Source organism: Macaca fascicularis, chromosome 11 (genome assembly GCF_037993035.2).
Source record: "Macaca fascicularis isolate 582-1 chromosome 11, T2T-MFA8v1.1".
In the NCBI taxonomy this organism is placed as follows: Eukaryota; Metazoa; Chordata; class Mammalia; order Primates; family Cercopithecidae; genus Macaca; species Macaca fascicularis.
In genome coordinates this window covers 9,136,447-9,200,059 of record NC_088385.1, presented here as the reverse complement: position 1 = coordinate 9,200,059, position 63,613 = coordinate 9,136,447, and the positions used below count along the sequence as shown (strand labels likewise).

Sequence of the window (63,613 nt, the reverse complement as noted above, 5' to 3'; positions counted from 1 at the left end):
GCTGACAAACCTCATGTTGACCCCAGATCGCTGTCTCTGTGGGTTGAGCTTGGGAATTGGAGGCCGCCTGATTGGAAACATGAAGACGGCTCGGCCTGGCTGGAGCAGCGGGAAGCGCCGTCACGTTTACTGAGGACACAGACCTCCTGCCCGCTGGGCCTACAGCCATTCTTCTCAGGGTGGGGTCCGCAGGTCCGGGTTGCTCTCAGCAACAACAGAGTCCGGGGGACTTTGGAACTGTTCCTCCCCATCTCCACCCACCCTGGCTGGTGCCATGAGGGGCCTGGATCCTGGGATCCTGTTCCTCTTGGGCAGCAGAGACTGGGGGACCAGAGGAGATGATGGGTCTTCAAGCCCCACATTCAAACCCCAGCCCACCACTCACAGTCTGGGGGTGCGGGGTGAGGGAGTTGATTTCTCTGAGCCCCAGTTTGGTCACCACTAACATGAGGCCGACCTACTGGGGCAGAGTGCCAGCCCCAGGGCTAATAGAGGCCTGTTTCCTACTGACAATACTTCTTACTCCTAGGAACAGCTCCAACAACCACACACTAGAGAACATTCAACCCAGGCCAACTTGTCAGAGGCACGTGAACCAGAGCAACTCCATCTTGAATGGGGGCTGGGTAAAGGGAGGCTGAGACCTGCTGGGCCGCATTTCCAGGAGGCTAGGCATTCTTAGTCACAGGATGATATAGGAGGTCGGCACAAGATACAGGTCATAAAGACCTTGCTGATAAAGCAGGTTGCAGTACAGAAGCCGGCCAAAGCCCACCAAACCCAAGATGACCACGAGAGTGACCTCTGATTGTCCTCACAGCTCATTATGTGTTAATTATAATGCATGAGCTGCTAAAAGACATTCCCACCAGCGCCATGACAGTTTACAGATGCCATAGCAACATCTGGAGGTTACCCTACATGGTCTCAAAAGGGAGGACAAACTCTCAGTTCTGGGAATTGCCCACCCCTTTCCTGGAACACTCATGAATAGTCCAACCCTTGTTTAGCGTATGATCAAGAAATAACCATGAAAATGGGCAACCAGCAGCCTTTGGGGCCACTCTGCCTATGGAGCAGCCATTCTTTTTTTTTTTTTTTTTTTTTTTTTGAGATGGAGTCTCGTCTCTGTTGCCCAGACTGGAATACAGTGGCGTGATCTTGGCTCACTACAACCTCCGCCTCCAGGGTTCAAGCGATTCTCCTGCCTCAGTCTTCCTAGTAGCTGGGACTACAGGCACCTGCCACCACACCCAGCTAATCTTTTGTATTTTAGTGGAGACAGGGTTTTGCCATGTTGGACCAGGCTGGTCTCGAAGTTCTCACCTCAGATGATCCACCTGCCTCGGCATCCCAAAGTTACGGGATTACAGGAGTCAGCCACTGCGCCCAGCCAGAGTAGCCATTCTTTTAATTCTTTTCTTTCCTAATAAACTTGCTTTCACTTTATGAACTTGCCCCAAATTCTTTCTTCTGTGAGATCCAAAAACCCTCTCTTGGGGTCTGGATCGGGACCCCTTTCCAGTAACTTACTTAACCTCTCAGACCCTTCATCTCTTCATCTATAACCAAAGACAAAGCCTCCCCCGAGGTTCCAATAGTGAGGAGAGAACGCATGGGAAACGAGGGGCACGGAGTTGGTGTGCAGAACCAATGTCACAGACTGGCTGTCAAGCCACTGTCATACTGGAAGTAATATGCTCTCGCCCACGAGTTATGAAGAACAATATCACAGGGGGTTGTGTACCTTCTCTGGTAGTGGGAGTAGCATCATCATCTCTTTTAGATGACAGGAACAATATCACAGGTTGGGTGTACACACCGTGTTTTTGGAAGCAATGTCATTCTCTCTTCTAGGTTTTACGATTCATATCACAGGCGGGGTGTACACCCCTTGTTATATTGTATGGAATCTCAACCTCTTTCAACCTGTATCTTTAGAACAATATCCCATGGGGGTTGTACACCTCTTCAATATTGGTAGTAACGCCATCTTCTCCTTTCCTGGATATAAGAAACTGTATCACAGGAGGGGTGTACACCCCTTGCAATATTGGTAGTAATATCACCTCTCCCCTGTGGATATTAAGGACAAAATCCCAGGGTGGCTGTAAGGTTCCTACTTTATTGGGAGTAATATCGTCCACTCACCCCCTGGATAAGAGGAACCATATCACAGAAGAATTGTCCACCCCCTTCGATATTGTCAGCCGTGTCATCTCCTTCCCGCCTGGATATTAGGAACGATACCCCAGGGTTGGGGGCGGTGTACACCCACTGCAGTATCGAAAGTAAAATCAGCCTCTTTCCCGCTGGATATTAGGAACTCTATCACAGGTGTGTGTATACCTTCTGGGATATTGGGAGTACTATCAGCCTCCACCCCGCTGCATATTAGGAACAATATTCGGGGGGCAGGGTGGTTACACCCCCTGCGATACTGAGAGCAATATTCTTCTTTCTCCTGTACAGTAGGAACTACATCACAGGCGTCTGTACACCTGTGATATTGGGATTAATGTTATCCTCTCCCCCACTGAATATCAAAAACAGTATCACAGAAGGGTGTACACTCCCTGCGATATGGCCACTAATATCATCGTCTCTACCTTTGGATAGGAGGAACAACATCACAGAGGGTGTGTACACTGCCCTGCAATATTGGGCATAATGTTATCCTGTCTTCCCCTGGATATTAAGAACAATATCCCTGGTGGTGGGGGGTGGAGTACATTAAGAACAGTATCACTGGGTGGGGGTACACCCCCTGCGATATTGGGTGTAGTATCATCCTCTCTTCCCTAGGATATTAACAATATCACAGGAGGGGTGTAGAGCCACGGCCCCTGCATGTTTGGGAGTAATAGCCTCTTCGACCTGTGGCCTTTCTATGGAATCTCCTATGATGGCCTGATAAACAGTGTCTGACCAAAAAATTGGCTGGCCGGGGTAATGCTGCACCACGTGCGGGGTGCGAGGGTGGAAGCACATGTGGACATCTACAAGGTGCTGAAGGAGAGTGAAGCCAGCGATGACCGGACCCTAATGGCATTCAACGAACAGGAGTCAAGCGCGGGGCCCAAGGAAGTCCAGGAAACCAGCTGGGGCCAGCCTCGGCAAGGCCAGCATAGCACTAGGGAACGCAACAGGGAAAAGCCCAGGAGAGAGATGGCCCTCAGCTCAAGTGGGAGGCACACGAGGCTTCAGCTGACCTCACGGCCCCTCTGCTCCCTTCCCTGCACTGGAACTCAGTTCTGAAGGAAGAACCCGGAGCAGAACTACTGTTTTCTGAGGTTCTGTGCCAAGCTGAACTAAGGAGTCTTCAACAGGGCTGGGAGTTTTCACCGCAAACTCTGGAGCCCTTCTGGATGTGAACATCTAAGGTAAAGGCCAGCGGCTGCTCTCCAGGAAGCGCCAGGCGGCCAAGCCACTGACGTGACCCCACGTGCCAAAGTGGCCACCATCCCGTCTGCAGCTGAGTGAGGACCCTCTCTGCAGCAAAGGCCTGTGGAACTACCTGACCATAGAGGTGGGTCAGCTTATCAGGGACTGGAGGGGCCACCATGCGGGTGTCAGCACCACGCCCATGACCAGCAGAATCCACTCCCCCCACAGCACATGTTGGTGAAGCTGCCTGCCAAGGAGGGCATGATTTCAGCTCTCTAAAGAACCTCTCATCTCACCAGGAAGGCTATGGTTCCAGGCAGCGGCCCCCAGTGGGCCCGGCTCTGTCCCAGAGCTCGTAGGTACCAGGCACTCAAACCCCTTCCTGCAGGATCCCACAGCTGGCCCTGCAGCCTCGCTAGTCAATGCAGGCAGGAGAGGCCGGCTCCAGAGAAATGGTGCTTACGCTCCCCTAGTCTAGGTGGCATAGAAACAGGACCCCAAGGACTGGATATATCATCTCGCTTTCAATCAATAAAGATAGGCTCTCCCTAAGGCAGAGAAGCTAAAAATTTACCCCGTTCTGGCCAGTGTGACCGACATAAAGCCAAGCTAGCAAAGGGTTGGGGGGAAAGAGTAATAATAAATCTGGCTCATTCTTAGCACAGAAGAAACAAGTTGCTAAAATAAGGGAAAGAAAGCAATGGGAGGAAACGGGGTTCTCTTACCTGGACAACAGCATTCAGGCCAGTGTCCGCGCCCAGGCTTATTTCTGTGCCCGGGACATTGTTGCTAATCGTGGCTGGCACCACAAACGGGGGATGCAAAGCTCCTGATGGTGGCTTCCTACCTTGGCCATGTCGCACGCGCTCTTGTAAGCCTGAAGCAGCGGGGCCAAGCCGTTAGCGGGGGTGCCGGGTGCTCACCTGCCAGCCCCAGGGCCTGCACTGAGGTCCAGGAAGCGACAGGAGGGGCCTGAGTCACCAGGGGAAGCCCATTCATGCGGGTCAAGGGGCCCAGGGAAGCTCTGGAGGCTGTGTGGGAGCAGGACAGGCCTCAGCGACACAGGAGGCTGCCTGGGCACAGCCCAGGTCCTTGTGAAAGGGGAGGCCTGCAGGCAGCACAGCAGGGTGGGTGTGAGGCAAGCAGCAGAGCAGGTTGCAGGCAGTGGCGAGTTAGTCACAAGCGGGATAGCTCAGCTCTCGGCATCTCATTGTGGGTAAGGGAGGCCAGGGCGGTCAGGACGTTTAAAGGCAAAGCCAGTCCTGTAGCTTTCTGCAGGCAGGCAAGGATGAGTGGGATGGGGCCCACAGCTGTAAGGACCACACCAAGTGACCGCCGTCATCGTGCAGAGGCGGCCTCCACGCACAGGCAGGGAAGGAGGCAGGCAGCTGGATTACCGGTGGGCCACACTCAGCCCCTGGCCGCATCTCTGCTCTCTGGCGGGAGGCTGCCATTTCTGCCCTCGGGAAGCCGCACACAAAGCCACACACGCGAGCAAGAACCTGAGTTGCTGCTCTGGGGTTCCACTGGGAAATGGGCTCTGGTGTCAGAACTGGGAGCGGTTCTCAAGCCCGTGTGCCCCGGGGTTTTTCAGACTCCACCTCAGGGTGTTAACCAAGGTAACAGTAGGACAGGTCCACACGCCTACTGTTCCCACGTCCAAGCAGCCCCACACAGCAAGGTGTTTTGTCATCCACTTGGTGGCAAAACCAACTATTTATGGACTTGGATGTGTCCCTCTTACTGTGAATATCCCCACATCTGCTGCAGAAATGCTACCTTTGGGACACAGGGTGGGGCCCACATCTCCCCGGGAGAGTTGGACACTGAGCGACCCAGGCTCTGCAGCCCTGGTGCAGCCCAAAGCATCCCAAGGCCAGGAGCCCGTGTGGGCTAAGGGCTTCGGACAGTGAGTGGAGATCCGTGGCAGGTGAGTTCACAGCGTGGTGGGTAGGAGGGTAAGGTGGGTGCGTCAGTGCTGGGTGACCACGAGGTGAGCTGTGAACAGGGACCCCCGTGCCCCATGGCATGGCCTCCACGTCCACCCAGGCTCAGCACATGCCCAGCTCTTGGGCTGCTCTGTACAGGCTCTGGCCATGGCAGTCTTTGCAGGACTTCAATCCAAATGCCAGCCTGCTTCCCAGCCAGAAACACTCATCTGGGGATACTCGCTGGCCTGGTGCCCAGGATGTGGCCCCCTCAGCACCACCATGTTGGGGGCTGCTCTTATGCTTTTCAGAGAGGTGATGTCACTCCTTTACTGTGGAATACCCTAGCTCAGGACTGACCAAGACTGGCTGCGGGGAGCTGGCTGCTTCTCCAAGAAGCTCTGGCTGGAAGCCAGAGGGTGTGGGTGACCCGGGGCCAGGAGGGGCCTGAGGCAGACAAGAGGGCAGGTGGGGGGGTCTCAGCTCCTTAACTCCACATTGAAATCTGTGGGAATGGCCACATTGCTGCAAATCCTCGCTCCCCTCTTCCCTATCGCTCTTTTTCCTTCCTCAGTCTCCAAAAAAGGGGAGGGAAGATTCAAGACAGGGGAGACCCTGCCCAGAAAAGCACAAAACTCTCAAGACCAAACACAGCCGGGCCCCTGGGTCTGTGGTGGGGCCACTATGACAAGGAATTACAAGGCTGTGGTCACCGCCACCTTCGCGACACCTGACAGCAGCATGGCACCCACCTACTGTGTTTCTGATGTGACCTGATCAAGCTTACAGGACAGAGTAATGCACCAGCCAGCGCTAAGGAATGAAAGGAGTCCAACGGAAACTCCCTGCAGCCATATCCTGAGAATGTGTAACACCTGCTCTGAGGTATTTCATTCATTCCGTTCTGCCCGGAAGACCCACTCCCCAGCACCGCATAGATTCTGAGGGGCTGTGGTGTCAGCTAAGCATCAATGCTGGCAAGAAGCAAATCATCAGTGAGGATGAGGATGAGGACACACGTGTCCAAAGCAGATGATGACTTCAGCACATTAGATCCGCCCAGGGCTTCTGAAGTGCAACACAGCCAGGTCCTGAGCCAGACGCCTACTATGGAGCTTGCCCTGTGCTTGGAGGAACTTTCCGCAGCGTCCCTTGTCTCCAGTCCCAGGTGCTGGGAGCATCCCTTCTCCCAGTTCTAACCAGAAACCTCCCTGGACAGTGCAAACATCCCCTGGGGCACAATCACGCCATGAGAATCACCAAATTGACTGAACAACTGTAGCCATCCACAGACCGCAAACATAAATGCTGCCCAGGGCCAGGCCAGGAGTCATGGGTCACAGAGGGTGTGGCCAGACAGGGAAGAGACGCTCACTCCCACACGTCCTCAGCCTCTGACGGCTTCAGGACAGTGGCTGGAGTGACCTGGAGTCACCCACGTCAAGTCGCCTCATGCCCTCATTTTTCGAGTTCGCCACCAGCTCCTGTTCTACGGCCAGACGAGCCCAGTTCAGACCCAAATTCAAACCTTCTCAGGATTCACCCTGTTTGGCCGTCAGTAAACAGGGCTCTGGAGAAAACAGCTGCCATGTCCACATCTCGGTCCCTCTCCCTTCAGGGGTCCACAGAGGGATCCTCGGTGGCTTTCTCGTCCCTGCCAAGACTCCTGAGCAGCTGCAGCATTTGCCAGGGTGGCCTCGATCAGCTCAGCCGGTGTCACTCACCCATCACGAGACTAGAACCACAGCACTCCCAAGACAGCCTCATTCCTCGGAGCTCAGGATCAGAAGGGCAATGAGGACACACATACACACTAAGGTGGCTGTGCCTGGCCAACGGGAGGCTCAACTAACTACACGCTCCAGTTCTTTCTCTATTGTAATCAGTTAACTTAAGGTCCGACAGTGGCTCATCCCTGTAACCCCCGTGCTTTGAGAGGCCAAGACAGGGGGATTGCTTGAGCCCAGAAGTTTGAGACCAGCCATGACAACACAGGGAGACCTCATCTCTGTAGAAATACAAAAAATTAGCCACGCATGGTGGCATGCACGTATAGTCCCAGCTACTCAGGAGGCTGAGGTGGGAGGATCGCCTAAGCCTGGGAGGTCGAGGCTGCAGTGAATCATGATTTCACCACTGCACTCCAGCCTGGGAAACAGAGTGACACCCTGTCTCCAAAAAAAAAAAGAAAAAAAGAAAACAAAATTTTTTAACCTAGCTTTCAGAAACTCTAATGAATGAAAAACTGAATTTAAAACAATCGCATAATAAATCACACAGTCCCTCAAAGCGGGTGGAACTGACCATTTGTGGGGTGTTTGCCTCACGTGTTTTGGTTTTCAAATTTTGACCCTACACGTTTGTTACATATTTACAATCTAAAAAAAAAAAAAAAAAAAACAAAAAAAGTTAATTATTGCAGAGGACGCTGGAATTAAAGAGAGATTTTCTTCCTGAATGAAAGTGTACATCACATACCACAAGCATCTATGCTTTGTGTGGAAACTTGAAAATAAAAAGTCACAGGGAGATCAACACCAGCTTTGTCCCACATCTTCAGATGCTCAGCTAACTGCAGTGACTGCTCTCAAATTCTCCACCCATTCCCTCTGGGCAAGTGCCAATTAGGTAACGATTAGGGAAAAAAGAAGCTTCAATCCCTCCCATTGCACACCCAACTTTCACAGACCCAAAAATCCAGCTAAAGCTGGTGAAAGAGCAGTAAAAGCCATGCTGGAATCCCCTCTGTGAAACAGACACTCATGTTCACGTTCCCAGCATGAAGGTCAGCCCAGAGCCGGGCTGGACCCACAGCAGCAAAGCCGTGACGCCCGTCACCAGGATTACTGAAGCAATGCCTATGTCAGAGATTAGTGACTGCCAAAAATAAGGTGAAAGTTGCCCCCAAAGCCAGTGAACACGGGAAAACCTGGGCAGGTTTCCTTCACAAAGAAAGTTTAAGACACTCAGAAAAGCAAGAAACGAGTGCTAAGCATTTCTAACCATATGAGCTGTATGTTAAAAGCTTATTTTAACTACCAGCGCTAGAAATAAGTTGCATGCCAAGGGTTTACAAAAAAAAAAAAACTTTGAAAGATATTCGTGAGAACTAAGTCGCACAAGAAAAATCAAAACTTGAGAATTTCTGAAAAATTTTAGACATCAAGTTTTAAAAAAATGAAATGCTTCCTGCGTTAGGTACGGATCTTGAGATTCCCACCTGAATCACCAAGTGTGACACACAAACTTGAGGATAGGCATATATTTCTTTTAGCCCGGAATCGCGGTATGTGCCTGTGGTCCCAGGTACTCGGGAGGCTGAGGTGGGAGGATCACCTGAGCCCAGGAGGTCGAGGCTGCAGTGAGCCGAGATCACACCACTGCACTCAAGCCTGGGTGACAGAGTAAGACCTTGTCTCACAAAGAAAAAAACTAACAGAAAAGTTTGTTTCATTATTGTCTCTTGGCAAAAAAACTAAACTAGCCCCAATATTGCCTTGGATGTAACTGAACATCCCCAGTTTACAAACGGGAAAATGAGGTCAACAGCCAAGACCAAAGAGACAACAAATGCAATGGTGCGTTCAGGACAATGACTACAATTATAAAATATTCAGTTCAATTTCTACCCTCAGCATCAAGGTAGGGGCTCCTCATAATGGGAATTGGAGGCTCAAAGAAAATTTAGGCTCAACATTTAAAAAAAAAAAAAAAAGCGGATTTTAATGCTGGTGCAATCACAGGAGACTGCGGCCCAGCCATCCTCAGCGCTGCAGGTACTCACGGGCACACCCGGGGTCTTGGCCACGCTAAGTCCGGGCCGGTGGCCACACAGAAGAGGCGATATAACTTTTTTGGGAGTGAGATCAAAAATGTTCAATCTAAAAACCTACTTTTCCAGGGGGGAGAAAAGAACGAGAAGCTCTCATTCAGGGTATTTGTAAAAGCCTGTTTCCAGCGCACTGGTAGATAAAAAGGGCCGGGGCCCTCGGGTTAGCCTCAGCGGGCGCCGGCCTGGCAGGGCGCACTGGGACTTACCTCAGTGATAGTGTTCAGGGCTGTGCCTGCCCCATGCTGAAATCCGAACGCGGCACATTGCTCGACACAGTAGCGGGAACCATGACCATGGGCACACAGAACTCCTCGTACTTCTCCCGGACGGCCGACAGCTCCAGGAGTCCCATTTAAATTGACCCAGTATCTGCACGCTGGCTGCTGAGAGGCCATGGTGTGGAACGGCCAGGACATCGCTTAGTCATAGGGGGCACAACACCACACTTGCCACTCCTGTGCTTCTATTTCATCAAACCCTATTTTCTCCTGAATATTGACCATAGCAAAGTCATTAGCCTTGGAGATGCATTTGAAACATCAACTTGCTTTGTTCAAGAGGTTTAAGACACACTTAAGTCTTTCTTGCCATGCTCAACACACTCGGCTGGCCCTCTCTGAAGTGTTTCTGGAACAAAAGCCTTGGCCTGCTGCGTGAACATTCACACTGAGCACACTGTGGCGAGGCCGCTTGGCCAGCCAGCAGGGGGCAGAAGAGAGCCACAAGTGCCACGTGGGGTCCCTGCAAACTGCGCCTCTCTCCCTCAATCAAGGGGGGTGCCTCCTGCCCATCCAGCGGCTTCCTCCAAGGCCTCTTCAGCTGCCACAGCACTGACTTCAGACTGCTCAGCCAACGGGGTAACAGATTCAACAGAGTTTCATGTTGTTAAAGGAAAACTTCTGTTACCAGGCAACCTTAATATCAGATTCAAGGTAAAATAACCAACAAGATTGTTTCCAAACCAACATGCTACTAGTGCCTTATCCTTCAATGCTGCTTAAACACGAAGTATGAGGAAAAAAGAGCATGGCACTTACTTCTTAAAAAATAACACCTCTTCTAGGTTCATGTTACCCATATCATAAAGACTTAGAACTGTGGATTCCCTACAGAAACGTGGAGTGGGGGTGGATCCCCACCGCTGACCCAGCCTCCCCCCAGCTCAGTCACCCCCCTCACCATGGGGTTCACACCTCTCCAGGCCCTGTCACCTCAACAAGGAAAGGTGGCGTCTCTGAGATCTCTTCACAGGGAGCACCTGGGAGCTAGAGAGACACACAGACACACCCATAACCGCTTTAAAATCCTGAAATGCAATACATATTCAAGGACTTCATTATTAGTTTTTTAAAACTGTAAGAACAGAGTGAGCCTGGTTTTAACCTCTCTGCCACAATAACACCGTGTACATCTGTCTTTTACTGTTTGTTCCTTCTCCAGCAGCTGCTGCCTGGCTGGCCAACTGAAGAAGAGCCTCTGGTACTCTGGGAGGAGGCCCTCGGTAAAAGCGTGAGCACCACCATCACGTCTCAGGACGCCGCACACCTTAAGGTCACCCACAGACCGCCATTCCCAATGCCTAGAAGGCACTGAAGGGGTCCCTCCTGCTCTTTGTAAATGTTAACTCTCCTAAGCTATGTTGTGTTGAAAAATTTTAACTGCAGTCCACACATACTTCTTTGTTTCAGTCTTGTTTTTATCCTAGAAGCATATTATTATGGAAAATTAAGTTTGCAAGGTTGAAGGGTTTTCTGAAAGTCGACTTCTAATCCTGGAAGAAAAAAAAAAAATGGGCCAGATGTGGTGCTCACGCCTGTAATCCCAGCAGTTTGGGAGGCTGAGGCGGGCAGATCGCTTGAGCCCAGGAGCTCGAGACCAGCCTGGAAAACACGGCAAAACCCTGTCTCTACTAAAAATACAAAAAAATACAAAAAAAAAAAAAAAATTAGCTAGGTGTGCTGACATGTGTCTATTCCCAGCTACTCAGGAAGCTGAGGTGGGAGGATCACCTGAGCCCAGGAGGTGAAGGCTGCAGTCAGCCTAGATTTGCGTCACTGCACTCCAGCTTGGGTGACACAGTGAGACCCCATCTCAAAAAAACAAAAAGCAAAAACAACTGTATAAAAAATCATTACAGAAGGGAGCTGGCCGAGCACAGTGGCTCACGCCTGTAATCCCAGCACTTTGGGAGGTCGGGGTGGGCAGATCACCTGAAGTCAGGAGTTTGAGACCAGCCTGGCCAATATGACAAAACTCCATCTCTAATAAAAATACAAAAATTAGCTGGGCGTGGTGGCGGGTGCCTGTAGTCCCAGCTACTCAGGAGGCTGAGACAGGAGAATCACTTCAACCCAGGAAGCAGAAATTGCTGTGGGCCGAGATTGTGCCATTGCACTCCAGCCTGGGCAACAAGAGCAAGAGTCCACTTCAAAAATAAAAATAAAAGGGAGCTAATGTTTTTCATTTAAGGGAAAGGAGAAGAACTTTCAGTATTTATACATCTCACACACACATCTGCAGTGGTGGCCTCAAGTATTCAAGATACACATTCCCACAAATATAGTTCAAAGCTACTCACCAAGTTACACGCTAAGAGCACATGCATTGTAAGAATGCTACATTATATTTTGTAAGCATCTGTACCCAATATTTTAGCATACTGGCAGTTTTCCCTTCAGGTGCTGTATGCCTAAATTATTACATGTTTAGTCATTCGTTTTAGAATTTATTACTTCCTTTAGACAAAAGAAATATATTTAAAGGTAAGCTACTAAATTAATGACTTAGGGGAAAAATTACTAAATTAACTTGGAAGTTCAACTTTGCAAACTGTATTTGTTGGACCTCATGTAAGCTAGATGATCAGTTTTTTAGGTTGTTGTGTTTCCCCCTCGAGGATAGAAGTCTCCTCTTGTCTCTCATCCACTGTGCACACCACTGCAGCCCGCGCCTGTCCTCCACGGCGCCACAGTGCGGCCTGCAATTCACCCCGTACCACGCCTTCCACACCTTACCTGAAAGTCACTAAGTATAACCAAGAAGGAAATGAAAAGCGGATAAATGACCTCCACCCCCACATCCAGCACGCAAATGTTAGACATTCATCAAAGTAAAACCAAAAACCAAAAACCCATGTTAGCTCAAGATTGTAACTGGTAGAGTTATGTGCATGGCAATTTTAAAAGTCCAGTTAAGTAAAAACCTAATTGAAAGTCTCAAGAAATGCGAAGTTTATACAAGAAGACATCTGCAAACATTGACAGTGAGGAGAGGACTTCACTCTGCATCCAGCCTGTCCTGGAAGCCACGGCCAAATGCCAGGCTGTATAGATCTGAAAAGCAGAGAAAAACAAGCGTTGAAAGGTGTACAGTCTCAGCAATGTACAAATTCAATGTAAGATGCTCAGAAACCTTGAATTTCCAATCAGAAAACAGGAACATGAGCAAGTTCCCCAGCAGTGCCCACCTTCTGCCTATGGCACGTGTAACAGGATCGCTGGCCACCTCGGGGGGACAGAGGCTTCCTGGTCACATTCGCTCTGGCAGCCACACAGCTGGCCCCACCACAAACACCTGGCTAATACTGAAGAACCACCCGCTCCCTGGGCTTTGCTCACTCTAGCCGGGAGAGCATATTTACAGAGTACATTATCAACTGAATCCTCGTTCAATGCGTCAAGCTTGTTGAAGACAGTGAACTGAGCACAGCAAATGTTCCCAGTTGGATGGCACTCAGTCACAACAGCAGCAGCCACTGTTCACAGGGTGCTGGCTTCGTGCCGGGAACAGTTCCAAGCATCTTCTTTCTGTCCGAGGAATGTGCACTGCAACCCTGTGGGGCCGTTTGCAACGTCCATCAGAGTTCTGAGGCAGCTGAGTCCAGGCTGTCTGTGGGCCTCGCTGTGTGGCCGTCCACGTCCCCTGCAGACCAGACCTCACTGCAGGTACCGCGGGTTCCAGAGCCGTCTTGAGGCACATGCTCCCTTTGCCACCTCTTCCTGGCCCCTGACACCAACCCTCACCACTGCTGCCAACACTTTATTTTCTCATGGCTCCTGAGGGGCCTGTTCTTTCTGCCCTTCCCTGCTCCCTGCGTCCGGCGTGGAGGATGCCCACATCAACGCCAACGCTCATGTAATCACCACCCCTTCCATGGGGCTTGACGCCTAGGAGTCTCAATATCAGAAAGTCAGATTCCTGTGCTTGTTGGAGAATTTCTTCCCATCGTGGAAGTGAAGGGGATCAAATTCTAGGTGCCTGCAATAACCTCATTTCCACAGCTAAGCAACTTCAGTAGTAGCACAAAACAAAAAAGCTTTTTTAAACTTCTTTTATACAAGCTAAATACAATTTAATTTTTACATCCACGTTCTCATCAGCTCCCACCTGATGAGCAGGCAAATGGTAATTTTCAAAGAAACAAATTGTTCCATAATTTTAACACTTAGCATTATCACTATTAAGCAAGAATTATCCCAAAAATACACGATGATCTTGTTCTCACATTCAAAACTTGATTGTCACACAGTGAAATAGCACTTAATGCAAAGGAATGTTTCTTTTCAGGTTTCTGCTCTGGAAAAAAAGATTTCTGGCAAAGAGATAAACAATTATGTAACTATCCAAAATGCCTCCGAGAAAAATAATGTCATTAGTTAGTTCTTTAAAGTGTTACAAATGCAGTTGAGTTTTAATAGTAATTTGTCCACAATTATCAAAAGAATCTTTAAAAATCTTAATACTGAAAGAATAATCATAAATGGATATAAAACGCAAAGCAGAAGAGTTAATATTTGGGATAGAGTTTGGCCCATATTTTTAACATATGCATAGTTATTTATCTAGCTGAAGTATATCCCTCTCCTCCTAGGCTCTTCAACAAGCCTGATTTTCAAACATAGACTGGCTTTTGGTACATGAAGGCAGCTTTAAAAGATGTCAGGATTGGGCCGGGCACAGTGGCTCAAGCCTGTAATCCCAGCATTTTAGGAGGCCAAGGTGGGCCAATCTCTTGAGGTAAGGAGTTCGAGACCAGCCTGGCCAATACAGCAAAACCCTTCCTGTATTAGAAATTTTTGTAATTAGCCAAGCGTGGTGGCACACACCTATAATCCCAGCTACTCGGGAGGCTGAGGCAGGGAGAACTGCTTGACACAGGAGGCAAAGGTTGCAGCGAGTCAAGATCGCACCACTGCACTCCAGCCTGGGTGACAAAGTGAGACTGTCTCAAACAAGCACTTAGACCTCAGAAAAAGCTTGAGCATCCCCCGCCCCACCCAACCCAAGGAATCACATGGCAATGGTTATCATGTGATTTCGACACAAAAAAGTTCTGTTCTCTCTAAACACAATGGTAAACACTTGCCATCAGCCCACAGAAACTCCCAGGACCCAGTAACACCGGACTAGCAAGAATAACGGGCCACGTACGCAGTGTTCAGCCACAGAAAGTGATGGCACCAAGAATGTGTGTGCGCTCAAACCAGATTCCTCGCTTTCAGGGTGGAGGGTCTCCCCGGGAAGATCATCCAGCGGGATGGTTTCCACTTCCACCGTGAGGAGGAAACGGGGGTTTCCTGAGGGCACTGACAGGACTTGGGTCTCTGCCCTTGTCCTCTGTCCTGTTACGGGATGAGGGTGGGCTGAAGGCAGGTTCTCCCTACATATTCCAGGCAGGAGAGATGAAGCTGACAGGTGGACGACGGCTTTTCCAAAATGTTCCCATGTTTATAACCTGTTATCGACCTGCTTTCCCTGGAGATCAGTGAAGCAGCATCATTGATTCTCTTGCATTAGTGTCAACATGTTGGTACGGCCTCTGGGTCAGCCTCTGCGCGGGTCTGAGTCACTCACTTGTGCCTTGGCCTCAGCATGCTCGTCTGTCAAATGGGCGGCCCCACAGACCAGTGAATTTCAACCGGAGTTCCAAGGAGGTTGCCCAAGGACAGGCAGGGGGAAGAGGAGGAAGAAAGCTGTCCGAGGAAGGGGGGAAGGGGAGGGCTGTCCAGGGAAAGGGAGAGGGAGGAAGAGGAGCGTGGAGGGAGGAGCAGAAGGGGGGTTCTCTGAGGAGGAGGACCAAGTTGCTGAGGTGTCTTGGAGTCAGAGGTGGCAGTGGCTTGGGCTCTAGGCCCTCTGTTACATAGTTTTAGGCTTTAACTATTTGTTATTTGTGGACACTTTAAAAGATTTAATTTGAAGAAAACCGGAATTGAGGATACCTTGCTTCTAAAACACAATTTCTCAGGCCTGAGACTAAGTGCTAGGCATTGCTCATTCTGTTACCGTCATTTCCTCCTATTTAAAATCAGCCGAACACCCACAATCTCCCTTCAGTGTAAGCATCACCTTTTCAGAGGATCTCAAACAGCAGAGTGAGCAGCCCTTGACCCCGGCCTTGTGCACGAGGAGTGAAGAGCAGACGTGCAGTGAGGGCTGCGGACAAGGGAGGCCGAGGCCCAGCACCTCCCTGCACCGCTGTGCTCTGCCAGGCCTAAAGGACACCCTTGCCTCTGGGGTGAACAAGCAGCACAAGCTATCGACACTTATTCCAAAGGAACAGGAAGAAAATTCAAACGAAGTTAACACAGTTATCCCAACACAACACTGCAACAGCCCAGAAACAGAAGGGCCAGTGAGCCTGAGATGGGTGGTTCCCACAGCGGGACAGCAACGTTGGCATTAGGGCTTTTTGGCAAAAAAAAAAAAAAAAAAAAGACAAAAAAGGTAACATGGGCCACCCATTATTTCCTGCCAGTGGAAAGACACCCACAGGCCCCCAGACGCCAACGGTCCCCTGGAAACGAGCCCATGCAGTGCCTCGGGTCTTCGCACGAGCAGGCACGTGTTGTCCTCAGCACCCCCACCCGGACACACACACACCACACTTGGCTCCCACACCTGAGGGTCCAGGAGAATGGCAGGAAGTCCCCGCAGGACAGGGCATCCTGTGAGGGCACTGCAGGGCTACGCACCTCAGAGAGGCCCCCGGGCAGGTGCTCTCTCCCCAAAGGATGAGCCAGTCCTGACCACACCCAGATCGCAGTGGCCTCCAAGCCAAGCGCCAACATCTCACGTCCAAAGGGATGCGCAGGTACCTGCTGTGCGTGGAGCCCAAGCCCCTCGCAGAGCTCAGGACGAAGCCAGTGTCTAGTCCCAGGGCCGTCACCAGCCAGGAGAGGCGTCCGGGGCCCTTCCCAGCAATGGCCATGGGAAGTAACAACTCAGGCCCATCAGGGGCTTCCTCACTATGCAGGTTTTAGAAGTGGAGACAGAGGTTCAGGTCTAGTGGCACAAACATCGATGGACCCCATGGAAATGCGGGCGCGGCCCCTCCATCCCACCAGCCTGTACAGCTGTTCCTTTCTGCTCCCATCACACACGTCCCCACCCAGCCAAGCCCCTTCTCCTTTTCCACACTGGATTCATCAAATCACATCTCGCTGTCCTTGGCAAATGTACCATTAATTTATTTACCGCCCAGAACAAAAGCACACTCCAGTTAACATGACACCCCCGCTATGATAGAACCACCTTAATTCAGACATGACGTGGAGGAACAGAGGGAGGAGGGGTCGAGGGCCGCCCTGGAATCGGCAGCTGTTTTCTGGGGAAAGCCTCCATCCCACCCGAGCCCGACATCGTGCCACACTGTCCCCATGGTGTCCGAAAGCTCCAGGAAGACAGGGTCACTCTGACCCCCTCACACCCACAACGCCAAAGAGGAGCATGTGTTCAGGAAAAGTCTCCTGCTAGTGCTGAAGACAAGAGTAATTCCTCGTGGTGCCCAGAATGTCAGAAGAAAACAAGGCACCATGTGGACGCCTTCCAGGTGAATTTTGGAATGATTCTACCGAAAGCCAGTCATCCTTTTTCAGAACAAAATCCATACAACATGTGTCGCCAGCAGAGAGATGGTCCCTTTCACGGCTTACAAACACACCTACGTTACACTGAATTTATCTCAAGCCACCCTCTCTGCGCTAATGTAAAACGTCTCCCTTATTAACCAGTAGCCTTTCTCATCTGGTGTTTTTCAACAAGCAAGAGGGCCCTGTAACACTCAGGCATTGTCTGAAACATCAAATGGAAGCCTAAAATCCTCTTCTGTGCAGCTTCACTGCAGAGTATTTTGATGTGAGCCAAATCGTGCTATTCCTACACCTCCATAGGAAACTCAATGCTTCATCAAGGAGAGCAGCATGATTTCTGCTAGGCACAGAAACTGGTGGGGTGGGGATGGGGTTGAGGGAACATTACATAGAAAGCACACCCCGATAATCACCTGCATGAGAGCCACACTGGCCGGCAAGCCCCGGTCGGCTCAGTCTCTGCAGTCACAGGCGTGAGGCCTGGAGGGCAGACACCTGGCACTTCTGACCACACCAAGGTCATGGCCTCTGCCCCTTCTCTGCTGCCCATCAGTTCCAAATTTCTGGCAACACCGCCTGCTGCCCCCACTGCCTGATCGACTCTTCATGAAAAGCTAAAGTTGCCAGGATAGCTTATGAGTACGTTTGCCAGGAAAGTAGCTCCGATTGATGCTGAAACACCGTTCTTGCAGCCCTGGCAGCTCCCCTACCCCCGATGTGTACATGCTTGCAGCTCTGACCTCGCTCAGTGTCCACATAGGCTCTGTCCCCTGGACAGCCCAATGCAGACTCAATGTTGAGTCAGAAATACACAAAGAGGCTGACGGTTATGAACCGCCTGCCTGTCCCCCAAAACACAGGTTGAAATCCTCACCCTCAATGCGATGCTGTCAGGAGGTCTTTGGGAGGTGATGAGTTCCCGAGGCTGCAGCCCCGTGAATGGAGTTTGTGCCTCAGACAAGGAGCCCAGCAAATCTGTCACCCTCCCACTGTGTCAGGGCCAGAGAGAAGGTGTGTGTGAACCAGGAAGGGGCCCACACCGGAACCCACCCATACGGCACCCTGATCCCACCTTCCAGCCTCTAGAACTACGAGAAACAAATTTCTGTTGTTCATAAGCCATTCAGTCAATGGTGTTTCGTTACAGTAGCCTGAGCTGCCTGAGATGACAATGCTCACCGTCCTACAGAGACGGCTACTCCCCTCTCCCAGAAAGAGGGGTTTAATTAAAATCCCTGTCTCTCCTCGCCACCACCACAGATCTCATTCCCCCACCCTGTAAGCCAGCAGATGCTATGATTAAAGGAAAAGGAGGATCGTTTTAGACCAGCCCCTCCTTGTCAGTCTGAAGCCTTTGACTTTGCCCACTTCCACGGTGGCCGTGTCACCGGATTCCCCATGCCAGCTCTGCATCTGTACCGGGTCCCAGGCTCTGCACAGACTTCTCCAGTTGCCCATCCAGCACACCCATTTCCCCTTCTCCTTTGCAGATTGTCCTTTGATCCGCAATCTTCTGGTTGCCTCTCTACAGCCCAAGGCCTTCCAATCCAGCCATTCAGGGTGAGCTCAGCCGTGCACTGGAGTCCTTGGCTCAGGTAACCTAGACCCAAGCCATTGGCACCAACGATCTACTGGCTGTGGGGTCTGCACAGCCACCAGCTGCCCCAGCCACACCAGGGCCTGGGAGGGGAGGCAGAGAAAGCTGTGAAGCTGCCAACAGCCGTGCGGGGACAGGAGCCTCTGGGATGAGGATGCCATGGAAGGAAATTCAGAGAAAGAGCCCCAGGGCTGGATGGGTCATGTCCAAAGTCTGCACTGCTGAGTTTTTGAGGTTTCTGAACTCAATCGCTGACCCCGCGTGGCGTTGGATACGGCAATAAAGCAAGACCCTCCCCCCCACCCTCCCCCCCTCCACATACACGGGGCCTCTGCCCTGGTGGGAAGTCAGGCCTGGGCGCTCAGCTGGCACAGCGAGCCTGGAAGGGGGCCGATTCAGACAGCACGCCTGAGCTCAATAGGGACAGACACTGTCTCCTGCTTATCTCCAACACTTTCTCTGCATGTCTAGTTACAAACAGACGACGCAGTCTCGGAAGCACAGATCCCAGGCCTCCCCCTGCTCCTCTCCTTGGTGCCATTGACAGGGAGGGGCCCATATGGCCGCGAGGCCACACACCCACAGCCACCCTGCCGCTGAGACAAGGGCCTTTGACGGTTACTTCTGCCAAAGAACCCTACTCCATCTTGGAGCACACCATGGCGGGAGGGAAGCTCCACCCGGAGAAAGAGCGATGCTTCTCCCCAGGGCCAATGGAGGGCACCCCCCACCCTGCATTCAGCAGCTTACTTACCTTCTGGAAAACATCTGAATTAATAGGGAACACTAAAACGAAAAGGTCACGCAAGAAGTTTAGAAGGCCCTGTGAAGTCTCAGCAAGTCCAAAGGTTTCTGAACCAAGACTGCTGGGGTCGACGAGCTTACAGGCAAAGTTTCCATACGGGCCTTCAACAAGCAACGCTCAGCAGAGCGCGCCACGCTCTGGGCAGAACCTCAGACACCACAAAGTCACATCAGAGCCAACAGCAACTGAAATACAGCGCTCTCCTAAGATGTGTGCGTTACCTGCAGGAAGTCACTAGACACTAAGATGGGGGAAGAAAAGGATAAGATTAAAAACAAATTTAAAGTAATTTCTGCATACAAAAAAAATTCTATATCCACTGGCTTCCTTTCTGGGAGTAGTAACTTTTACATGAGATGCACATCCCAGTTGGAAGGAGTCTGGGTTTTCCATGGGCAGAGACAAGGACTCTCCAGGAAATGTGAACCCTTTCTCACTCACTGAGCCGCATTCCCTGAGGCCATCCTGACCTGCCTGAGCACCTCCCTGCTCTGCCTCCAGCCAGCTCCTTCCAGCACTCAACCCGCTGCTCCCAGAGCCTACACTCGCCCAGGATCTACTCTTCTGCTGCTGTCAATCTTCTCCTGCCAAACTTTCACTTTAGGGTAAATAAGTTGGAAACTAAAAAGTTGTAAGACCCCTTGGTTTTTTAAAAATTTGTCTTCTCAGAAAACAAAGAACACTAATTCTACTTCCATGGTTTAATATCTTGCCCCCATCTGCATGCTCATGGATATGTGCTTTTATATATATTTTAATCAAAACTTATAATACTGTTGGCTACATTCAGTTTAATTACATTTGAGGTAAGAAGTTTTAAATTCAGTGAATTCAGGCACTCAAAATTTAAGCCCTCTGACATCTATTAACCAAATGGAAATATGACAGGTGGATATTACAAAAATCAAGAGAAGTATTTAATATAAATCCTGGACTTTTAGATATTTCCAGAAATGTAACGTATATATTAGTACACAAACTTGAACATTTTCACAAACCTTTGAACTCAAATTCCATTCTTAACTTTTACAGGTAAATCAATATCCATGTGTGATTTTAAGCAGCTTAAGCATCAGCTCTTAAAAACCACCAGAAATGCTGGGGGCAAATTCCACCGAGCAGTAAATAATGAACTGCACCCAACAACCCAGGTACCTCCCTCCCTGAGGCATCTGGAACATGAGGATTAAGAGCAGCCTTTGGTTTCTGAGGTGCCTGAGAGTGGGGATTCCCAACTCCCCAAGTCTAAGAAGGCCTCAGCGATAAGGAAAACTGGTTTAAAAAAAAAAAATCCCTGCCGGCTCCCTGCCATGGGCTCCTCCCTGCCACAGGCTTACAGATCTCACTTCCTCTCCGTCCCCCAAAGCCTGACTCCTGGTCCCAGCCCTGCTGCTCACTGGGGTGAGGCCGTGGGTGTCACTGCACCTGTAAGGGGAGAAGCTGGTCAGGATACAGGATCCTGCCTATCCTGGCAGTGCTCAAGCTGATACTGTAACTTTGTAGTGAGTTACTTAATGCAAAGGTTTAACTTCTGAGTAATTCAGATATTTGTATTCTAACAGGGAAATACTGAACGTAGAACACAGGCCACACCCTCACACAGATGCTATCTGGCTAGCACTCTTTGGCTAGCATTCTTTCTTGTTTGCCTTTTCAATAGACGTTTTTAGAAGCAGTTTTCAGTTCACAGCAAAATCAGGAGGAAAGTACAGAGTCCTCACATTTCTATCTTCTTCCCCAGCACAGGCAGAGCCTCCATCATTCTCCTGCCCCCACCGGAGCAGCACTTCTGTATGACCGACAGACCCGCATCAACGCGGCACCACCACCCAGAGTCCACAGCTCACACGAGGGCTCGGCCTGCTGCTGCTCACTCTGTGGGTTTCACAGACATGGAACGGCATGGATCCCCCATGAAAGCCCCATCCGGAGTTGCTTCCCCAACCTACACATCCCCCTATGCTCCTCCCATTCATCCCTCCCTTCCCCAACCCCTGGCAGCCGCTGACCATTTTACAGTCTCCACAGCTTTGCCTTTTCCAGACTGTCCTGCGGTTGGACTCACACAGCAGGCAGCCTTTCCAGATTGGAGACTCACTTAGCAACATGCGTTTAAGATCCGTGTCTTTTCATGGCTTAGTGGTCCAGTTCTTTTTAGTGCTGAATAATATCCCAGTTTCTGACGTAACACAGTTTATCCATTCACTTACTGAAGCACATCTTGGTTGCTTTCTAGTTTTGGCAATTGTAAATAAAGCTATAAAGCTGCTGTCAACATCTGTGTGCACATTTCCTCGTGGAATTAAATTTTCAGCGCCTCTGAGTGAACATCCAGGACTGTGATTGCTCCTGTGGTCGGAGTGCTTAGTTCCATGGAAAACTGCCACGCTGCCTCCCACAGCAGCTGCCCCACTTCCCCCAGCGATGAGTGACGGTCCTGACGCCCACACATCCACCAGCTCATGGTCGTGTCAGAGTTCCAGTATTGACCAGGCTGGTGGGTGTGCATTGGCGCCTCGCTCTATGACATAAGACACAGGCCATCTTTCCACGTGTAGATTTGCCATCTGTGTATCTTCTTTGCTGGGGTATCTGTCCAGGTCTTTTTTCCATTTTTTAATCAGGTTGTTCATTTTCTTGTTTTGAGAGTTCCTTGCACGGTTTGGATAACAGCCTTTATCAGATGAGTCTTTTACAGATACGTTCTCCTCGTCTGTGGCCTGCCCTCTCATGCTCCTGAGATACTATTTTAAAAAACATTTTAGACAGAAGATGGACCTCCCAGCCCACCGCGGTTCTCATTTTGGCCATGGTCACCACCCTCCCAGCCCTGGTTCCCACCTTTCCACGATCTGCTTGTCCTATGGGGGTCGCTCCATACGAAGTTCCTAACATATCTCCAATGATGGCAACATAAAAGCAGGCAGTTTGCAGGTAGGAAGGAGCTGATGGAGGCCGGAGCAGAGTGTGAAGGCCAGCGGCTTCATCCTTCGGGGACAGGCAGGCCTCTCAGATGTCCCTCTGGGTCACCTCCCAAATGAAGTACCTGCCTTGGCCATGGGCAGGGAGCAGGACCTGGCCCAGATCTCAGCGTATTTGACCTGGCACGGCATTTACAGTTGAGCCTCCGTAACCGGAAACTCTACTCTGGGGAGAACACATTTTCATTATCAAGGCTTATTAATTAAGAAACCAAAGAGCAATGCCTGGAGCGAGGATGCAGGGACTCTGTGTGACCCACACGCTCATTTCCACCTGACGCAAAGGACCCTGGAGTGAGGGTGCAGTGCCTGCTCTGAGTCACCAGCACCCTCGTCGTTTCTACATGAAGAACCCTGTGAGTCTGTCCCAGGACTTTTTAGCCTAGACTTGAAAATTCACAGCCCAGGAAACCCTAACCATTTTAGGAACCTGAGGGGTGGGCCAAGGGGATCTCACAGCTTGGTGCTGGCTGTGGGGGCAGGAAAGGGCGGCTGGGGCTTCCCGCAAGCACTCCCAGGAGGCCGTGCACTGGCCCGAGGCTGGTTCCACCTCCTGTCCTCGGTTCTCATACCCAGCAGTGACAGGAGCGCTTCTTCCGGAGCAGTCCCTGGCTCCAGGCCCCAACATTCATGTCCAGGCCCCTAGTGGGGCAGCTTCTACCCAGGGAGGCTTGGACTGGAGACAGCCTGGAGCTCTAGGCAACCACCTGCTTCCCGAAGTGGCTGCAGACAACCTCCTGCTTCCAAAACCTGGCATGGGCTGTGTGAAGCCTGGAACATGGGAGGCGCACTTCGCAGGGTCCCTGATCAGATGCAAAAGCAAGGCTAAGAGCAGGAAAATTATTTAATTACCCTCTTGGTCATCAAATAAAGTCATAGTCACTTAGACCTCTGTGTGACTAGAAGTATACACATTATAGAAGGGTATAGAAATGTAAATACATACATGCTTATTTTTGTTTTATATACCTTACATACATATATGCATACATGCATATATATAAAACATTGATAAACCATAATTAAGATTTCAAATCTCAGTCACAAAGATCTCAGAAGCAAATTACTATCTTTAAATTCTAAACAAAGACGTAACATTTTAGATTCTTGTGAACAAAACGTTCTCTATTAGCATTTTATTTTAAAAACTAAGATTTCTATTTTAAATAATCACTTTCACTGAGAGATTCTATAACTTGCTACACACCTTGATTTCCAACAATAGCTCATTAGTTTCAGAAAAACTGCTCTACGGGACTTTTGCTATTTTAAAGCATAATGATGTCTTTCTCTCTATACCCAAGAATAGAAAGATGCCCGTGCAGATGTTTCCAAAGCAATTCAGATGAGATGGTCTACACACACAGTTTAGGACCATCACATTTTCAAGAAAAAAAAAAAAGAATCACATTTTCAAGAAAAAAAAAAAAAAGAATCTCATTTTCAAGGGCAGAAGATCAAGACCAAATCCAGGATGTTCTGAAGGGGTCACCTTATATTTAAATTATTTCATGTATTTGTAACTTGGGTGGAACACGACATCCTTAAAGGTAACGAAATAATGCACCACAGCCCTTATAACCCGCAGCATAGTATCTCTTTTGTTTGACATACACTTAATTTTGTCACATCTTCATTTTATAATTTCAAGATTTCTAAAGCTCCTAAAGCCTCAAATCGAGAGAGAATTTGACTTTGGCAATTCCCAAAGTCACAAGCAGGCTGTATGTCCACAGCTATTTGGAATGTGTTTTCTGATGGAAGCTTCTATGAATGCACATGAAATCCCTCTGGACTGCAAAGACTGACTCAGCGTGTCTCAGAATGAAAATATATACGTTTGTGATGGACAACAGAACAGATCCTAATTGCTAAAACAACAGGAAAGTCTACAGCACTTCTCATACACAACTTCTCATACAGAACGAATGCAAAGTGTTTGAGGAAACGTCTTTCCAAGTGAAAATATCAGAGCTGATTGGAACAAAGAAGATTCTGAAGATGATCCTGCCTGCTTTATGAGACTTTCAGAATTTTCCTCATCTGCAAGTGAAAATGAAGCTCCTGCTTGCCCACTGAGGACAGGGAGAGAACAGGGTAGGATAACAGACCTTCAAACACTTCATAGGGGGAGAAAGGAAGACAGGCCAGTCCCGTACACCCATTGGCACACCCACACCAGCTGTGCAGGTAACTGTGATGGCTGGGCATCTCAATGAGACAGCTGGGCACGGGTGATCTGCCAAAAGACAAGATGGCCAAGTTTGGGCGGAATCCCTGGAGGGTGGTCACTCCAGGGCCTCTCAGGTCTGTGCCCAGGAATCTGCATTTCCAAGTAGCCCAGATGAGCTGCTACCCAGAGGCCCTCACCAGTCATGGCTCACACAGGCATTGAACTCCACACGCCTCCTGCTTCTGCAAGGTCTGGCGTGGATTTTCCTTAATTGCCGACACCGTGCTCCTCTACGCCTACTGTTCACCATTGGTCCCGAGTTTACTGAACTTACAAACAGAACAAGAGAAGGGAACTACAAGGGAAAGCATCCACCTGAAACAGGACTGACCAGGGCTTGTGTCAGCGGACACAGCAAACACAGCCCATATCTGTGCACGGCTCACCACTCACAAAGTCCACAGCAGTGCGGTTTCCACTCAGAACGTCCGGGTGTCTGCGGGCATGGAGAAGATGCTGCACAGCTGTTTCTATGCTAAATACTTAAAGGTGTGAATTTTATTACATATAGAAAAATGTGTGTTTAGAATACAAATGTGTGCATTTATGTTAAATACATGAAAACACATAATCCAGGTGTTTCTGTTCATACCACTGTGGAGACTTTTTGGTTTGTTTTCATAGAACTGCCCAATTGGAGCCCAGAACCAACACCCACCAGCTACGTCACTGAATCTATTTTACTGTCACAGACCAGCCCTACCCCCCCCACACACACAAAAAGCCATGGCACTTATTAAAAAATTAATTTTACAACATTATTAGAGATGACTTGTGGTCCTCTTTGAAGAGATTGCAGCACGTGAAGGATTTCAAATACACGTATGTTCTGGGTCTCCTGATCTTAGGACCCGTCCACACTGGTGGCTTTAACGGTGCTTCGTGGAAACCTCCGGAAAGCATGTGTGTCATGTCTAAGAGCAAACTAGAGTTCACACCTCAGCACTGTATGCCTCTTCTTTCCTCCATCCCACAGGCACTGTCTTCTCCCAGGGAGCTGGTGCTGTGCCTCTGTCCTGCCAGTCCCCGCCAAGTCCCTGGTGCCATTGTGAAGAACCAGCCTCTGTCTGTCCAGGTGTGTTATGCAGAAAGCAACTCATCCAAATCTGTTTAAGAAACACACATTTGAGATGCCTATAGGCCTCAGAAGGTGGAGGCAGACAGGATAAGGGCAGCTGTCGTAGGAGCTGAAGATCAAGCCTGTCTGTCTAGCGACTGATGGATGCTGTCTGCAGTGAGCCACCGCATTTAGTGAGGCTGTCTGGCTCTTCACCTCCGCCAAGCCTCCACCCCTCGTGTCTGGCCTGGATTCTCTGACGCCTGCACGGCCTTCACCTGGTTCATAACTCAGCTCACAAAGGCCCCCATACAAAGGCTCCCGTACCGCAGCAAGGACGGCGGTGGTCGCACCTGCGGCCATTTATCCTCTCTGCATCTAGCTCCTCACCCTGAGGCAACAGCACCTCTGGAGTCACAGCCTGGCCTCCCAACTCTCCCCCATCCCGGGCTTCTTGGTGTGTTGCTCTGCTGCACACACCCCAGCAAATACTGCTGATTAGCCAGAATCACCCAGAAATCTCTTGATTCTGGCTGCTTTTGTAATTTGTAATATTTGTACTTCGGGTGTGATTTGAGGAACAACAAATTTTAAAATTAGAGAAGATGTGGTTTTTATTCTCTCCTTTCTACTTGCAACCTTGAAAATTCTAGTAGCAGCAAGGGTTTGTTGAAAATAAATTCCACCAAAGAGAACCTATTACAAAGGTACTACAGGGTGTCAAATAACCACATAGATGTAAATAGAGATGCAGACAGATATAAAATCCAATTGTTAAACCAGATTGAGAAATGCTTGCCAGTTTGTAGGACTTCTAAAACTTGACATAAATGTTGGCTAAGGGATATAAGATGCTTTGAGATGAGTGAGATGCTTGGCCTAGAACCACAGGCTCTCTCCTCTTTACAGCAGAAAATCCATAAGAAAGTCAAATCTGAAAGAACCAGGCACCGTTGAGTGGCATGATCAGCCATCCTTCCCCATCCCTGGGCCAGCTGCGGTGAGTGCAGCCAGTCCTTCACCAACATCCGTCCTCCAGACCATGGCTACACTTTACTCCCAGCTCCCTGTCATTATGTAGATTAGGTAAATCATGGACACTCTCACCCTAAGCCTCACCCCTACACCCCGCTCTGCCAGCGTGGCACTCACCCAGTCCCAACCACAGCAAGGACAGCTGTGTCCTTGGGAACGCAAAGCAGGGGTCTGGAAGGAACCTGGATCCCCAAATACCTCATGGAGTAGTCACCAGCCTGGAACTTCCTCCCTGAAGGGTTTGCAAGAGAGAAAACCTCCTTTGTTCCTGAAGCTACAATCCTGCAGAGTCTCCGGTCACAGCATCCTTACCTACCCTCGTCAGGAGCCGTTCATGCTCATCAAGACATGAGAACAAAACTGCAGTGGCACAGTCACACCCCCCCAGAACGCAGACCACCTGCTGCTCACATTCATCGTATTAACACCAAAAAGCCACCGTGGTGGATATCCTGGATGTGGACACTCGGCGGCCTTTTGCTGGAGATGCGCTTTGTGCATTTATCGCACGACCATCTTGGCATCAGGAGGGCCTGCGCAGATGGCGGGTCCTCTCCTCCGGGAGCACGTGCTTGAACGCCAGAGTGTCCTGTGGATCCACACAACCGCGCTGTGTGCCCCAGGAGCTTAGAAACTACCACTGCATCAATGTGTCCACAGGTGACGCCGGGGGCAGAAGCCAACCTCAAGCAGTCACGGTCCTCCGTGGGGCTGGCGTCCAGGCAGGAAGGCGGCTCAGCAGCTCTCCTCTCACTGTGGAACTTCCTAGGTCCCCACATGAACAGAACTTAAGTAACACGCAACAAACAGGAACGAGAACACGACCAGCAGCTTCTAAGATGAGCAAGCTGGGCTGATCATGAGACACCTGATGGGGACGGTGCCAGAGCCCCTCCCAGTGAACTGTGAGGACAGCGCTGCCGGCATCTCCCTAAAACCAGCCCAAGTCGAGTTAGACTCGAGGCTTCCCAGGAGTGGGCAGAGCCATTCAATCTCCACAGTCTGAACATTCTAGGCCATTTCATGGACCTCATCTCACAGATGGGAACCAGGACACTGCACCATAGACCCTGCCCCAAGCCCCCGTTCCTTCCTCTATACCACACACCCGTACAGAGAACACTTAGGGACTGGCCATTCATGTAAAATACTGCTTAACTGAAACTTCTGATTTAGAAAATCTAATTCCTACTCACAGAGCTGAAAGTGTTCTGTGCTAGGAGGCGGCAGCTGTAATTAAGCATGAGAGAAGAAGAAGGGATCAGAGTGGTGCCAAGTACTAAATATTCATCTAAATCTATTCACCACATCTCCATGCTCCTGTCACCTGCTTCATTTTCTGTCCTTAAAAGACACCATAATTAGGTCTCAAAATAGACAACCTGTTTTACTGATGCTTAACTATAAAGGAGGGAGCTACGTATCCAAAAGAGATATGGGAAAACAGAAAACGTCCACAAGCGATCGGGTGGGAGGGCAGCTGCAGCAGCACCTGGCTCTGTTGCGTTGTGAGCCAGCCACGTGGGCTGGACAGCTCATTTAGCCACTGAAATTACATCATCTAAGATTTTTGTTTCAGTTACTTTGATAAATTCTCCCTCCTGCTATGGAGAGTAAGGGTTGAGCTTGCTTTCCTTTTATTTTTTGAGTCGGAGTCTCGCTCTGTCACCCAGGCCAGAGTGCAGTATTACAATCATGACTCATCGTGGCCTTGACCTTCTGGCTGAAGCAATCCTCCCGCCTCAGCCTTCCAAGTAGCTGGGACCCACAAGCGAGTTTCATTTCTTTGCTAACCAATTCCTTTTCACCACCGTGCGGTGAGCCCATCAGGACCATTTGCCCGGGTGTCCACCTTGCTGACCGGCTGTGTGGTCTCTAAGGAGGATGCACCCCTGTTGCCCGGGCTCTGCATGCAATGCTGAGTCTCCATGTCTGCCGCCGTCTGAGGGATTGACAGCCCGAAGCATCCCGACGTGCCACCGTAAGCCGGGCTTTATTCCACAGGGTGACTCTGCTCCCCGTGATGAGATGCAACACGTGAGCACAGATCCAAGGGTGTGAGCAACAACACATTTCCCAGATACTAAGCAGAGGACTAAGGCTTTAGTTCCTTACTTATTTGCCATAGGCTTGATTCAAAACAGCTTTCTGGGATCCTGGGGACAAACATCTCTAACTAGTGAGAATTCTGGCTTTAGTAACGGAAGACTCAACTAATGCCCATTTAGTTTCTGCTGTTTCCATCAGAACTTGAGGCCAAAGAAAGGGAAAAATAAAAGGGGGACCAAGGTCCTGACACCCCAGTTTGTACAAGGCCAACCATCCTGCTTGAGGGGTGAAAGGAGCAGTGTTTTTAAACTGTCGAGTTTTAAAAACATGGCTGTAGGCTGGGCGCAGTGGCTCACGACCATAAGCCCAGCACTTTGGGAGGCTGAGATGGGAGGATTGCTTGAGACCAGGAGTTCAAGACTAGCCTGGGCAACACAGCAAGACCCTATCACTTTAAAAAGAAAAAAAAAGTCTTTTATTAAAATAGTAATAAAAAGGTTAATACAATAAATTACTATGTCAACATGGCACCCCCTGCTGTCAGACGAGGTGGATTCTCTGTGGCTACAATGAGGCCCGGAGAAAAATGTAATCGGCATCACAGGGAGGAAGGTCAGCCCCGAAGCCCCACGACACTAACTCCTGTGCAGTTTGTTAACCAGCCTGAAGTCTCCTCCATCAGACAGAAGCCTGGTTTAGAGGAATGCTGCCCACGGGACCTGGGTGGACTTCCGACACCAGCCAACCAGACAGCCCCACCCTGGGACCCTGCCGGCAGCGCCGACTGGAGAGAATGGCCTCGTGAGTGTCCCTTCCCGCCAGAAGCCGCAGACCCTGAGCCAGTCCTGGCTGTGACTGAGGCTGCGCATAAACGTCTGTGCCCAACAACTCACCTTTGTACATGACACGCTGAGTCCGCCTCATTTCAAATGTTTCACTAGCCCCAAGGCGAGTATGGATATTACAGGTTAACTCACCGCGTATGTGCTAGACTTTCCCTGTAAGTGTTCAGACACTCCACGAACCGGATGAAGAAGCCCCACTTTCCCTGTAAACGTTCAGACATTCCATGAGCCCGATGAACACACACAGCAAACAAAAACCGGAACGTTTAATGCCGCGGCCTCCCCCCTTCCTGAAGGATGTGTGCTTACAGCTCCCCCGAGACCACATTTCCCAAAGCACAGACTTACTCTGAAAATAAAACCTCCTTTTTTCCTTCCTCTGTACATTTCATAGGTCATATTAGCAACTATTGCTACAAATGCAAAGAAATGGGGTATCATCCGTGCTGGTCACCCAATTCCTACCACCAAAGCTTCAGGGCCCCCCAGTCTGACGGAAGCTTCTGTCGCCCTAAAGCCAACTCTGGAGATGAAGGCCGAGCTGGGGAAAGGCTGCGTCACCCACAAATCCACACCCTGGGGCCCTCTGCAGCTGTGTGTAAGGAATTCTTGGTCTGTCCTGGGGTTTGGGGAAATCAGGATGCTAGTAGATACCATACGCTCTGCCACAGAACCGTGAAATCTGCGGAACCTCAGAGGAACACAGACAAATGGCTGCACGAGTCCCACAGGCCGAACCTCGATGGGCACCCGTGTCAAGAACAGACACGCCAGGAGAGGCAGCCGATGAAGGCAACGCTTGCAACCCCAGCACGCGGCAGTGTCCGAGTGTGGGGGTCTCTGGCCAGGCTCCACCACAACTGCCATATTCTGTGACAAAATTTTAAAAATAGGTTTTAGCTATTTACAACTCTAACTTGTTTTACAGATAAACAACACAGGGTTCCAACAGGCTCCAAAATACTTTGCCTAGAACCAAGTCTAGAATGCAGATGGCTGCTGCTCCGAGTGTCATGAGTCCCCTGCAGTGCCATAAGTCCTAGATCTAGGTGACTAAGTGCTCTTCCTAAACCAGAAGGCACCCTCTGTCCCCAGACCAGTCCATCAGCCCCGGCAGAAGCTTCTAGAGTAAGAGCCTGTGGATTTGTATTCGATGGATGTAAACCAGGCAAAGTCACCGGGGCTCATCCTGGAAGCCCATCCATTTACCCTCTCATGCCCTGAAGATCCTTGCCCCCAGCTCCACACCCTCAGTCACGCTGAACCACAAGAACTGGCTTCTAGGCCTTAAGCCACTCCCACCTCCCACTCTCCCCTGGACAGAGCCTTCTCAAACCATGAGGCCCAGAGTAGCCTTAACAGGTGGTCCCAGCAGACCTGGCCGCTGCATTTTCTTCCTGGCAAAAGAGTCAACAGTTACCCAAGTAGAGCAACCAAACGGGATGTTTTTCCACTTAAAAGGTCTCATTTTTGTCCATTTAGAATTGACACTTTGTGTATGTGTGTGTGTGGGCGTGTGTGTGTGAGGACGTGTGTGTGTGGGTGGTGGCAGGGGTTCTCGTTCTGTCACTCAGGCACAGTGCACCGTAAGTACAGTGGTGCTATCACGATTCACTGCAGCCTCAACCTCCTGAGTAGCTGGGACCACAGGTGCACACCACCACTATTTAATTTTTTGTAGTGTCAGGGTCTTGCTATGTTGCCCAGGCTGGTCTCAAACTCCTGGGCTCAAAACTGAATTTGCTCACCTCAGCCTCCCAAGGTGCTGGGATTAAAGGTGTGAGACACTATGCTCAGCCTAGAATTGATATTTCTTAAACTATTAACTGAGTTTAACACATGAATTCCACTGACATAGATACAAGCACACTCTCACAGCTCAAGGGTTTTTCTGAATCTCGATTCTGTCCATTCAAGATCAACACCTAAAGAAAGGGCCAGAACTGACCCTCCCCTCAATGAAGCCTAAGGGCAAATGCAGCAGCATCTCAGGGTATGAGGAGACAAAGTAAGAAGGGTGGAAAATACACATTGAAATTCCGGTGTTAGAATCATAATCAACACTTTAAGAGACAATCTGCTTTCCAAAACATGTCGCTGCTGGATTAACCTCAAAGTCACCAGATTCCACAGGCAGGTGCTCAGAGAGGCACAGCTTTCTAAGGCGGCCCACCCCGGGCAGCGTAATAGCCTTGGGGCAAATAGACAAACGCTTGTTTCTCTCAAGGGGAAAGGTGCTCATGTCCTTCCAAATAGTTTCTTCTTCTAAATCAGACAACCTCCTACTACGCTGTTTAGAGTTCCAGTGTGTTCAGAAGTATGAAGTGAAAATACATCTCAGGACCCCAAAATCACTAAGCTAAAGGGAAGTCAAGGTGGGAAACGGCTTAGGGCAAACCTGCCTCCCATGCTCCTAACAGAGACTAGAGGGAAGAAAAAAAAAAAAAAAAAAAAAAAGCCACGTTCCTCCCTCACAACCGTTGGTCCACAAGGAAATTCCTCAGGGACAGAGGACAGAACTCAAAGTCACCATCTGCACACGGAGACAAATACAGATCTTACTGCTTTCTCTAGAAAGGTTCACCAGAAACGCATCTGTCTCTGATCTACCTGTGACCTGGAAACCCCTCCCCGCTTCGAGTCATCCCTCCTTCCTGGACCAAACCAACGAACATCTCATATATTGACGTCTCACATCTCCCTAAAATGTGTAAGACCAAGTTGTGCCCCACACACCTTGGGCACATGTCCAGGACCTGAGACTGTCACGGCGCATCCTCAGCCCCTCCTAAGGCTGGTGTCCCGGGTGTGTCCTCAACCCCTCCTGAGGCTGTGTCTTTAACCTTGGGAAAATGAACTTTCTGAATGGGCCAAGAACTATCTCAGACGCTTCTGGTTTACAGGAAGCATTCTCTCCTGCGGGTATAATGCAATCATGTGGAATCACAAAATGCCACTTTAGTAAAGGCCGAAGGAATTAGGGTTTGATGTACTTAAAAAAAAAAAAAAAAAAAAAAAAAAAGGAACGTTCTATTTATCAATGGACCATGAGACCCCACACCCCCTTCTGCAGTGATGTCAACTGGGACGAGGGGCCCCTCCTGGGGATGCAGCAAAGGCTACCCTCTGACCCCACTCCCCAGAGTCCCGGCTTCCTGCTGCTCAGGGAACAGCAACCCCAGCTTCACGGGGCTCAGGCCGCCAAACCCAACTCCCATCCATGCTGGAGAATCACTCCAGGGACTAGCGAAATGGCAAGTGCAACTCTCACCTCATCCCCTTAAAGGAGAAAAGGCACCTACCCACTCCTCTTCCTGCTGGTGGGAACAGGAACAGGGGCAGGAGCTGGTGGGGCAGGGGTCGGGCAGCAGGAGGGAAGCAGCCTGGGTCCCTGCTAGTCCCAGGTGGCAAATGCCAATCAGCCCTGACCTTCGCTTTGCAGAGAAGAAATCCTTCTCTTCTGGCAGGTCCCTGTTAGAAGTTTGCGCCCATTCCTTTAAAAAAAAAACTCAGATACAACATGGGTGTTTTGCTAACAATATTTCAATTGCCCCGGGGCCTTGGGTTGAGTGACGCCAAAACAGGAACCTGAACCCTGTTATTCAGGAAACCACCTTCCAGCCCCATCTACCCTCCTAGGCTGTCACCTTATGGTATTTGTCTGCTGGATGATTATTTTTAACAATAACTGCTCTTAAGAGCGAGGTGTACAGGACAGACAAGAAGTCAGCTCAGGTGGAGGGGAAGCAGGAACAGACCCCTCTCCCTGCAGGACGGTGGAGAAGGGACCTTCAGCACCTGGGTTTGCAGGATGCTGGATCTCTGAGAGCATCGCTCACAGCTCAAGTACGGCCAGACCCTCCTCTGCCACAGCCTGTTCAGGAGAAGGTAGCACCTACCCTAGAGACCCACAGCCCTGTGTGGGGTTCAGCTGGAGCTGAACTTTCCTCCCTTGGTAAGAGCCAGAGCCAGGGCCAGGGTCAGAACCAGGGCCAGGGGTGAGGAGAGGAGAGAAGCAGCAGGTGTGAGGGGCACTGTGGCAACTCCACACCACGCTAACTCTCGTCTGATGTGCTCCAGCCAAAGCCACGCTTCTTGGAGGGCATTTCCCTTCACATGTCCAGAAATCATCAACGTCTAGTCTCCCCACAGAACAGATTCTTCCCCAGGAGGCAGGGGCTTGGCTGTAACATGTGGTAATGAGGGGCGCGCCTTCGTGCCCATTCCATAGTGTTTCCTGTTACCTATTTTACCTTAAGCCAAAAATGGTCCCCGTTTACACTCTGTAGTGACACAGACAGCAAAACACAAGAGATTCAGTGTGATCCCACACCCGTCACTGCTGACCTCAAGTTCTTTATTTGTTCATTTTGCTTCTAGAGTCTGTACTCTATCCCGGGGTTCCAGGCCTGTGGATTCAACCAAGCATAGATCGAGAACACTTTAGGGTGTTTGTACCAAGCATTCAGACTTTATTATTCAGTAAGCAATATCGTTTAACAACTACTCGCATGGCATGTCCATGGTATAGGTGTTACAAGCAACCCTGACATGACTGAAAGTCTGCAGGAAGATGTGCGTATGTCATATACAAACACGATGCCATTTTATACCAGGGACCTGAGCGCCCACAGACCTTGGTATCCATAGGCAGTCCTGCAGCCCACCCCCGTGGGCACTGTGGAATGGCTATAATAGAAAATACAGAGATTTTAAACAGTTATGTACCAAATCTAATCTTTTGTTAAGAAATTCCTGTGTATCACGTGTATTATTTGCAAGTCCTTCCTGGCCCAGAGACTTGACATGTTCTTATCATCTTTTTGTCCATTGATCTAACGAGTCATTCCAGTAAGTTTATTGAACACGAATCAATTTTACAATTAAATTCTTATGGGAATCACACTCATACTGTAAGCTGCTTTGGTTTTTAAAGTGAAATAACCAATAGTTTTGAAAACCAGCTATATCATAGAATAACAGGATAAAGCAACCCCATGACATGCAGAAACATGGAGTTTCAAAGCTAACCAGAATAAAACACGTTACAACTCCCTAAATTGAAAATGTTTCACACCACAACAGATATTCCAGAAAAAAGAAGATGTTCAAAAAAGCCTTAGGCAAAATACCACTTTTCCCCTTCATTTTTCACACGGTTTCCAGAAGCTTGTGTTTGGCAATAACCATGAACCAGAAGTAGCGTCTGCTGCAACTACTGCTACTGCAACACAGACTATTAAAGCAAAAAAAAAAAAAAAAAAAAAGGACACAGCGTATTTCCTACTGATGAGAACAGGTAGAGTGTTATAAGAATGAGTGTGTTCTAAAGTCAACAATGTTCCATTTCTAGGTCTCTCGCAGACACTAGACGGCAACCACCAAAGTTTATGTACTTGGCAACGTTGGAGGAGACCAAGTTCAGAGCTGTCACAATACAGCACCATCCTCACGCGATTATCTCAAGAGGGTTTGAGGGCAAGTGTCCCCATCACAGCGGGAAAGCTGCCCAGCCCAGCACTTCCTGAGATCACAGACCTTTGCCTTCCCACGTCTTCAATAGCTCCTTTACACTGGGAACCAGAGAGCAAAACCTAAAACACTTCCTCAAATCTCAAGAGAGTTTTGAGAGCTCTTCTCCTCACCCCTTCTCTTACTGAAAAAGCCTATTTTGCAAGCAATCTGTATGCTTCCCAGAGCTGCGGCAGGAGGAGAGCTAGTGTTCGGTAGACCGAGTTTCAAGCATGGGGAGACCAGGAAGCTCTGGAGATGGATGGTGGTGATCGCGGCACGACAGTGTGAACACACTTAATGCCCCCAAACCATACACTTAAAAATGGTTCAAATGCTATATAACTTTACCACAATCAAAAGACTGAGAAAAGTCATCTGTAATTACTGTCTCCTCTATCTTGCATCCTGTAAGATGCATTTGCTTTTGGAAATCCTCAGAGCAATCATGAAAGATTAATACCCTGTTGTCTCTGAAACACAGGCAAAGTCAAGGCTTTTGATTATAGGAAAGTAGCTGGAGAGCACAGCGTCCGTTAGACACGGCATCCGTGGTAGGACAAACACATGGTAGGAAGGTGGTGGTCATGCTACACGCAGATGGGAAGGCTGTGGGGAGCCACAACACCCGATGCTTGGGAGGCACCTGGGCAGGAGCTGAGAATGTACCAAACACGTTCGATCACGCAACTTTCATGGACCCTGAGTCCAGCCACGGCCGCTGACATCCACTGTGCCCGGGGTGTCCTCTACCACAGAGACACGCACCCCATGGAGGATAGTGCACAGATTAAATGCCAAAGCACAGAAATGCTCAGGTCCACCTTCTCAGATAGAAGCAAAAACACATTTCCCAGACCACAGCAGCATGACTCTCCACCTACATGTACCCCCGTCCCATTTATTCTCGAACCAGTCTCTTCCGGACCCCACAGCATGACTCTCCACCTGACTCTACACCGTCCCGTGCATCCCCGCACCTGTGTCTCGGCCCTCACTCACTCCCTCGTTGGATCAGGCACCAACAGTCCACTGTGTGCCTGGTGCACTGAGCCTTGTCAGGAGCCTCTGGGCCGTGTACCAGGACACGCACCTGGAAACTCCCAGTGCACACGTTGGCCTCCTGCAGGACGCTTGGCTCTTCTATCTGCGGGAGCCGGCACCCACCCCTGACTGAGCTCTCTGCAACCTCCACCTCCCAAGATTCAAGCAATTCTCCTGCCTCAGCCTCCTGAATAGCTGGGATTACAGGTGCACGCCACCACACCCAGCTAGCTTTTATATTTTTAGTAGAGATGAGGTTTCACCATGTTGGTCAGGCTGCTCTCCAGCTCCTGGGTCTTGTGATCTACCCGCCTCGGCCTCCCAAAGACAGGCACCTGTTTTAACAGCCACCCCTGCTCCCAGCCACAACACGACTGAAAGTTGGCAGACGATTAACTGAGTTGTTGATTCTCTTAATCAGAAAAGACTTCCTAAATCTGAATATTTCTGCCAAACAAACATTCTCTCCTCTGCTTACAAGCTGTGAGCATGATATAGAGAAGTTTCATTTTGTTTTTCTGTGACAGAGTCTTGCTGTCATCCAGGCTGGAATGCAGTGGTGTGATCTCTGCTCACAACAGCCTCCACCTCCCAGGTTCAAGGGATCCTCCCCTGCCTCAGCCTCCAGAGTAGCTGGGACTATAGGTGGGTACCACCTCACCCGGCTAATTTTTAGTTGAGACAGGGTCTTACCATGTTGGCCAAGATGGTCTCCAACTCCTGACCTCAGGTGATCCGCCTGCCCCGGCCTCCTAAAGCGCTGGGATTACAGGCATGAGCCACCACACCTGGCTGAGAAGTGTTTGACAGAGGCTGAGGGGAGGCTCCTGTCCCACCCTGGGACATCCACGTCCCACCCAGCTTCCCACCCCGACTACAACACTCAAAGCGTCACAGCAAGGGCAGCTGCATCCCCGCGGTTCTCTGCACTAATGTCACAGCTGTGTGAGCTGCCACAGCCCTGGAGCTGCCACTCAGCCTTATCATGCTGGCACAAGCACAGCAGAAACTACTGAGCTCCAAGAGGGAGGAGTGGGGGCCCAGGGGAGTGAACCAGGAGGCAGGGGTGGCGGCGCAGGGGTGGCGGCGCAGGGGAGTGAACCAGGAGGGAGGAGTACAGTCCAGGGGAGTGAACCAGGAGGGAGGAGTGCAGTCCAGGGGAGTGAACCAGGAGGGGGGAGTGCAGTCCAGGGGAGGAGGGAGGAGTACAGTCCAGGGGCGTGAACCAGGAGGGAGGAGTGTGGTCCAGGGGAGTGAACCTGGAGGCTCTAAGGGTAGCAAGTTCACACACCTCAAATAACTCCCACATCCATCCGTGTGCAGGGAAGAGACGGAAGCCATGCAGGACCTGCAGCACTTTCTCATCGCAAATGACAAATGAGGATACCTACTCATGCATGAAATCAGAGCTAAAGTTCTACCGTGGTGGGGAGACGCTGTTCAACAAGTTTCATAGACCCAAATGGGAACAAAAAGAAACCAATCATACAAAATCAGTGGATGGAAAGGGATCAGAAATTTAAGCCTGTAACAAACTTTCAGAAAAAACCTCACTTGATCTGCAAGATGGCTGCGGCTCTGCCTGATCATTTCTGAAAATGTCTAACCCTCGATAAGCCATCTCAGAACCGATAAAGAGGAGTAACAAAATCAAAACGCCAAGGCACCCTCCGTATTTTAGATGACCTGCAACAGTACGGAAATGAGCAGCGGTGCCAGAACTTTCAAGTTTGTTTGAAGCAAATTCCAGCATGAGGGCAGCATCTTTCTAGCTGAACCTATGAGGTGGGCTCCTACTCACTTCATTGAGCAGGGAGATCAGCTTTCAGGTAAGGTGCTGTCAAGGGTCTGCAAACCATGATCCCCGAACCAGCCTTGGCCAGGGAACCACAAGTGATTTTTACACTTTGAAGTTTTAACAAAAGAAAAATATGCAGAGAATTCTGTGACCCACAAAGCATAACACGTTGCCTACCTTGCCCTTTACAACAGCTTCTAAAGCTTTGTTGTCAGTTACAAAGTGTTTCTATAAAATAATGTCACTGATTCTCAAGCATGCCAAGAAAAGTCACACTTCAGAACAACCCTCAATGGAGATGCACCATCCTGTGTTTCAGTTTTGTAAAAGCCCAAATAAGGAATGTAATTCTGTGAGAAAATAAACTAGCTCAAAGTCAAACACAAAATAACAAACCAAAGCATGTTTTGGCCTCTCAAAGTGATCAGTGAAATTGGGAAGAACATTCACATAAATCATACTTCAAAAAAAAAAAAAAAAAAAAGGCAAAAACAAAACAAATTCCACTTCACCATTATTCCTTAAATTTATTTAACTACTGCTGCAAAATAAAGTGGAGAGACTTCTTACTGCAGGGTAATAATCGGCCATCATCACCATGAAACAGACCACTGTACAGACTCAGGCCCTCCTGCCCACATAAGGCAAGGGGAGGGAGGAGAAACGATGGTCAGAAAGAAAGGGACAGGGCAACCATGACCTAGTCAACAATTGTACACTCCCACCTTTCTTCTGGACTTAAAATTTTGGAGGCATCTGGGTTTACCTTCCTGTGTCCATAAATCAACAAGTTCTTGAAGCCAGAAATCTACAATACTTCTGGCGGCCAACTCCTCTCGACCTTCCCCCAAGTTTTAGGGTCCCATCAGCTCACCCCTGGATAGTATCAATGGCCTCGGAGCTCCAGCCAACCTTGCACTCTACAGACTGAAATATGCCAAGAGCCACTCGAGGCTGCCACTGCCATGACCAAAGGCTTTCAGAGACAGTCACAAGCACTGCACAAATCCATGTGGCTTCACCAGACACAAAGTGGCTCCAGCATTCCATCCAGCCTGTCACTGCCACCATAGCTGTGAGCCTATGATGTCAGAAAGGCAAGGAAGGCACCATGTAGATCATCTCATTTAAGCTTCAGTGTCACAAGGTGGATTTTGTAGTGCCCATTTTATGGATCAGGAAACAGTTTTAAAGAGGCCAAGCACAGGGCCCTACTGACACAGCAGCAAGCCCTGCAGCAGCCTGGGCATGACCCCCACCTCATGCTCCCTGGGTCCTAAAGTCCACTCCTCCCCCGTGGGAGCCTGATCCTGGGTCTGCCTGAATTGCTACCATTCCTAAGACATGACCCACGTGTGCCCACCTCCTCTTTTATCTGTTTCCTGCAGCCTAGAGGCATGTGCTCTTCCATCCAGCCAGACATCACACTTCAGCACCTGCACCTGACACCACTTCAGCCAAAAGCTTTTCTCAAACCTCCCCCCACACCTGCTGGTCACACAGATCTGCACCTATCACCTTTCTCACATGAATTCTCACGTATTCCTGTGTAGCACCATCCAACTGATTATAGTCTGTTGAGAGAAGGAAGTTCTGTAGGTAAGTCCACATCCTACTTTGCTCCCAAGCACACTGTCTTGCATGAGGCAACCGATTAACAGCAAATTCATTTCAGCACATTTCCATTGAAGAAACGCAGAGCATAGAGCTCTGGTCATAATTAAAAGGGCATTTCATTCATCATTGAAATTCCATGTACTGCAGCAACAGCAGCACCCCCTCCTCGCCAGGCTCTGCTCAAGGGACATCATTCTTTCAGTGCACAACTCCCATCAGAGCCCCGGCAGCAAAAGCCCCACAGGCTTCCCAGCGCCTCAGGCTGCAGTTCCCACGCTGGGCTGGCACTGGCCTAACGACAGGTCGGGAGTGGTGCCCCCAACAACGACAGGATCGGAAGCTGGCCGACTGCTCTGTAGAATGGAGACATGTTAGTAATCCCTGACATTTCCACTGACAGGCTGATCAGCTAAACTGGGAAAAATCCACAATAGAAAGAACTCATGGGGACGAGCACTTCTCTCTCCAACCTGACGGCAAATGGTGGCTGTGCAGACGACCTCTTACCTCTTCGGGATAACTGTCAACTGCATCTCAGGTCAGCAACAGCCCCACTGAGAGCCAAAAAATCAGCTCCTCCCGGCCCTCACTTCCTAAGGGGCAGCCTTCCCGGGCCGCCTCTCCTGGAAGATCAGCTCTGACGCACCCACGAGGGTCAGGAACCGGTTCTGGGGCTCATTTCCCAGGCTCCTGCCCACCGCCCTCTCTTCCTTCTCCTCCATCTCCCTCTTCACTCCCATCCTCCCTCCCGCTTTCGCTTCTCTTCTCTCCTTTCCTCTCCCTCCCTCATTTCCTTTCAGCCCTCACCTTCCTCACTCCACTTCCCCATCCAACTCAGCTGATGCATTCTCAGGTCAGTAGAGGGTTTTCTTTCACTCTATGTTTTTATTGCAATGATCATTCTTAATGAACAGAAACCTGTTTCAGACCATGTGGATGCCACCTCATGACCAACTGTTGCCCCATGGCTCCATGTCCACTCAGTGTCCTCACGGCGCAGGTGCCCAGCAGTATGGCTGTGACCAGGGGCAGCAACATGGGAGAGGTATCCCAGCCAAGAGGCCCTGCAAAGCCTCCCCAGCAAACCGAAGCAAGGCCCAGGGCGGTAGGGAGAGCGCCGTGTTCATGATGTAGGCAGTTCGGCTTCCGCAAACTGTCCATCAACTGCAAATTACTTTCTTTCCATGGTTACAAAAGAACCATAAGCATTCTGAAATATGTTCTTGGTTTCATGTTTGTGAAATCTAAGCAACGTAATAATAAAAATCACCGAATTCTGCCAGAGGCTCTAGGGGTGTTTTCCTCTCTGAAAGGAGCCCCTTCTGGGACTGGGGATTGAGTGACAGCCTTCAATCACGGTTATCCTGGTGGTAACAGGGAACTCCTCAGCCTGCCGGGAGCTGGGGCCCTCGATAGCCTCACGGCTCCACACGCCAGTGTTCTAAGGATCACACGCGTGCACATGGCAAAGCTTGCTGCACACACGTCAGGTGCTAACAAGCCCCAAATGTCTCACTCATACTTGCTAACCACATCTCTTCTCTCAGCCTCCACGGCGTTTCACGCTCTGCCTTTATATAGAGATGAACCGCGCATCCTGAGCGCCACCAAAATTCACCTCCTTCTGGGCAGAGGGTTGCATCTTTCCATCACGGGGGCCTCACTCCAGCTGGTACAGAATTTGCAGAGTGGGCGAGTCTAACGATGATACTTTCTCAATATTCCCTTCACACCCCTCCAAAAACAAGAGTACTGCCAGCTTCTTACCGAGGTTGTAATGAGAAAAATATTTTTCTCTTGTGAAGAACGTGACTCTGTATGTACACTGTTAGCACCCACACCGTGAACATTCTGCTCTCCCGTGACTGTATTCACAGGTCACAAGGACAAAACTTCTCCATAGTAGCCAAAAAAATAAAAATTTTTTTTACCATGACTTCCACTCATCTGAAAGACACAGATGTGGTTTTTCCTTCATAACAAGATCCAAATGATCCACAAGCCAGGTTTAATAAACACGTTGGTCCAGGTGGGAAAATGACCCCTCAGTCTCACTCCCCTCAAAGACCAGGGCAGCCAGGAAACTGCGCTCTCCAGTCAATGACAGCTGGCAGGATTCCCTAAATAAGCAGCTGGAAAATTCCCATCTCGCAGAGGGCGCCTTTCAAGACTCAAGACGTCCCCACACTCCCTGAATGTCCTACCAAGAACAGGGCTACCCAACTGAGGACTGAGGCAGTAAACAAACATGTTTTCGCCTAGGTGCGGCGGCTCACACTTGTAATCCTAGCACTTTGGGAGGATGAGGCAGGCGGATCACAAGGTCAGGCAATCGAGACCATCCTGGCTAACACGGTGAAACACTCGTGTCTACTAAAAATACAAAAAATTAGCCAGGCATGATGGCGGGCACGTGTAGTCCCAGCTAGTCGGGAGCCTGAGGCAGGAGAATGGCGTGAAGCCGGGAGGCGGAGTTTACAGTGAGCTGAGATCATGCCACTGCACTCCAGCCTGGGCAACAGGGCAAGACTCCGTCTCAAAAAAAACCCTAAAATTTAACAAGTTTTCAGCAAATAGCATCATCGACCCACAAATGAGAGGTACCGTTTTCATTTTAGGAGGGAAACACTACAAAGCATGTACATTTTAGCCCGTAAGTGAATTCTTTGGGTGTTCCTGTGTCTGCTGTCAAATGCAGCACATCACACCTCAAAAGGCAAAGTTCTATAAGTCACATTCAAGGTGGGGAAAATCATTCTAAGTTTTAGCAACTCAGTAAGAACCTGATCAAGAGAAACCTACTTGTTCCAGACTCTAAGCAGCAATATATTGCTACAATGTAATGAAAACAAAGAGATGATTTAGAAAATTTCAATGCTAATAAAAGACAAAAATGTAATTGGATTTATTCTACTCTAGACAGAGAGCAGCCGAGCAGTTCACCCATAAGTTATTATTGTTGCTGTTTTTCAGACAGGATCCCAACTCTGTCAACAAGGCTTGACAGCAGGGGCGTGATCTCCACTCACTGCAAGGTCCGTGTCCCAGGCTCAAGTGATTCTCTTCAGCCTCTGGAGTAGCTGGGACTACAGGTGTGCAGCCATCACACTGAGCTAATTTGTGTGTTTTCAGTAGAGATGGGATTTCACCAGGTTGCCCAGGCTGGTTTCCTGTGTCTCAAGCTCCCAGGCTCAAACAATCGGCCTCCCAAAGCACTGGGATTACAGGCATGAGCCATCACGCCCCGCCTTTTTTTTTTTTTCTTTTCTTTTAAAGTGATTAATGTGCTTCAGAGTCTTGTAGACATTTAGAAAAAAAAAAAGAACAACAAGCAAATTCTGTAAGGGAAAGAAACCATTAACACGTTTTACACATCTCAAAACTGGAATGCTAAGAATAAAATGTATTTTTATTCGCAGAAGCAGCATTCTTAAAGTTCTGTAAAAGTGATACCATGAACACCACCACATCACAGACGAGCATGGCAGGACTGCTCAGGTTCCGAACACATTCTCCTGCCAACTTTCCTCAATGGGAACACTTTATTCTGTCTTTTATTCAAATTAAGTATCTTGCAAGGGAGTTGAAGAAAACTGCATAGCAGATTTTAAAACTTCAATGTTTTCTCCATTTTCGTCACATTCTGATGCATTTTACTGACTACACGGCCAATAAGTAAAGCTTTTTGCATCGATAAAGACAACGCTCCTTTTAGCAATAGGCTTTTTCTTTTCATACAAAGATATATACCTTAAGCTAGTAAACTGGGCATTTCACAAAGATCTGGCACAATTCCTAGCACAGATTTTAGCAAAATAAAACCGTTATCTTTCCGCAATTAAATAACCAAGCATAGGAAACTGCACAGTTAAAGTAACGGTTCCATTATTTTATATAAACCCAAGTGATACAGTAGAGTATGCTTTGGAAAACAGTATTTCCATATGCTAATGATGAAGCAGAAGACAGTTCGTCAGCCTCATATGACATTTGGCAACCGAAGTACTCTGGCCCAAGCCCAGCCCGGTTAAATGGAAATGAGGTAAACGTGTGAGTGACTGTGCTGGGGCACTCGGATAGCCACAGTCCGGGAAAGAACAGCTAACATCTTTCTTCTTCATGGGAAAACTGAAACATACTCAAGAGACCTTGATTCTTTAATACAGTCTGCCCCAGTACTAACCTTAAGCTCCCATTGATAAAGACTGCGATACCCACAGAGGTGTTTATCCAGGCCCTCGAAAATCACGGACATGGTACATACACAATGTTTTCAAACACTCAATGCTGCCAGTATGTTAAATGCGCTGTGATACCGCAGGTCTTGGGCAGGACCAGAAGCGTCACAGCCTGGTTACCTGTCCTGGTGTTCAATGCTTTGTATGTGCAAAGCCTGCTGTTACAATTTACTGGGCCTAATATGATTCAGTTCATCACAGAAGAGAGCTATGACATTTACTTAATTCCACACAGGGATTCTCAGGTTCACCTTCCATGAGTGACTGCTCTGTCCACGAGACAGCGGAGGGAAGACCCAGGAAAGGCCTGGGAGATGCCTGGTGCTCACAAACTGGTATCAGTCTGCTGCTTTTGGCTTAAAGGAAAACAGACATAGAAGGAACTAAAAGGGCTCACTACACCTAATATCACAACGTTCTCAACTTTACCTTAGCCAAAAATAAAAGCGGAAAAGCGAAACTACTCACTCCAGGGCATGATTCCAGTGCTAATCTGAAACATGGAATATTTAGAAGACAAAGCTTATTGTGAGTGCAATTATAATACACACATAAAACACTGGTTTCACAAAACCCAGTCTTTGTGATTGCTTTTATAAAAAGTAAAATTCTCATGAGGATCGCATACATTAACTGATTTTCAAATGAAGGGACTGGTAAACTTCAGGGCATATGATTTCTGCCACACACGAGGGGAGCAGTGAGAGAGGAGAGCTAGGATCAAGTGTGCTCAAGCTGTCCTAGGACTGACATTCAGTTTCTGCCAAAACAAAAACCCAGGAGTCTGTCAACTTCGATAGCAAGCTCTGCTTGAGAGCGTCAAGATGTTAAAGTTGCAAAGGGGCTTCTCCCGGCTATGGGTACGTGTGATCCTTGCAAAAACATAGCACAGCATCATCAAAAACCAGGAAAGAAGAAAAGCCTTCCAGACATGAAATCCAAGAGCAGAAGGGAGCAGAGTCCAAGCTTGCTCAGCAGAACTGTTCCTGGAGGAGAACAGCACAGAGGACGTCACAGGGAGCGCAGGGCAAGCAACAGCGGCTTCTGTCTCACTGCAAGCAGAGCCTGAGCCAGAGGCGCAGTCTCCTCCAACCTGACAAGGAGGCACGAGGTGCCACAGAGAAGTCAATTCAGGGTCCTTTTCAGAAAGGGGCAACAATGAGAAAATCTGGTCTTACCCATACACCCCCCCCACCCCATGGTAAGAGCTGAGCTCGTCCGTCACGTTCCCCACCCCTCATGCAGATGCTTTTCCTGCACCAGAGTGCCCATCTCCATGCTGCTCCTGAGGCCACACCTGTTGCCATCCAGTAGTGACCAGGAATTCACCTTTGTCCGGGAGAAGCAAACGCAGAGTTCACACACTCCTGTACGGGTTTGCTGGCTGAGAATCTAACCGCGCTGTCCGATTCCAGATGTGCTGGCACCAAGCAGAAGGTTCGATGTCCGACATTTATAAACGGTATCAGTGGGTTCTCCTGGGACTCCCAGGCAGCCGCAAGAGGGAGGGAGATGTTGCCCTGTTACCCCGAGCCAAAGTCACGCTGTGAGGCAAACACCACGGGCCACATCACACTCAAGCACTGACTCTTGACAACTGCTTGGTTCGTGTGTTAAGAAGAGTTCGGGGTACAGGTGTCAGACAGGCCTGATCTCAGCCATGGGACAGCAGTGACTGCCCACAAGTCCCGTATCTAAGCCCCGACTTACCCATCTGGCCTTCCTTCAGGAACAATGCCCAACTCACAGTGCTGCCATGAACGCTAAGTCAGCACGTACATACACAACCAAATTCATTTCAATTGTGCTTTCTACCCCAATTTAATACAACCAGGCGCTATCATCGAGACTGAATAACCAATATTAGAACAGAAGGTCAGGCCAGGGATGGTGGCTCAGACCTGTAATCCCAGCACTTTGGAAAGCTGAGGTGGGTGGATCGCTTGAGGTCAGGAGTTGGAGACCAGCCTGGCCAACATGGCAAAACTCCAACTCTACTAAAAATAAATTATCCGGGCATGGTGGCACACACCCTGTAACCCCAGCTACTAGGGAGGCTGAGACATAAGAATCGCTTGAACCTGGGAGGTAGAGGTTGCAGTGAACGGAGATCGTACTACTGTGCTCCACCCTTCCAGCCTGGATGACAGAGCAAGATTCTAACAAAAAAGTAAAAGGTCAAGATGAAAACTGATTGCCAAGGTCCACGTTCCATGTACTTAAAATATAAAATTCATTAGCTGATACTTGATCAAGTTGTTGTTTACTTCATTACAATCTTGTATATCCTTCTAACACAGCTCAGAATGTTTACATTTGAGTACACCTCACGTATAACAAAAAAAAAGTGCCGATATTTCATAAGAGAGCAAGTTCCAGAAAGGCTGCATCCTGCCGTAGTTAATCCTTTGACAACATAAAACTGAGCCATCCTGACATAGCACTGACAGATGGTATAAGAAGAATGACCTGCAATTAAGTCGCTAGATTTAGAGGACACAAAAATATAGTTTATCACTAATTCACTAGCGATTAGCAAGATGGTAAGGGAAGAAAAAGTATCAGGACCGTAACTAGGAATAAAGGCAAAAATAAACATGAGAAATTAGTCACGTTTAAATCAATACCCTTTCAGTGGGGCCGTAAGAGTTTGCACACCTGTTGTGTATACTTTATCATGCTAAGCTGTCACCAAGCTCTCTATGAAGGAGGTAAGAGCGTACCAAGTCGCAGAGCCTCGTATTCCTATTTAAACCCTAAACAGCCAACACCACACTCAGCACGCAGTGAGAACTCTGAAAGCTCAGGGGAACGCATGATGGGATGAAGGGCCCTAGCCCTGCCGTCACCCTGCTGCTCATTAAAAATATAAAACAAAGCCTTGTCTTCAAGGTGCTCAGATCTAACTAGTACAAGCTTTTGCTTTCAACAAGTTAACTACAAATGATGACAACTCTCAACAGCTGTGAGAAATGTAAGGCAACCTGAGAAGAGGAACTTGGCTGAGACTAAACCCAGAGATGGTTTTTTTTGTTTGTTTTTTGGTTTTTTTTTTTTTGAGATGGAGTCACGCTCTGTCGCCCAGGCTGGAGTGCAGTGGCACATGATCTCGGCTCACTGCAAGCTCCGCCTCCCGGGTTCACGCCATTCTCCTGCCTCAGCCTCCCAAGTAGCTGGAACTACAGGCGCCCGCCATCACACCCGGCTAGTTTTTTGTATTTTTAGTAGAGACGGGGTTTCACCGTGTTAGCCAGGATGGTCTTGATCTCCTGACCTCGTGATCCACCCACCTCAGTCTCCCAAAGTGCTGGGATTACAGGCGTGAGCCACCGCACCCAGCCCCAGAGATGGTTTTTTAACCACAGAAGAGGAAAGAACTGAAGAACCTTACAGAAAATTGGCAGCAATTTCTATTTCTCTATGGTAGTGGAAAACCAAGTACTAATGTTAAAAACCCAAAAAACTACCTACCATCTTAGATGTGAGATTTATTATTCTCAAATTCCAAATTTGGAAATATTTTGCACTAAGCCCTTATTTTCCCTGTTTACTTGAAAGCTCTCTATTCTTTTGTCCTAAATATCTTCTTTCTCATCCTTCCAAACAGTACCTGAAGATGAACTTACATATCATTTTCAATGTTAACAAAGAACATACTACATTTCTCATGAACTGTTTATATTCACAACTCTAGAAGGGATTTTGCTACATCGTGAGGAATAACACAAGGCAGTAAATATGCCACGAATAAAGAACAGTAGAAAATGGACACATTTCCTGATGAGTGGCGATTTCTCATTGAGCTGCTGACAAAGTTATAATATGGAAAGCTAGACAGCTGCTATGTTCATTCAACCTCACTTCAGTGACCGAGTCATTGTTGTTTCGGTTCCCTCTCTCATCTGGGAATGAGACACACCTCACAGAGCTGTTTGTAATTTCAGGAACACACACATCAATGAAGTGATTGTTCCTTAATCGTTACAAAGGGTATAGAAACCTGCCAAATTTCAACTCGGTTGCAACAAACAACTGTTTTCATCCTACACTCTGGTGCCAGCGAGATGGTGCGTTCTTGGATCCCTGCGGGAGCCCTATTCCTGGTGCCATGGAACGCACACACATTTACACTCACATAATATACGTATATGGTACACTGTACCACGTGTACATGCAGAGAGCGTACACACATCCAAATACGTATGGTGTACATAAGTGCACTACATGCGTACAGAGTGCACACACATCCAGATCCATGTAGTGTACCTGCATAGTGTACACATCCACATATGTATAGTGTACAAGAGTTCACTACGTGTGCAAGCATAGAGCATACACACATCCCTATCCATATAGCATGTGTACGTAGGTATGCTAACATGTACGCACATGCATAGCATGTACACACATCTATATGTAAAAAGTATACATACACTATAACCTGTATGTACATGCATATTGCATACACATGCACATCCGTGTGTACACAGGTATGCTATTTGCTATATGTATACGCATGCATATAGCGTACATTCTTATCCAATGTACGTAGGTGCACTACAGCACGCATACACATGCACAGTGTACACATATGCACATGTATACAATGTACATCAGTACACTAACATATAAAGTCTAAAGTATACACATATGCAACAGTGTACATACATATGCAGCATGTATATGTATTAGTGTGTACATATCCAGAACTTTAGTGTGCGTAGTGTACATGCATGCTTGTGTGCACATATGTATATATACATGTGTACAAATAATGTGCACATAACCACATGGTGTACGTACACGGTTATGTATATGGCATTAAACACATGCATGTATGTACACATGCAGAACAGATAGGTGTCCAAGTAGTGTGCATATAACCATAGTGCCCAGTTACACACATACACGTGTACATGCATGCCTACAGCATGTACGTGTGTAGGACATATGTAGTGCACATACCTATACACTGTCAATACATGCAGTGAAATACTCTTAGTATGCATACACCACATACACACATGTACATTTATACAGTACACATATACCGAGACCCAGAACGGGTCATGAGTATTGACACTGCGGAAACGCTTCCAGTTCTACCTATGTGAATTTTTTTCCAAACTATAATAGAACTCATACAAAAAGGGTTTTAAGGAAATTAATGAATAAAACTAGTGACAGAAACAGTGGGAAGGGCACAACCACTTTCCCTCAGAGCTCTGGGCCTGACCGTGGAAGTTCAGAGGTTTCCTAATGCAGTACACATCAGGACTGACTCACGATGAAGCGCTCCTTAAAAATTAGAAGTGTGTCCTCATGTTTTGGCCTTTGAGACAAAGCCTCTTTTATTTAATCGAGTTTTGACTGAATTTGACTCACGGTACTCTGGCAGATTCTTCATTTTCTGGTGAGACAGATGAATGTCCCAGAGTGAGGGCAATGCCAGCCCTTTCAGGGTCAGCTTTTTGAGGAGCAATGTCTGGCAGAACACAATGCAACACCATAGTAGGATCCCCCACCCAGCCACTTAGATGCTTTCTGGTACTTACTCTAGTCTACTTGTTTCCCTTTCTTGAATTTAGCTTGGGGGGGGGGGACAAAAAAAATCAAAACCAAAAACAAACAGCCCATGTGTTTGTATGTCTGAGAAGTTAATACATCCACATCCAACTTTCTAAATGAGACGACAGGTATGATGGTCACAAAACAGTGGCCACTGTTGACAAAATACAAAGTCTTCTGCAAATATGAACGAGTTTCTAGGAATACAAAAGTCAAGGGAATTTACTTCACATATTAAAGCTGTCAAGGACGCTCATCAAAAATGTACTTAGAGGTTTTCTTTTAAAGTTATTTTTGAAGATTTTTAAGTTGCAATATTTAAAAGCCTCTGGAAAAAAAAAAAAAGGATACGGGTGTCTGGAAGATTTATACTCAGTGATTTTAATTTTTTTTGATAAAGTTAAATCAGGTGAGCCTTGAAGTAATGGGTTCCACTACTCTGAGGCTGTGGATGGAATCCACCACACGACGAGACAATTGAATAAACAGCAAGGCTGCATACACAGGATGCAGGCAGTGAGCTAGCCTGACTAATCATCAGGTTCTGGGTCAGTTCTACCCAGTTCTGCCCAGGCCCCATTGGAGATGAAAACCTGCCCTTTAGAAGCCTTCAATCCCCCACCTTTCAAAGTCTAATCCTCTCCAACTGCGGCCCGAGTCCAAAAATCTACTGACATCATCCACGCGTTAGGCCAGCTGTCCCCCAGCCTTTTTGGCACCAGGGATGGGTTTCGTGGAAGACAATTTTTCTGGGGGGTGGTTTTGAAATGCAACTGTCCCACCTCAGGTCAGGCATTGGATCCTCATAAGGAGAACCTCCGAGATCCCTCACATCCAGTTTACAATAGGGCCCCAACGCCTATGAAAACACACAGCTTACGATTGGGCCCCAGCACCTAGGAGAACACGCAGCTTACGAGAGGGTCCCAGCATCTAGGAGGATCTAATGCTGCCGCTGATCCAAGAGGAGGCAGAGCTCAGGCGGACATGCTCACTTTGCCCACCACTCACCTCCTGCTATAACCCCGGTTCCTAACAGACCATGGACCAGTACCAGTCTGCAGTCCAGGACTAAGCCCTACTGGCCAGCACACACACCAGCCCAGGTGGAGACATCACTCGTGACCCTGCTGGGCAGGAAGGAAGCCTGAGGGCAGCTTCCTGACCAGGATGCCACACACCCAACCCAAATACAGAGGTTCTCCATAAAAACCCACTGTACACTCAACAGAAAACAGAGCCACACCTGGGCAACATAACAAGACCCCATCCCTACAACAAAGAAAAGAAAATTAGCCAGGCACGCTGGTGCGCGCCTGAGGTCCCAGCTGCTCGGGCGACTGAGGTGGGAGGATCGCCTGAGCCAGGGAGGTCCAGGCTGCAGTGAGCCGGGATTACGCCACTGCATGCCAGCCTGGGTGACAGAGCAAGAGCCTGTCTCAGAAAATACAAATAAACTAAAAACCAACAGAAACTGGGTGCATTTAGGGTGGAAGAAACCCCGCAGGAGACTAAAGAATGGCATGATAGGGTTTCTATCAGGAAGAACAGCGTGTCTCCAAACCAAGTGTTCATGCCCTTATGAGACCCTGTGCTTGGGTAGCACCAGTGAGGCCACATGGCTGGTCTCTTCCTGCTTTAAATAAAGTGGAACCAGACACTGTAATGACACAAAGGGACTATGACAAAACCTGGAAGTTCCAACTGGAGAAAACAATTACATGTGTGAGTTCCTATGACATAGTCTCATAACAACGGAAAGAAGGTATCATTTTCAAATAAGACAATTTTTGGTGTCTATTCAAGTGTTACCTCTTGGGAAAATAGGGAAGACTAATTTTCTCCACAGACAGAACACACAGACCACTTTGCCACACATCATACAAGGGGATTTATGGCAGTGGCCGCATATTTTCACATGTATCAACTTTTGGGCATCTTCTAGGTTTGCAAAAGCCAGTGACTACTTTTATTCCCCACAAAACACACAAATGCATGAGAATATCTCCTCCAATGGAGCATCTACACTAATAGGAAGAGGAATGTTGTACTCCAAGTGTATCTGCAAACACGGTTTCCTCTGAAAATCCAAGCACATGCAAAGCAAACACAGGATATCACTAAAGCGCACAGGAGAGGAGCACCTCTTAGTAGAAAGAATGTATAGGACAGCTGGTTGGGAACATTACTTTAAAAAGTTTGTATGGAATGAGTTATCCCAGGGAGCCTGTTTGGTACCTGCATTAAAAGGCAATTCATTATTCTACAGCGAACCTTTACAGAAGGTCCACAGTAAGATCCCTGGAAATGGCATTCCTCTAGCGATTTTCAATGCGCAGATTTCATTATCGATACAGCTTTGTAAGCAGTCAGGAGAGGGGTGGCTCAGAGGCCGAAAGCACACAGGTCAGGGCCCTCCTGTGTCCGACACAGCCTCGCCTGGGCCTTGCTTTCTGCACCGCCCAGGACTGCTCTTGAGATTGTGCCGAAATGGATCTGTGCACGCCAAACAGCTCTTAGCAGGCGCTCAAGAGCCGGAAGCAGTTCCACCACCTTCATCCCCCTTCTAACCAAATAGAGAACACCTGATACAGAAACAGGAGAAACAGATATTAAATGAATTGGCAAAGCCAAAATCCACCCGATCTACCACTCCAAAACAAACGTACACCACTGCCCAGTATTGATGTGAGCCAAAAACATGGAAGTCCTGAGGGCCCACACTGACCACAGCCAGACACCACTTCTGCAAGAACCAAGCACACGCCAAGAGATCACCCGTGATGACCTAGGAGAGCAGCTTTGAGCAGAGGCAAACGTGAAGGAGAGGCACAGGGGCGAGGGTGCTGGGTGTGCCCGTCTTTGTGACCTCACTGAGATTGCTGACCTCTGGCCCTTGGTGTCCATCCTATGAAGGAGGTAGCCCCCCAATCCCTGCCTCCCTTCATCACTGACTGAGGCTGCCCTGAAGTCTCCCCAGGGCTGAGACTGCTTCTAAATCCAGTTAACTGCACACCCACATATAAAACAAAAAACGAAATATCAAGTATGCAGACAGGAAAAGAAAAATATGTGAATCTTCCCCTATTCAACAGGCATTTAAAAAGTAGCAGGAAAATTGTGATAGTCTTTGAACCACCACCAGCTATCACATCCTGTTGAAATGTTTTAGCTAATCAGGAACATCTTTACCAGGCACCTGTGTTTTTAGGAAATCAGCTGACAGATTCCAAATAACCTCGCAGCCTGTGACCTGACCCCCACTCATGAGCATCACCTCTCCAGCAGAAGAGGCCCTGGACACCATTCAAATGGTGAGGAACAGGAACAAGGGTAGCTTTCCCTCAACACCACAAAACAAGCTCGACCCCGAGGAGCCCGGAGAACAGCAACGTTTGTTTAGACACTTTCCCACTGACCTTGTCAGAGCGAACATTCCCATCCCACGGCGCCCAGTGTTTTACTCTCCCTGGCATACCAGCAGCCGTCAACCCTCACAAACTCAAAACAGAGGCCAAGCTGACAGGAGGCCTCTCTCCATTCCCTACTGAATTCGCTCAGGACACGGATGTTCCCAAACACACACGGCCCTGAGTATTCCACACCTGGAGAACATTCAAACAGATGCTGCAAAGACGTTCCCCTAAAGAGAAACTCAGTTTCTAACTTCCCTTAGGGAAAAATATGAGGCCCAGAACTTTCCAGAAAATCAAGTCTGGAAGGAAACCACTCACCTCTGGCACTTCCTAAACCTGCCTCCCCCACAGGTGCTCAGGGATGTCCCCACGCCAGCCCCGTCCACCCAGGACGGCAGCAGGGCTCAGGCAGCCAGCACCTGGGCAGCTGGTGAAGCAACCCCAGGGTGAAAACGTCGTCCAGGCACTGCTTCCCGGAGCCCCTCAGCAAGAAAAACAGAGGCAGGACAGAATTGAGGGCTGACTCGAGGCTGGGGAGCCACAGACCCGCACAGCTCAATCATCAGACACGCTCTGCTGTGCACAGAGCCCAGGGAGAGGCCAGCACAGAGACCCTCATGCCAGCTCCACGGGCCGGCGTCCTCCAGGGCTGCAAGTTTGTGATCACAGCTTCAGAATCTGGTTCCAGAATCTTCCAGAATCAAAGACACACCAAACTGTAAAGCTGCCAGGACAGCAGGGCCCAGGAGCAGGCTCAGGGGAGGACCAGGTAGAAACCCCACACACAGCACACACGTGTGCATGCTTACTCCACACACGCCACCCCTTCACCCAATACTATACACACAGGCGCATGTATGCACTCCATACACACCCTCAAATACACTCACCAAATGTGATGCGTGTACACGCTCCACACACACCCTCAAATACATACGACACACATGAACATGCTGACTCCACCCACACCTGCTAAATACACTCCCCACACACACACAAACGTGACACACGTGCACACTCATTCCAGACATCACACCCCTCACCAAGTACACAGGTGCACACACCCCCCAGTCCAGAACCTGCAGACTCCACAAGCTTTGGTTTCTCCTACTGTTTCATCACATGAGATCGACACACAGGTGTCATTTACTGACATCTAACACCCAGGGAGGCCCTTAGAACTGCAGTCACAAGTCGGCTTCATTCAGGCATTCATCACCAGTCTCCTGAAGCCACCTCCTGTCCCCAAGGGGAGCGGGGGCTGAGACCGGAGACGTCACTGGGCTTACAGATCCCCAGGCTGGAAACCCAGCGAAATCAGGAGGGCTCGGCCACGGCCCTGGAGGGAGACGGGTACTGGCCCAGGTATGCGGAACATGAGTCCTCATTTCCATACAGTGCCACCTACGACAGCATCAAGTGAAAGCCAGTGGTTTGGCATTCCTGGGACAGACAGTCCTGGAATTACAAGGGAAGCTTTTTACTCCCCTTCCCTCTGAACACATGAGGTCCATGGTTCCCTCACATCTAACCCTGGGAATCGGAATCAGTGACTCCTTGTCCACCTGACCACCCAAGAGGATCCGCACACCTGCTGCAACAGCAGCACCGCACCTGGTCCGCACGGGAGCAAAGCAAATCCCACCTTTTTACTAAAACTGGATTATCCCGACACTGGCAGCCTGCAGTGTATATATCGTCAAGCCCTCACAACTGCGCCACCTGCAAGAGGAACACAAGCCCTTAGTCCCAGGTTCTCAGGACGGCCTGTGAGGTGGATGCTGGCAGCTTCTCATCTCCCAGTGGAGAGGAGAGGAGAGAAGGCCAGGGTCAGGGCTGGCGTATCAGGAGGGTCAGGGTTCAAAACCCCATCTGCCTCACGAAGAAGCCCTTACTGTTCAAGTGACTTCTATCATCAGCCTTAAAAATGTACCACAGTTACCAGCAATTCTGAGTGCTGTTCCCTGGGACATCATAAGCAAACATTTTGTTAGAAAGGTTTTGCCAAATCTGCTTTCAAAATCCTATGTTATGAAATGACTAATGAAAATTTGAGCTATGAAATAAACCACATATTTAAATAAATCCCAAAATGACTATCACGAAGGAAGTTTTAACTTGATGTGAAAAATATCCTCTAAATGACATCAGCCAGAATTATCTTCTATCATTACTGATCCCATATGCTTAATGAATTATACAACATCATCTCAGATATGAACTTAAAACCATTAGCTGAATGCACGTTTTAGCACAACCAAAGTTCTGCTCTAATAAGCAGCACAGGCGTCTCTACAGAGGATTTTAATTGGGACTACAATGTGCACGATCATGGTAAGAGGTTTCATGATGGCTGTTCTCCAAGGTGCAACACAGAGAAACACCACTAACCTCGAAGACACCTGCTGATTTGTAACGAGATGACGAGAGACCATGTGGACAGAATACTCTAAATACTTGAAAAGGAGAAACAATGCAAGGAAAGAATCTTATCAGTTACTCTTGACATTCTTAGAAAAAACCGATTTCTCTTTTGGGATGATTAAAAAAGAAAATGATATTTCTGGATTTTTTTTTTTTTCTTTCTGAGACAGGGTCTTGGCTGTGTCGCCAAGACTGGAGTACAGTGGAGCAATCGCAGCTCACTGTAGCCTTAAGTGATCTTCCCACCTCAGCCTCCAGAGTAGCAGGGACCACAGGCATGCACCACCACACTCAGCTAATTTTTCTGTTATAGAGATTGTTATAGAGATGCGGTCTTGCTATGTTGTCCAGGCTGGTCTTGAACTCCTTGGCCTCAAGTGATCCTCCTGCCTTGGCATCCCAAAGAGCTGCCATTACAAGCATAAGTCAGCATGCCCAATCTTTTTCTTAATTCTATAACAATTGTGCCACATTCAGAGAAAGTATAACTATTATAATAAGAAACTTGGTGAAGCAATATGTTGATACAAAAACAAAATGGTAACAATTCTTCATTTTTAAATTTGAGTTTGAATATTTGTTCCATTCATTCTACACCACGTTAAATAAAAAAATGAAATTGTTTATACAAAGCAAAAGTGATAGCTCAAATCAGGTTTTACAAAGAAGTCCAATAGATTATGATTCCAAGTGTATGTTTATTTCTAGATTTTAGAAAGTAAGTCATAGCCAGCTTCTACAGTTTTGTTGCCATAGGCTCAAGATTAAATCAAAATGTGCGAACGTGCCTCAGGGTGCGGCAGGGAACCCCATGCTCACCAAGCACGCATATGCAGAAATATTTTGCCCAAATCTATTTTGCAACATATAATTAAAGAGGTCCCAGATATACTTCTCTCTCTCCCCACAAAGTATGTGAGGTCAAGTTTATCCTAGTATTCGGTAAAAAGGCTCAAGTGAAAAAGGTAACAGCAATGCTCAGGCGACTCACGCAGGCCCCAGCAGACGCTCTAGCAGAAGGGATGCGGCACAGGCAGGGCTGTGAGTGCACCCTCGCTAACCTGGCTAACCTCATGGTGCAAAAGCACCCGAGGCTCTACAGATTCCATTCCCAGAGTTAGTGGAAAACTCCATCCTAGCACCGGGATGCTCTGTGTTCCTAGATCTACCTGCTTTAAGATATGCGTGAACTGTTCTTACTCTACACACGAGACTCACTAGGAGACACTTTCAGATTTAGCCTAAGCGTACGATGTTTTATCAGAAAATAGACATTCCAGCAAATGCATTTCTATAAGATTTTCTACCTCTTTTCACTGTGGGGGAATAAAAGGTAACTTGCCTCCAAGGGTTGGAGACAAAGCTGTTACTGCAGACAAGAGCGCTGTGCACCCCGGGAACTGCTGCGCCACGAGGAATCCGTGCACCCTGGATGCAGGAGTAGCACACGAGGCTAGCACAGGCTGATGCCGGCCCTCTCCAGAAGCAGGCCTATCATCCTTCCTCCTCCCTCAGCCCCCAGCTCCCCTCCAGGCCTCAGTGGCTGCTGACAGGGCAGAGGCCACAACTAAAGGAGGCTCTCAGCTCCAACAGGGACAGGAGCTCCAGACGCTGGGGACTCCGCTGCTGCCCTCCGTGCCCACCCCCTTCTGGTCCGCCCTTCTCAGGAGTCAGGCATGGCCACTTTGAGCCTCTTCCCTTCTGTGGCTCCTACAAAACCAGTCCAGGGAGCCCAGGCTGCCACGCACACCAGGGATGCCCGGCACAGGCCACATGTCCTCATCCAAGCTCCTGGAACAAGAAGGGTCTTGCAATATTTCACTTTCTGGTTGAGCATCCCCAGCCTGAAATCCAAAGTGCTCCGAAGAGCATTTCCTTCGAGTGTCATGAGGGAGCTCGGAATGTTTGTTTCAGAGCATTTTGGAGTAGGGACGCTCAGCCTTAATTTGAACCTCTTCAAGGAAGCCACACACTGAAGCCCCCGATGTCCGCCCCACACAATCCCAGCGCACAATCTGAAGTCCTCAGCAACAACAGATTTTCTTTCTTCAAAAATAACCACAAGTCACATAAACTCACACGCAACCACAGAAGGGATTATGGACACCTGCACAGACTGGATGAAATTGAACTGTCACATTTTTACCTGGGTAATTTAAAGTCATTCCTCAAAACATACCTGTTTTACTGAGTTGCATTTTAAGGTGAACACACACAAATCATTTCAGGGAAACAAATGTCACTTTGGGCTGTGTGTGGTCTCTTGACTCCTGTGAATAACTCAGCGTTCACCCTCACTTCTGGATAAGGGAGAAGATGCCAAGAAATCTGTTAAAACAAAGACATGAAAACAAGATTAAGAAGGGTTTGAAAGGTTCCTCCTGACTCCCTGGAGGGGAGAGGAGGCCGCCTGGAAGGCTCACAGGGGACAGGAGCACAGCCTCCTCAGTGCTTTCTACACTCAGCAGCGTCAGAAATTCCTGTAGAAGCAGAATATGTGAGAACCGAGACTGGAACACCCCAAAGAAAGGGGATGAGGGATCAAAAAAAAAAAAGCATTCGTTCCTTAACAAGTAACACGGGCAAGAAGCCGCTTCAAAGAACGTGTGAAAAGTCACTCACAGGCATTTCAAAAAATAAGGGTAGCATGAGATTGCTTGATCAGCTCAAACAGGCTGCCGTCCCTCAGGCCATGAAGTCCCTGAGATGAGCCTCTCAGTGAACAGAAGTCACTCGCATCTCTCTGCCAGAGAAAGTCCTACAAGCCGACATGTGACCTCATGAAACCTGGGCTTCAGCCCATCAACAACAGTGAGTCTGACATGGTACATCCCTCCAGATGGTTAAAGACCCCAGGGGCTCAGACAACCTCAAAGGACTGTGTCTGACCAGCCCCTTTCCAAGTTCTGGACGATTTTTCTTAATGTACTATAAGCAGCATGTTCCAGTAGAGACGTCATTAACTGGCTCTGGGTCCTCTTAATTTTGAAACTAGAAACATGCTTGGCCAAGCACGGTGGCTCATGCCTGTGATCTCAGTATTTTGGGAGGCTGAGGAAGCTGGACTGCTTAAGTCCAGGAGTTCGAGTCCAGCCTGGGCAACATTGCAAAGCTCCATCTCTACAAAAAAAACAAAAATAAGCCAGGCATGGGGACATGTGCCTGTGGGTCCTGGCTACTCAGGAGGCTGAGGAAGGAGGATCACTTGAGCCTTGGAGGTCGAGGCTGCAGTAAGCTGTGCTCACACCACTGCCTGGGCAACAAAAGTGAGACCTTGTCTGGAAAAAACCAAAGAGAAAAAGAATTATATACCTGGCTAGGCCAAAATAAGAGGCCTGGTGGGACCACCTGAAACACAGCTGCAAATTCTGGCAGAGCCTCTCCTGGCTTGATTTGTGGTGGGCGTGGGACCGCTCTGAAGGATAGGACCCCAGGCACCTTCCGAGACTAGACCTTACAGTACAACTTGCCCTTGCTGGAAGGAACACTGGCCTTGGAGCCTGGGACACCCTGGGGCAGTGCCACCATCTCGAGGCCGCCATGGCACAAGGAGGCCCTAGCATCATGGAGCCTGAGATGTCCATCGGAGCAGGGCCCCTGACCTGAGGCCGCCATGCCAGGGGAGCCTGGACATCATGAAGCCTGGGACATCCTGGGGCAGTGCCACCAACCCGAGGCCGCTGTGACACACGGGGGCCCTGGTGCCCCTGAGAGGCTGCACAGCAGGTCCAAGCCCAGGCCAGGAGTGAAGAGGCTCCACATCCTTTCCATCCCCTCCAGCTGAGGCCACAGACGTCTCGGAGCAGAAGTGCATCACCCTCAATGTCCATGGGTAAGTTTTTGGCAACAGAATCTGGAAGCATAAAAGATGGCTCTGGGTTGGTTGGTTGCTGGCTCGGACCAGGGCTCAGGCTTCTGCTTATGACCTGTCCTCTTTCCACACAAAACCTGGCTCACACCAAGCAACGTCTAAGTCCTGGAAGACCTGCTACACACAAATGCAGTTACAAAGCGGAGAAACAGGGATGCCTGGAGGGGGCCGGGCCGGGCCGGGCTGTGCTCCAGTGGCACCGGGGTTTCTCAGGAAGACCCTGGGCATTACAGGGTCCAGGGCACGGGCTTCCTGGGATCCAGGACATGGAACAAGCACCCATTCCCCGGTCCTGTTGAATATGAATCGGCTAAGGGCCGATTCCCTCGGAGGACTGAGCACCGCTCCACAATCCATACCAAGGTAATAACAAGCCCAGTACGAGCAGAAGACTGGTGATGAAGACACGAGGACCAGATGAGCACGAGGCATCCTGACAGATCAGCCCTGGCACCGAACAAGGGGCGGACAGCCCCGCCTGTTCCTGACGCATCAGCCCTGGCACTGAGCGAGGGGTGGCAGCACGACCTGTGCCCCTGCAGATGCAGAGGGATGTGAGGGGGGCGCAGACCCAGCTTGGAGGCTAATCAACCACCTCCGCTTGCACTTCTGTTCCTCATGGCGGGGAGGCCAGGCACAGGCAGCATTAGCGCTCACCTTGCCCCCGGGCTGCATTTTTTTTCTGCTTATGAGTCGTGTTCGCTTTACGTGGACAGACATAGCCAAAATAATGGTTCCCTGAGTATTTTGCTGCCTAAAGGGCTTTCAGAATTCACTTCCATCCTTAGGAAAGGCGGCCAACACCAGGTTGTCTCCCTTAAGATGCCATGTCTCATATGGGGAAAAAAAAATCAAGAGAAATCAAATAAAGGTCATAAAATACATCAGTTTCAACATTAAAATTTAATAGTATGCTTTAAATTGAAGATGAGTTAAGTCACATTTCCAAACCTCTGAAAGAAAAGTTACTAGGAGGGAGTGGTTTGCAACACACAGTTACAGGGAGGGAGTGGTAGAGGGGCCCAGGCTGGACCAGGTCTCAAACGTCAGTGCAAGGAGAAAGTCTGAACAAACGCTCTCCTGCCCTGCAGCTGTCCTCTTCCAAAACACACCGGTTATCTGTCAGTTTAGAACAAGGCCTGGGGAGGCAGGAGGTGGGCCTGGGAGGATCACCTAACAAAACCAAGCTCCTCACCCGCACCACGCTGAGCTGAGCAGCACACACAAACACCAGTAATTCTCCCCAGAGAGAAGACGGAAGGCAGCACACTGCCACACCAGGCGAGAAGACTGAGGGGAGCCAGAGGCACGTTTAATCTTGCTTGCATGGCGGAGGGAGGGGAATAACGCCGCTCTCACTCAAGTGTTGCACAATTCTTTCTAGCACTGAGCAGCAGAAAACAAAAATTATAGATGCTTCCTCAGAGAAATGTTTCCCAAGAACTACACATAAATTACGTTCAAGAAATAGCATTTGAATGCCTCAAAGCGCTTTTATTTTTAATAATCCCCAAGTAATTCTATAAAACCAGGAATCACAGTCTCACCCAGCTCCAGGATCACGGCCCAGGTGACGTGGGCGCACACATCCTGAAGATCCAATGTTCAACTAAAGTGGGGGGAGTGAAAATGATCCTGGGTATAATTTACACTGACACAGGAAGGTGGCTGAGCCCGAAACCCCTAAACCAGGAAGACTGGCATCCTGCAGAGGCTTCACCTCTGTCCTTTCCCAGCCTCTGGGAACCACCACTCTCCTCTCTACTGCCACAAACGCCGCTCCAAGGTACAACCAGGAAGATCATTCAAAACTGAGGAACGTGGCAGAACAGAGCTGTCAGGAGACTTGAATCACCAACAACGCTGGTTACATGACCCAAAGATGATTAAAACCCCAGGCCCTTCAAGACTGAATGTTATCTATACTTAAATGCATTTAATCACCACATTGGGGGGTTATTCCTTTGTTTTGCTGCAAATATATCCAACGGCTGTAAAAGGAAAAGGCAATTTGTTAAAGAAGCTTCTTGGAGTGTCTCAACGGGCCTCAGAGGCAGGATAAAAGGCAGGAATTCCTGGCAGAAACGCTCAGCCCAGGGCAGGCGGAGTTCTTGAGCACCAACCAAGGCAAAACAAGGTCGAAGACCACACCACACTCTCTTCAATCACATCCTTCATTCCACGTGTCCTTCTATTTCTCGAGACTTCTCTGGCAGAGAGAATTAAATTGTGCTGAGCCTCTGAAAGAAAATGGAAACACACACCCGCAAAGTCCCTGCAGATGCTGAGAATGGGTGCAGCCGTCACAGCCCGAATGTCCTTTCAGGACCATCTGACCTGGCTGCGATCCAAGTATCCAAAGTGCAGGAATGTATGTCGGACCTGTGAAGCCAGGATTACAGCCACTGAAGGGCAGTTTTCCATCCCACCGCAACCGGCCTTGTTAGGGGCTTCCTCGGGGACCACTGACCTCACGCCACCACCCCTCAACTACTTCAACTAACTTACATCATGCCAGAGGCCTCTCCAGGCCGACCAGCCCTGCCCAAGTCCTGCTTCACGGCAAACCCTCCAGGCAAACGTCCTTGGCCTCCTCCAGGAGGCTGTGCTCGGAAAGTGCCCTCACATTTACTTCTGTGGCTCTGAGACATTTAACTAGAGCCCAACACACCTCTTCCTGTTCACAATATTGACTTAACAGATTTTTATGGTGAACTTTCATTGGGAAGAACACTATTTCAGGAGCCCCAATGACCACAGTGAAAATGCTTTTTACCTCCCCTTACGTGACATCCGCAAGGCCAGGTCCAAGGAATGTTCTGGATCTCAGAGAATGGCATATCCACCCGTAGTAAGTCTTGGTTTTGTTTCACAAGCTATCAAACGCTGCCCCGAAGCAGGAAAAACCCCACAACGTGGCAGGGAGGGGCAACCAGCGTGAGTTCGAAGGCCAGACCTCACGGGTCTGCTGACAGCGCGGTGAGGGGTAAACAATGCAGGGTCTAAGGTCAGACCACCCGGGTCCCGCTGACAGTGTGGCTTCAGGAGTTTCTTAAACCCTTTGCTCTCCAAGTTTCATGTCAGAAAAATGCGGTGATAACTGTGGCCACCTCGTGGGATGACGGGAACACACACAGTAACAGTGTCAGCAGGTGACTTGCTGGGCATGTGGTGAGGCCACACTGCTGTAGGTTGCCCCACATGAAATCCAATTCGCTTTAAAAAAAAAAAATACCCCAAACCTACAATCCTATAGAGGTCATTAATCCTAGCTATCCCTCAAGGCATTGAACGAACAATAATGAGCCATCCATCCCCCTGCTGCTGACCTGCCTCAGCCCCACCCTCCGGAAACTGAAATCCCACAGCAGCCACTGCCTCAGCCCCACCCTCCAGAAACCCCGCATCCACACCAGCCACACAGGATGAGGGCAGGAAAGGAGCAGGACTGTGTCTTGGGAACTTAAACTCTGGAAGCTGAGTTAAATCAGTGCCGCTCAAATCTTGTCACCAACGATCTTGTTAAATTGGAAGATTCTGTCTGGGGATCTCGAGGGAACCTGAGGCTCTGCACTGAGTGAGGTGAGCACTCGTGCTGGAATGAGACGTCAGGGAAAGCAACCGAATCTGGGGTCGCAGTTGCCCAAGGCTTGGGTCCCACTGGAAAAGTGGCACCAGGGCCCTCGGGACAGTGGCGGAGGTCCCAGGAGGAAGTCCAGGCGCAGAGACTCGTGGACCCAAAGCTTGCTCCAGGGCCAGGAGGGGCTGCTCCGCTGACAGCCACGAGGCAGGCAGCCTTCGAGCTCCTCCAGCTGCCATCCTGCAGGCAGGGAGGACAGTGCCCAGACCACCCCAGGGCTCCCCCAGCCTGCCAGGCTGCTACTCTTACTCCAGCCACTGACAAGAGTCCCCATGTCCCAAGCTAGGTTGAAACAGTGCCCCAGGCCTCAGGGCACATGCACCCCTGCAGGGCCACTCCTACCCAACACCTGGGGATGGTTATTCCCACACATCCCCAACTCACAGCAAAACTTGAAAATGAAAGTCGGAGCATATAGCCAGGAAACCAATGCTCAAGAAGCAATTCCAGGGTGACTCTTCCTAGAGCTATTGCTACTGAACATCTTTAAAAACATTTCCAGGGTGACTTCCTAGAGCTATTGCTGCTGAAAATCTTTCAAATTCTTCATTTCAAAATTAGCTTTTATTACACTATCTCCCTATTCTACCCAGACTCTAGAAAAGAAAACCATTACAAATTCCAATTCTATCTTACAGCAAGTTAGAAACATACGTTTCCTCAAAGGATTCTACGTGTTTCCACATCTTTAGTGGCTGTCTCTTTGTGAAAAAAGTAATGCTGTCTGGAAGCAAAAACCACATTAGAAATGCTTTAAATAAGATTCTTCCTCTTGTCAGGAGAGCAAAGCCACCGCCCTAAGCAGAGGTGAGGGCTCAACAGCTCCCAGGCAAAACCTTAACACACAATGGGGAAGGCAATTCATTTCA

The 63,613-nt window shown here is 49.0% G+C and overlaps 1 long non-coding RNA gene across 1 annotated transcript; it reads right to left on the bottom strand.

Moving 5' to 3' along the window:
* Nucleotides 1–23,507: 23,507 nt before the first annotated feature.
* Nucleotides 23,508–27,478, bottom strand: LOC141407971 (uncharacterized). Its single transcript, XR_012419716.1, has 2 exons — nucleotides 26,922–27,478; nucleotides 23,508–25,737 (listed from the first exon to the last, which is right to left on the bottom strand). It is a non-coding gene; the product is annotated as an uncharacterized lncRNA (long non-coding RNA).
* Nucleotides 27,479–63,613: the final 36,135 nt, after the last annotated feature.